General features: G+C 44.8%; 1 protein-coding gene and 1 long non-coding RNA gene across 2 annotated transcripts; both read left to right on the forward strand.

Annotated features, from left to right (window-relative positions):
* The first annotated feature begins 43,580 nt into the window (after positions 1-43,580).
* Positions 43,581-44,024, forward strand: LOC135040798 (uncharacterized). The gene is made up of 3 exons (XR_010234621.1): positions 43,581-43,640; positions 43,759-43,856; positions 43,983-44,024. It is a non-coding gene; the product is annotated as an uncharacterized LOC135040798 (long non-coding RNA).
* Positions 44,025-44,060: 36 nt separating this feature from the next.
* LOC135040799 (zinc finger protein OZF-like) lies at positions 44,061-47,503 on the forward strand. Its single transcript, XM_063954862.1, has 2 exons — positions 44,061-44,331; positions 45,742-47,503. The coding sequence occupies exons 1-2, from the start codon at positions 44,175-44,177 to the stop codon at positions 46,965-46,967; spliced, it is 1,383 nt and encodes a 460-aa protein (XP_063810932.1). The 5' UTR covers positions 44,061-44,174; the 3' UTR covers positions 46,968-47,503.
* Positions 47,504-72,089: the final 24,586 nt, after the last annotated feature.

Raw genomic sequence — 72,089 nt, forward strand, 5'->3', positions numbered from 1 at the left:
TTTTATACAAATATATCCCATACTGGGAAGGAGCCACAGTTTTGAGAACTCTGGGGATTCAAATCCCACAGCTGTGCCTCTCACCCCAACTCTGTACCATAGAAAGCGTAGTCTTGCCCAAATAATGCATATGAGGGGTGTAACATATGATTGAGGCTATTAGGGATGAGGAATCTTATTAAAAATAATTTGACTGTCGAATTGTCAAATGTCAAAACGGATCCAACGTTTTTTTTGTCAAAACGTGTTGAATTGTCGAATCCAATTCGACATTGTTTTTTCGTCGAAAGAGCCCCGGTTTCGACAACACAAAGGATTCGACACCAATTGAATACACGCGTATTTCACATCCCTAAAGAGTGTCTAAATTGTCAAAGAGGGTTGTGTTACCTATCCATAAGGTACAACCTCCATAAGGGATTGGGCTGATCGCAGATTGAGACTACTCTCTAATACTGTACATACAGGTGTAACTCAGTAACTTGGTCAGGCTCCTTACTTGATGATTTAGGTTCTAGGTATGACTGTGACATTTCCTTGTTTCTATTTCACATACAGGATTCTACAGACTTCTCGGCTGGTGGCCGTGACGGAGTTTGGCCTGCATGACGCAGGGTCTTCTGTCCTGGCGGCTTAGACATGCAGGGGACGGTGGCGACACCAATGGACTGCGGATACAGAGTAAGGTATGGCGAGTCTGTCCTTCACAGGTGAGACCCTGGTGGGGACGTGCTGGATACCTAACTATCCCAGCCGACTGCGGGTAAGTCGATATGTCTTCCTTCAGTACTAACCAGAATATTGTATCCTCCGCATACACTGCAATACATTTGAACGGCAAGGGTTACACATAAATCCAAGGGTTCCTCCACTTCCTTTAGAGGACATTGGGGAAAATACAGAAAACCTGCACCGCCAAGTTCCCAGGGACAGATTCGGGTTCTGCCTTCTCAAAGCCTTCGGTTTGATGGTGGACCTCGCTGCCTGGGGATGAGGCAGGTGGGGGAAATGGTTTCACTCAAACATCCCGGTGATATCATGCCTAGGCCGCTAGAATGAGTTAGGTTGCCAAGGGAGTGGACTAGAGTTTCTAGTTTTCCCGCCTCATGGATTCTTCGGCTCGGGATTACTAGCTTCTCAGGCGAAGGGTACGATACTGCTGGTAGTTATTCAAACATTTGCGTTATCCGGTTCCACCTCATATCCTGTACTGGCTCAACTAGGACTCTAAACTTCAGCAAAGCCAACTTTGACATGATGAAGGAAGCATTGAGGGACATTGAATGGGAAATTCTGTTTCAAGTAAAAAATAGGATTTTAATACCTACCGGTAAATCCTTTTCTCTTAGTCCGTAGAGGATGCTGGGGACATTCAGAGAACCATGGGATATAGATGGGATCCGCAGGAGACATGGGCACTTCAAGACTTTTAAGGGGCGTGAACTGGCTCCTCCCTCTATATCCCTCCTCCAGACCTCAGTTATAGGAACTGTTTCGAGGAAAGGAATTATAGTTGAACCAAGGCGAGCGTCATACCCGCTCACGCCTTAAGCATGCCGTGTAACATGGCATTCAAATGAACACGTCAACGGACATGAACAAAGTCAGCAACAAGCTGAACAGAAGAGTAACACAACGAGTGTGTGCAACCACAACTAATACCGCAGATACAGTACGCACTGGGACGGGCGCCCAGCATCCTCTACGGACTAAGAGAAAAGGATTTACCGGTAGGTATTAAAATCCTATTTCCTCATATGCCCTAGAGGATGCTGGGGACATTCAAAGAACCATGGGGATTATATCAAAGCTCTAAAACCGGGCGGGAGAGTGCAGACGAGTCTGCAGCACTGATTGACCAAACTTGAGGTCATCATCGGCTAAGGTATCAAACTTGTAAAACTTAGCAAACGTGTTTGACCCTGACCAGGTAGCAGCTCGGCAAAGCTGTAATGCCGAGACACGCCGGGCAGCCGCCCAGGATGAGCCCACCTTTCTAGTAGAATGGGCCTTCACCGATTTCGGTAACAGCAGTCCCGCTGTGGAATGAGCCTGCTGAATCGTACCACAGATCCAGCGTGCCACAGTCTGCTTGGAAGCAGGGTACCCAATCTTGTTGGTAGCACACAGGACAAACAGAGCCTCCGTTTTCTTGATCTAAGCCGTTCTGGCGACATAAATTTTCAAAGCCCTGACCACGTCCAGAGACTTTGATTCAAGTAAGGGGTCAGTAGCCACTGGCACCACAATAGGTTGGTTCATGTGGAAAGACGAAACCACCTTCGGCAGAAATTGTTGACGAGTCCTCAACTCTGCTCTATCATCATGAAAAATCAAATAAAGGCTCTTGTGAGACAAGGCCGCTAACTCAGACAACCGTCAAGGCCAATAACATGACCGCTTTTCAAGTGAGGAATTTCAACTCCACCTTATTTAAAGGTTCAAACCAATGTGATTGAAGGAACTGCAACACCACATTTAGGTCCCATGGGGGCACAAAGGGAGGTTGGATGTGTAACTTCACAAAAGTCTGAAATTCTGGAAGGGAGGCCAACTGTTTTTGAAAGAAAACCGATAAGGCCGAATTCTGAACCTTAATTGAGCCCAATTTAAGGCCCGCATCCACACCCGCCTGTAGAAAATGGAGAAAATGCCCTAATTCAAATTCCGCTGTAAGAGCCTTCCTGGATTCACACCAGGAAACATATTTTCTCCAAATATGGTGGTAATGCTTTGACGTTACCCCTTTTCTGGCCTGAATAAGAGTGGAATGACTTCTTGAGGAATACCCTTACGGCCTAATATCTGGCATTCAACAGCCATGCCGTCAAACGCAGCCGCGGTAAGTCTTGATAGACGCACGGCCCCTGCTGCAGCAGGTCCTCGCAAAGAAGAAGAGGCTGAGGACCTTCTAATAGCAACTCTTGAAGATCCGGATACCAAGCCCTCCTTGGACAGTCTGGGACAATGAGAATCGCTTAAACCTTTGTTCTTCTTATGATCTTGAGAACCTTTGGTATGAGAGGAAGTGGAGGGAATACATTCACCGACTGAAACACCCACGGTGTCACCAGTGCATCCACTGCCACTGCTTGAGGGTCCCTGGACCTGGAACAATATCTCTGAAGCTTCTTGTTGCGACAAAACGCCATCATGTCTATTTGAGGAACTCCCCAAAGATCTGTCACTTCTGTAAAGATCTCCTGATGGAGGCCCCACTCTCCTGGATGGAGATCGTGTCTGCTTAGGAAGTCTGCTTCCCAGTTGTCCACACCTGGAATGAATATTATAGACAGAGCGCTTACATGCTTCTCCGCCCACCGGAGAATCTTTGTGGCCTCTGCCATAGCTGCTCTGCTTTTTGTCCCGCCTTGGCGGTTTATGTACGCTACGGCTGTGATGTTGTCCGCCTGGATCAGAACAGGCAGATCGCAAAGCAGATGTACTGCTTGTAGGAGGCCGTTGTAAATGGCTCTTAATTCCAGAACGTTTATGTGGAGACAACCCTCTTGACTTGACCACCTTCCCTGGAAGTTTTCCCCCTGTGTGACAGCACCCCGGCCTCGGAGGCTTGCATCCGTTGTCACTAGGATCCAGTCCTGGATCCCGAAGCTGCGCCCCTCCAGGACGTGAGAGCTGTGCAGCCACCACAGGAGAGATACCCTGGTCCTAGAGGACAGGAGTATCTGTCGGTGCATGTGCAGGTGGGAACCGGACCATTGGTCCAATAGGTCCCACTGATACACCCTGGCGTGGAAACGACCAAATTGAATGGCCTCGTAGGCCGCAACCATCTTCCCCAGCAACCGAGTGCATTGAAGAATGGAGACTCTTGCTGGTTTCAGAAATTTTACCAGATTCTGAATTTCCAGAGCCTTTTCCACTGGAAGAAAAACCCTCTGGAGATCTGTGTCCAGTATCATTCCCAAGAACGACAAGCGCGTCGTCGGTATCAACTGTGACTTCGGCAAGTTCAGTAGCCAACCATGTTGTTGAAGTGCTGTTAGAGTTAGTGCAATATTTGCTACCAACTGGTCCTTGGATCTCGCTTTTATCAGGAGATCGTCCAAGTACGGGATAATTGATACTCCTTGCTTGCGGAGGAGAACCATAATTTCCGCCATCACCTTGGTGAAAATCCTTGGAGCTGTGGACAGACCAAACGGCAACGTCTGAAACTGGTAATGACAATCCTGAACGGCAAACCTCAGGTAAGCCTGATGCAGAGGATAAATGGGAACATGCAAGTAGGCATCCTTTATGACCAAGGACACCATAAAATCCCCTTCCTCCAGACTGGAGATCACCGCTCGGAGAGACCCCATCTTGAATTTGAATTTTCTGAGGTAGAAATTGAGATTTTTCAGGTTTAGGATCGGCCTGACCGAGCCATCCGGTTTTGGAGCAACGAAGAGGCTGGACTAAAAACCTTCTCCTTGCTGCGACAGGGGAACCTTGAGAATAACCTGGTTGTGACACAATTTTTGTATTGCGTCGAATACTACCTCCCTGTCCGGAAGCGAAGCTGGTAAGGCCGATTTGAAAAACGGGGTAGGGGGAACGTCTTGAAATTCTAGTTGGTACCCCTGGGACACAATTTGTAGAACCCAGGGGTCCAGGTCTGAGCGAAACCAGGACTGACTGAAGAGCTTCAGACGTGCCCCCACCGGAGCGGACTCCAGCAGAGGAGTCCCGGCGTCATGCGTTGGATTTGACAGAAGCCGGGGAGGACTTCTGTTCCTGGGAACTTGATACAGCGGCTGTTCGTTTATCTCTTCCCCTACCTCTGGTAGCAAGGAAGGAAGAACCCCGACCTTTCTTGTACTTATTGGCGCGAAAGGACTGCACTTGGTAGTGGTGCGTTTTCTTTTGTTGTGTAGGAACAGAAGGCAAGAAAGACGACTTACCCGCGGTAGCCGTAGCCACCAAGTCAGTGAGGCCGTCACCAAACAGGGAACCTCCCTTATACGGTAGAGATTCTATATTGTTCTTGGAGTCAGCATCCGCATGCCACTGATTAATTCATAATGGCCGCTTAGCAGCGACAGACATGGCATTGGCTTTTGCACCCAAAAGGCCACTATCCCTCGCAGCTTCTTTTAGGTACGCTGCAGCATCCCTGATATAACCTAGTGTTAGTAGGATGCTATCTCTGTCTAGGGTATCCAAACCAGATGACAAGTTATCTGCCCACTTTTCAATAGCGCCACTCACCCACGCAGAAGCAATGATAGGCCTGAGTTGCGTACCCATGGTCGTATAAATGGTTTTTAACGTAGTTTCCAGTTTACGATCCGCCGGTTCCTTAAGGGCTGCAGTCCCAGATGACGGCAAAGCCACTTGCTTAGACAAACGTGACAGGGCTCTGTCTACAACGGGGGCAGTTTCCCACTTTTCCCAATCAGCATGTGGGAAATATGCAAGCCACCGGAATCCGTTTGGGAGTCAGGAACTTTTTGTCAGGAGTTTCCCAAATCCTATCAAAGAGATCATTCAATTCATGAGAGGGGAGAAAAGTTACCACAGGTTTCTTCCCTTTATATATACAGACCCTAGTATCTGGGACAGCAGGGTCGTCCGTGATATGCAATACATCTTTAACGGCCACAATCATGTACTGAATGCTCCTTGCCAATTTAGGATCTAACCTGGAATCTGCGTAGTCGACACTGGCATCAGAGTCCGTGTCGGTATCTGTGTCGGCCATCTTACTTTTAAATGACCCCGAAGGGTCCTGTACCTGTGTCAAGATATCTTCCACACTATTTTTCCATATCTGGGTCTGAGCCGTTTATGAATAAGAGCCATATTAGCATTCAAATCATTCAACACAGTCACCCAATCAGCCATCGGCGGTGCCGACAGGGTCGCCCCCCCCCCCCCCCCCCCCTGCATTCAGTGTCCCCAACAAAACGTCCTCCTGGGAGGAACCTTCTACCTCAGACATGTCTTTACAATAGGACAGATCCACACAAAAACCTTTCAGAGAGACACAAAGGGAGTTTGCCGGCTCACAGCCCAGAGCATACAGCAGGACTGAAAAGTTATTTCACAGGACTGCAGCGCTTTGTATATAATATATATAAACAAATATGTCCGCCCCCCCCCCCCCCTTGGTTGTTTGAAAACCTGTCTGCAGAGTGAGGAAGGACCAGCGTCTCGGGAAATGGCCCCGAGCAGTGTGAGCTGCCGGGATGAAGCTCCGCCCCCTTAATGGTGCGATTCGGACCCACTCGTTTTTAAATTAATAAATATACTGGCGGGGGTTAGGACAGTGCCTAGGCACATATGTCCCCTCTCAGCCAGTCATTTCATGAGGAATTATGCTGCCCAGGGCGCCCCCCCTGCGCCCTGCACCCTGCGGTGGTGATGTGTTTGTGGGAGCATGGCGCGCCGTGCTGTGTCGCTGCACGGTACCTCAGAATGGCGTCACAGGAGATAAGTCTTCTTGTCTTCTTCTACTCACCTGTCTTCTGGCTCTGTAAGAGGGTGACGGCAGGCTGCGGGAGTGAGCATCCGAGCGTACCCGGCGTTCAGCACCCTCAGGTAGGAGACCTGTTAGCCAGAAGCAGAGCCCTTGAACTCAATAGAAGTGGGTCTAACTTCTCTCCCCTAAGTCCCACGAAGCAGAGAGACTGTTGCCAGCAGCCTCCCTGAAAATAAAAAACCTAACATAAGTCTTTTCAGAGAAACTCAGTAGAGCTCCCCTAGTGTGTGACCATCTCCCTGGGCACAATTCTAAAACTGAGGTCTTAAAGTGCCCATGTCTCCTGCGGATCCCGTCTATACCCCATGGTTCTTTGAATGTCCCCAGCATCCTCTAGGATGTATGAGAAAATACTACAGAGAAATGGGATGTATTAAAATCACTGCTAATTAATAATACTCGTAAATTTATTCCCACCAGCAGCAAAAAAAGGAATAAAAATCCCAAACCAATGTGGTTTAACAAAAATATAAAGTAATTAATGGACAAAAAAAGACAAGCATTTAAAAAATACAAATCTGAGGGGGATGCGGAGTCATTTCAACACTATAAGGACTGTAACAAAATATGCAAAAAAGGAATAAGAGCGGCTAAAGTAGAAACTGAAAAAGTAGTAGCAAAGGAAAGCAAAGCGAATCCCAATTTTTTTTTAAGTACATCAACAGCAAGAGACTAAAGAAGGAGAGTATAGGCCCTTTAAAGGACAAGAGGGGAGTCTTAATAAAAAATTATAATGACATAGCAAACAAACTAAAAAAGTTTTTTTCAACAGTATTTACCAGAGAGGACCAAATGCTGAGTCTAACACAACATCTCAACAAAGATAATGTCCCACTGCTAAATGCTTATTTATGTGAGGAGGTAGTCTGTGACCGATTAAAAAAGTTAAAGATTAAAAAGTCACCTGGTCCCGATGGAATTCACCCGAGGGTTCTTGTGGAGCTGCACGCTGAACTAGCAAGACCTCTATTTTTGATCTTCATGGATTCAGTTAAACCGTGTATGGTTCCCAAAGACTGGCATATAGCGGAGGTAGTGGCAATATTTAAAAAGGGGAGCAAAGCTGAAACAGGTAATTATAGACCAGTTAGTCTTACATCTATAGTGGGGAAAGTATTGCAAGGTATTCTAAGGGACAGTATTCAAAAGTTCCTTGAAGCAAATAAGGTAATTAAAAGGAACCAACATGGATTTGTGAAGGACAGATCATGTCAGACCAACTTACTTGGCTTCTATGAAACAGTAAGTGCGAACCTGGATTAGGGTAAGGAGGTGGATATAATCTTTTTAGACTTTGCCAAAGCTTTCGACACTGTACCACACATGTGTCTTATCTATAAGCTACAAGAAATAGGGATAGGGAGCACAATATGCACTTGGGTCAGTAATTGGTTAGATAATAGGGAGCAGCACGTTGTGGTCAATGGATCATTTTCAAATTGGACTAAAGTGCTAAGTGGTGTGCCACAAGGGTCTGTACTTGGACCACTTTTGTTGAACATTTTCATCAACGACCTAACAGTAGGTCTAGAGAGCATGGTATCAATTTTCGCAGACCATACCAAATTGTGTAAGGTTATAATACGGAGGGGGATGCTGAGTCTTTTCAGAATGACTTAACTAAACTGGAAGCATGGGCAGCAAAATGGAGAATGAGATTCAACCCAGACAAGTGTAAGGTAATGCACTGCGGTGGCAAGACCAAAAATAACACCAACATACTAAATGGGGTAATATTAGGGGATTCTGTACTGGAAAAAGACTTAGGGGTTCACATAGATAACAAATTAAGCAGCAGTACCCAAAGTAGGAGTGCAGAAAAGAAGGCTAATAAGATATTGGCATGCATAAAACAGGGAATTGATGCAGGGGACGAGAGTATTATACTCCCATTATATAAATCACTAGTGAGGTCACATGTTGAATACTGTGTGCAATTGTGGGCACCATGGCCCTCATTCCGAGTTGTTCGCTCGGAGATTTTCATCGCATCGCAGTGAGAATTCTCTTAGTGCGCATGCGCAATGTTCGCACTGCGCATGCGCCAAGTAACTTTACAAAGAAGATAGTATTTTTACTCACGGCTTTTTCGTCGCTCCGGCGATCGCATTGTGATTGACAGGAAATGGGTGTTACTGGGCGGATGGACGGCGTTTTAGGGGCGTGTGGCTGGAAACGCTACCGTTTCCGGAAAAAACGCAGGCGTGTCCGGAGAAACGGTGGGAGTGCTTGGGCGAACGCTGGGTGTGTTTGTGACGTCAGCCGGGACCGAAAAGCACAGAACTGATCGCACAGGCAGAGTAAGTCTGAAGCTACTCAGAAACTGCTAACTCGTTTGTGATCGCAATAATGCGCATACATCGGTCGCACATTTAAGAAGTTTAGATTCACTCCCAGTAGGCGGCGGCTTAGCGTGTGTAACTCTGCTAAAATCGCCTTGCGAGCGAACAACTCGGAATGAGGGCCCATATTACAAAAAGGATATCCTGGAGCTACAAAAGGTTCAGAGGAGGGCGACCAAACTAATCAAGGGCATGGAGACGCTGGAATACGAGGAAAGGCTTGCAAGGCTAGGCATGTTTACATTGGAAAAGAGGAGACTAAGAAGGGACATGATCAACATCTACAAATATATAAGGGGTCAATACACACAGCTTGGGAGGGACCTGTTTTCTATAAGATCAGCACAAAGAACACGTGGTTAGAGGAGAGGAGTTTCCGCACATTGAGGCAAAAAGGTTTTTTCACAGTAAGGACAATACGTGTTTGGAATTCCCTACCTGAGAGAGTAGTAACTGCGGACTCAGTCAACACCTTTAAGAATGGGTTAGATAAATTCCTATTGGATAAAGATATTCAGGGTTATGGTGTGTAGGCACGCATTATAGTTAATATAACTAGTCCTAACATAAAAATAACTAGTCCTATAATAAGACTGCATAGGAGACCACAAATAGGTTGAACTTGATGGACAATTGTCTTTTTTCAACCTTAGTTACTATGTTACATAACAGGGGTTAATATTCAAGCCTAAGGTCATTGAACCCTCACTGGTGGGTATTCAATTCCAAGGGGGTCTGAGAGCGATGTTCTCGGGTAGAGAAATTCCATTCTGGCCATCTCTCTAGACCTCTCTAAGGTTGCGTTACAGCAATGTCACTTCCAGTTCCAGACACTGCACTTGGCTTCTACAAGACCATGGCAGAAATTAAGCTCATCCTCCGCAAAGGGGTGTGGACATACTTCCATACCTGGACAAATTTAACATCCTCCAGGAAGATGTTATTACAGAGTGGTAATCTCACGAATCTACTATCCCAGGATCTTGGGTAGTTCCTGAATTTTCCTGTTTGATTCGACATGGAGGCTGCCCTTCCTGGGAGTGAGTTTTGACAAAGTGCAGAGGGTGTTTCTACCAGTGGAGAAAGCGTTGGTGTTCCAATCGATGGTCCGGGATGTCCTGAAGCCAACCCTGGTGTCGTATCATCAGCGCATTCGCCTTCTGGGAAAGATGGTTGCCTCCTGCGAGGCTCTAAAGTTTGAAAGATGCCATGCGGGGTCCTTCCTAGACAATTGGTCGGGATCACACCTTCACATGCACCAGCGAATACGACTGTCACCAAAAGCCAGAATTTCACTCTCCTGGTGGCTGCGAACTACTCACCTTCTCGGGGGCCGCAAGTTCGGGATTCAGATTTGGATCCTTCTGAGATGCAAGTCTCTGTGTTTGGGGAGCAGTCACCCAAGGGGAAAACTTCTAAGGAAGGTGGTCAAGTCTGGAATACGTCCTTCCGATAAATATTCTGTATTTACGGGCCTTATACAACAGCATTTCTTCTGCAAGATCACGCCATTCAGGTTCAGTCGGACAACGTCACGGCAGTGTCCTACATGAAAAGGCGGGGCGGAATGAAGAACGGGGCTGCAGTGTCAGAGGTAACAGAAATCCGCCTCTTGGCGGAAAACCATGCGGTGGCGCTGTCAGCAATCTTCATTCCAGGAGTGGACAACTGGGAAGAGGACTACCTCAGCAGACACGATCTCCATCCAGAAGAATGGGGCCTATACCCGGAGGTGTTCGAGGAGGTAACAAGTCATTGGGGTGTACCTCCAATTGATGTGATGGCCTCCTGCCTCATCAGGATGCTACGGAGGTACCGTTCCAGGTCGAGAGACCCACAGGTAGTGGCGGTGGACGCCCTGGTAGCTCCGTGGGTGTTCCAGTCAGTGTATGGGTTCCCTCCACTTCCGCGCGTCTACGAATTCTCAAACAAATAAGAAGCAAGCGTTCAGGCGATCATTGCTCCGGACGGGCCAAGACTGGCTTGGTACGCGGATCTTCTGGATTTACTGCTGGAGGATCCATGGCCTCTTCCTCTTTGTGAGTACCTTCTGCAACAGGGGCCGTTCGCTTATCAAGACTTACCGCGGCTATGTTTGACGGCATGGAGGTTGGATGCCTGATTTTAGCTCGGGAGGGCATTCTGAAAAAAAGTAATTTCTACCCTGATACAGGCTAGGAAGGGAGTAACGTCTGAACATTACCATCAGATTTTGAAAAAGTGTGGGTCTTGGTGTGAATCCAAGAAGTTTCGTACGGTGGGGTTTCAACTGGGATGGTTTCTCCTCTTTCTTCAAGCAGGTGTGGATGTGGGCCTACGCTTGGACTCCATAGAAGTCCAGATTTCAGCCTTGTCCATTTTATTCCAGAAACAATTGCCTGCTCTCCCTGAGGTCAGACTTTTTTGAAAGGGGTTCTGCACATCCAACCACCGTTTGTGCCGCCTACGGCACCGTGGGATCTTAATGTGGTGCTGCAGTTCCTGCAATCGGATTGGTTTGAGCATTCCCAGAAGGTATAACTCTAGTTTCTTACTTGGTAGGCTGTCACACTGTTGGCATTAGCATTTGCTAGGCGTGTGTCAGAATTGGAGGCCTTGTCCTACAAGAGCCCCTACTTGATTTTCCATGAGGATAGGGCTGAGCTCAGAACGCGTCAGCAATCTCTTCCAAAGGTTGTGTCAGCTTTTCATATTGTCCAACCTATTGTGGTGCCAGTGGCTACTGGCTCCTCAATTACCTCACAGTCCTTGGACGTTGTGAGGGCTTTGAAGATTTACGTGAAGCGTCCTTCTCTTCTCAGGATAGCAGATTCTCTGTTTGCCCTTTATGCTCCCAACAAGGGTGGTCATTCCGAGTTGTTCGCTCTGTAATTTTTTTCGCATCGCAGCGATTTTAAGCTTAGTGCGCATGTTCAATGTTCGCACTGCGACTTCGCCAAGTAAATTTGCTATGCAGTTAGGTATTTTACTCACGACTTTTTCTTCGTTCAGGCGATCGGAGTGTGATTGACAGGAAGTGGGTGTTTCTGGGCGGAAACAGGCCGTTTTATGAGTGTGTGTGAAAAAATGCTACAGTTTCTGGGAAAAACGCGGGAGTGGCTGGAGAAACGGAGGAGTGTCTGGACGAACGCTGGGTGTGTTTATGACGTCAAACCAGGAACGACAAGCACTGAACTGATCGCAGATGCCGAGTAAGTCTGGAGCTACTCTGAAACTGCTAAGAGGTGTGTAATCGCAATATTGAGAATCTTTCGTTCGCAATTGTAAGAAGCTAAGATTCACTCCCACTAGGCGGCGGCTTAGCGTGTGCAATGCTGCTAAAAGCAGCTTGCGAGCGAACAACTCGGAATGAGGGCCCAGGTTGGGTGTCCTGCTTCTAAGCAGACGATTTCTCGCTGGATCAGGTTTACTATCCAGTATGCTTATTCTACGGCAGGCCTGCTGTGTCCAGATTCTGTTAAGGCCCACTCTACATGTAAAGTGGGTTCTTCCTGGATGGCTGCCCGTGTGGTCTCGGCTTTGCAGCTTTTCCGAGCAGCTACTTGGTCAGGGTCGAACACGTTTGCTAAGTACTACAAGTTCGATACTTTGGCCTCTGAGGACCTAAAGTTTTGTCAATCAGTTCTGCAGGAGCCTCCGCGCTCTCCCTCCCATTCTGGGAGCTTTGGTACATCCCCATGGTACTAATGTGGACCCCAGCATCCTCTAGGACATAAGATAAAATAGGATTTTCTCTAGTCCGTAGAGGATACTGGGCGCCCACCAAGTGCTTCGTTTTCCTGCATTTCTACTTGGTTAAGTATTGGTTCAGCTGTTGCTGTTCCTGTTTCATGCTTGGTTAGCAGGGTGTCTTCAGGTTACATGCTGACTGACATGGTTTCTTCCTATTTCATGCTAGATAACATGGTTTCTTCGTGTTCCGTGAGAGTTGGCATGATTTCTTCATGTTTCATCCTGGTTGGCGTGATTTATTCATGTTGCCTGCTGGTTATCGTGGTTTCTTCTTGTTACCTGCTGGTTGGCATGGTTTCTTCATGTTTCATGCGGTTTTGCATGATTTCTTCATATTGGCATGGTTTCTCCATGTTGCGTGCTAGTCAGCATGATTTTTTCAATTTGGTGTGAGCTGGTGTGATTCTCACCACTATCTGTGTATTTCCTTCTCTCGAAGTATGTCCGTCTCCTCGGGCACAGTTTCTAGACTGAGTCTGGTAGGAGGGGCATAGAGGGAGGAGCCAGCCGACACTATTAATCTCGTAAAGAGCCCATGGCTCCCAAAGGACCCGTCTATACCTCATGGTACTAAGGTACACAGCATCCTCTATGGACTACGAGAAAAGGATTTACCGGTAGGTAATTAAAATCCTATTTTTACACCAAAAGGCGTATTTCCAGTACAAATAAGTGTATAGCTCTGGTGCCATTGCAGTGGGCGGAGTTACCTCAGAGCGTGACCAGCGGCTTCTTGACACCTTCCTCTGCTTCCAGCAGCAGCAGGCACACAGTTCATCCAACACCCCACATACATATAGGAGTGTTAGACAGGGGTACAGCAGCTATTATACTGGTAAATAGAGTCCTGATAAGGACCATACACCGGTGTCCCACTGAGTCACAGTATAAAGTCACAGCCTGCAGTCTCCCTGAGTCTGCTAGGCTTGGTGTGCTGGTCATTTCCTCTGGATCTCCTCACATACCAAGGGCAGGCTTGCTTGTACAGTGTCTGTGTGTTGTGTGTGAGAGTTGTCTCCTGTGAGTATGGTAAACACCATTTATGCACATGCAGATCCCCCCCTCTTCTCATGAACAATGTTACAAGTCCTCACAGGCTTGTGAGGAGGAGGGAGGTGCAGCAGCCATCCTGGTTATACTCCCTGGATGGCGGACATGTTCTCTCAGCCCTCTGCAAATAGTCATAAGACACAGCGACTGCAGCAGGCTGTAGCGGACCTGGCTACAAGAGGCAGAGGACAGACCTCTCTCCCTAGCTCTGGGCCACATACACGTGGGTGACCTGACTTACTCTCAGTAACTGATGAAGAGGAACAGAAGAAGGGGGAGCTGGACACTATTACCGAGGATTCATCTCCTGCACAAGGGCTTGAGCCCCTCATACTTGCTATCAGGGATGTGTTACAACTCCCAGTAGAAGACAATGCACTAAAGCATTGGTTTTCTCCTAACAGAAAAAGGTTAGCGTCACTTTCCCTGATTCTAAGGAATTAGATGATATGTTTAAAGTTGACCTGGAAAAATCCTGATAAAATATTCTAGGTGGCCAGACGCTTCTTAACACTTTCCCATTTTCTCCTGAAGGCAGGAAAAACTGTGAAGATCCCATGGCTGTTGACATCTGTCTCACGCCTGTCTGAAGAGACCGGTCCCTGGCTCCTCGGCTTTGAAGGAGCCTGGGGATAGACTGGTATATCACAAAGACCTGTGATAGCAGGTTGCTGGTTGACACATGTCATTCCCAACTCGACAGGCCAGTTCAAGAGGGCCTTGCGGGGGATATGTCTCTGGTGAGTATTGACAATGCTAAATTCCTTTGTCGTATAAACAACCCTTTATGAAGCTAAGAACACTGTACGCTGTTTACTTAAGAAGTACCGTAATGGTACGCTATCTGCGTAGCGATCGCTCAGCCGTAGGCGAGACGCTCAAGCGTCACGTTCGCTCGCGGCCCAGTGATCACAGGACACGTTATTGGTTATGTCTAGGGGAATGATTCGCTGTAGCGTAGCTTACGCTCGAGACCACGAGGAGGTCACCAGCGATGCAGACGCTTACAACACTATACCTTTATGTTAAAACCTTATACCAATGAAATACACAGAATACCTTAATGTGAGTACAGGGTGTAAGTGCAACCTTGTGTAACCTGACTATCTACAAAGCTGCTTGTGCGTCACCGACGCTCAAGTGAACACTTAACACTATAGAAAATACACAGATACTGGTTTAGGTTCCAAGGCCTATTAACTGTTTTATATCTAATATACTTGTAAAAGGGGGTAACAGTACATATGATACACTACAATATAACAAAGACTTCCTAACCACAGAACTAAACAATAAATACAAAAAGACAATACTACACTGACCTAAATACAATACAATACAATACTATAATACTATGAGAGATATAAGAGAAAAGAAGAGAGAGAGAGAGAGAGAGAGAGAGAGAGAGAGAGAGATGAGAGAAATTGGCTCACAATAACATTAAAAGACAATATGGTTGCAGCGAAGCTTACACATGTGAGGAACAATCGCTGCGCAGTTAATCAATGCTGAGAATCTTTGTTTAGAAAGTACTTGAGCTTACCTATGCTGCCTGTCCCTATATACACAACACCCAGCTACACAATCGTCCCTACAATGCCGCATGGGGCAGAAGCTAGACTCCATTTTGGGAAAAACTCCAATTGATTCCAAAATGTCCAAGCCTCAAAACAATGCATATGTTCTGATTTTTCAATTCCAAACAATCTAAATCACCTTTCACAATTTCAAGCAAACACAGTATCTCTATAACCAGAGCATATGAGTTATCACAAGACCAGACCACCAGGTACTCACAAGTATCAGCCTGCCATTGCTACCAGCACATATTCAAAAGTACTGCATGGTGGTATTTATGATTAACAAGATCCCAGCTACCATCACAGATTCCACAGGGCACCAACACAAACACCCAACAATCATCCCAGCCAAGTTACAATATCCTATTTAAACCAGAAAGCAATATGTCTATATTTCCTTCTATAGCCATGTGATTCTATACTTAGCCTTTGGGAAGGAATTCTGTCCTGGGGATGTAGCCGCCATGCTGCTTGATGCTAGCTTAGTTCTGAGTGTCAGTCAGCCCTGTGATCTCCAGTGGGTATATCATACCTGCATTCCAGCTGTGGGGGTGTGTCAACCACAGGAAGTGTGTGTCCCTCCCAGCATGTGAGCCAGCTGCATCAGTGGCCTTGGTTATGTAACACAATGGGTGATGACCAACACATTCCTGTCTAGTGAGAAGCTATTGTTTGGCGAATACAAAACAGAATCCTGTCTCTGGGCTTTGTTCTATATTCATGATGTCCACTTTCAGTTGAGACAATGACATCTCAGCCCTCATTCTCCTGTATACAAATCCAGCCCCATTTGTAAACACAGGTGTTGGCCCTCCTCATTGAGTCTCAAAAGCTCAGTGTAATTAAAGACTATTGTACTCCGTCTGCGGGAAAGATACTGATTTGGAGTACAATTGATCTTCAATTACTATTCCTGTGTTTACCTTATGCATGTGTAGATATGAGGCCCTCTTAACATGCAAACTATTGTTTGGGGGATCTCTGAGGTCAAAGAGACATTTGAGACCTACTGATGCCTGTCTCCAACTGTTCAGATGTATGACTAAGTAAGAACAAATAATAATAAATAAATGGACATAACTTCTTATGTCCATAACTATTCGCACGAGCAATTAATCTGCTCCAAACCAACACCGGAATATTGCTATTAAAATACTCTTCCGATAGGTACCAAACACCACTGTCTGACTCCTGTTAGACCCTTCGCACAATACAAAGAGGGATTCCTCCGTTCAGGGACATTCTATATTAACCAAACTTTCAGAAACTATCAAAGGGACCATGATCTATAAACTACATTAATTGTGAACATTTGTAACGAATGAGTCGCACGCTACGATCACATAAACTCTACCGTAAATACGCATACCGCGCCTGTGAGTGCACACTATTGCGGGTATGCGCTTCCACGGGAGAGCGTACGCACGCGCAGCACGGACCAGTGTGCGGTGTAAATATGGCAACGTGCATTGAGACATTTTTCTGACTTTGACAGTCCACCCTTTGGCAGTCAATAATAACTGCCACAAAACATTTAAGGAGAAAAATGTAAGTCAGGGGTTAATTGATTTCCATGGTGGGGTAAGGAAGAAGAGAGGAGTAGGTGTGAAAAGGGTATGACCTAGTGAGAAAGTAGAAGCATGTGTGTATGAGTCCATGTTTGGGGGGTCATGTATCATCGTGCCGTACGTGTGGTAAATCAAGCTTCGAGGTATTGCGAAGTATACATTTGAATTCCTTCTTATCCCGTACTAAGGGTCTGTGGATGGGCTGTCAAACTCTACCGAGCTCATTTCGGCTGTGGTTGCAACAAAATGGGGATGCACATTTTAGTTGATGATACATGAATGGGGGAGGTATGTGGTTGCTGATATCTGTGCCTGTATTCCCTATCGTCTATGTGTGTTATTACCTGAGGGTTGTAGAGATGAAGATAAAGAACACTTATGGAAAATGCAATGATATTCTATGTCAGGGAAATGTACATCTGTCGTCGAAGTTGTGTTCGGTATCTGTTGAGAGTCGTCTTCTTTGCGCTGTATTGCTCCTTAGGCTTGAGCAAATAGCTTTGTCTGAGCTATCAGATTTACAAAAAATGTTGGGCTAGCGTGAGTTTAAAAGTACTAGGGAAACTGGGGATCCATGGCAAAGTTCATCAAGTGTCCATTTCTCAAGTGGTCAAAAGTTTCATCTTTGGTCTTGTCTGTTGTCTTGTCTGTATACCGTCTCGTCAACTTCCTCGTCCCAGGGGGTCTTTGTATTTTGGAGAAAAGCAGAAAAACAGGTGAAAGAAACGGACCGTATAATCGCATTTTCATCACATTCTGGTTTCTATCATTGGGTCATAAATCAAATCCAGGTTAATTACGGTTTCCTCACTCCTCAAGCTCATCACTTTTGTACTTTGTTTGCACCTCATTAAAGCCTGCCCGCATCTAAATATCAATCCAATAAATATAACAACACCTAAGACACATAGGAGAAACTTTCCAACATCCATGATGACTCCTTGAGCCCAGTCTCCCAAACCGGAGAACCAATTTCGCGGGTTCAACCATGACACCCAACCAGTCAGCTCATTACCTACAGCAGCAAGGGTGAGATTGTGTTTTCGACGAAATTCCCACTTCAATTGGAGAATATCATCCATCTTTTGGTCTATGACCTCTACCGGATCCTCGGTGCTATTTGTGATATACGTGCAACACTTTATGCCGTACTGTGTTGCCAATGTAACACAATATCCGCCTGTTACTGCTGTAAGATAATTAAGAACCATCCTATGCTGAACTAGTTCTGTTTTATAAGCTTGAAGTTCTCTTCCAGTGTATCTAAACGTGTCATCATACATTTCAGTGATATTATCTAACAAATTTGCGAGTGCGGAAATGTATTTATAATTCATCACTCCTCGAGCGGTACGAGTGAAATCTAACGCTACCAGAACCTGAATCCCGGTGGATTCATGGATAAGATCGGAGGTCGGATGCTCTAATCTTTCTGACAGTTGTCTTTTAACTCGGTGCTCGTAGTGAGTGTGAGTGTAAGGAGCTTGGGCACCACGGTGTATGTCCTTCATTTTGTCATGTGTAAAAGTCATCACTTCAGGCAATACTTTTCCAATATAACACAATCCTTCAGAGTTTGGGGCAAGCCACTTGTACGCCTTTCTCCCGCATATGAAATATGCATCATCGGGGAGAACATAAGGGACGGAGAAGGACATGACCATGTTACAAACCTTCCAGGTGAAATCTCCTGACCCTAACTCTTCCATCTGCTTAATGCACGTATCAGTTTGTACGATATGTGCACAGTATCCTGGTGATACCTCTCCAACTCTAGTAATCCTATTTCCTAAGGTATATCGATACCGAAAAGATTTTCCTCTACTGGCTATGTGGCGTACGAGCTCTGTATCTGTAGGCATTCTATCTGCTCTGTGAGAAAAGGTCATGGTAAGGTTGCTCCATGACACTTCCCAATTTCCCGGTTTTCTGGGATTGGAGATATTAAAACATAAGAGGGACCTATCCACATGGTATTGGTGGAGCTTCAAACTAGGAGGGCTGGAGATATTAAACCTCCTGTCCACCGGTCTCCCACCCTTTAGCTCAAGTACCTCCCCTACCGTTAAAGGAAATGGTACTAGCCCTGATTTGCTATGACCCTGAGGTACTTGAGAGCATACCCAACAATCTGTTTTATTTAACACACTACCCACTAAGGAGTGATAGTCACTCAATGGATGCCGGTCCATATGGATATTAAAACTGGATTGGCATTTCTTTATGCATCCATCCTCTACCAGATTGTCACAGAGCCTACAGATACAATTTTCTTTTTGAACTAACAATCCTTCACAATTGTTTACAAATAACATGGTTGTTAGATCGTGCCCGGTACTCGCCTTTGCTTGGTGATTGGGTTGCTATTGGAAATTTACACCTCCGTCTCAGTCATCAGGACCTTTCTGGATCCTTTCTCGACCTCACTGGTACTCTCACCGAAACAGACTGCTCTGGTCAACATCATGGTTAACGGGAAAAATCCATATCACAGTCTCTTGGGGCAAGTCCATCTTACAGGAGGAGAAAAGAAGAAATTTGTAAATGGGGTATAAGAAAACAGTTTGAGGGGGAGAGAACTTGTTACGATAATAAGTTCTCTCGTCTTGTCGTTCTTCTTGTTCTGCTGTCCTCTCAAAAGGTGCTGTCTCTTCAGTCTTCAAAAACGATCATTCTGGTGATGCAATATTCCTTCCTAACCGACGATCTTTCTGTAAGGAGCAAAAATCTGGCATTACCATTGGTCCAACTGAGGGGTGACATAGCATCTTTAAACCATGGAAACATGAGTGAGAAGAGAGAGAAAATAAAAAAACAAAAGAGATAGAGAACAATTCATGTGCATATATACATTACATAACCCGACAATAACCACCAATAAGAGAAGAGAAACAAAGTATTTTTAAACGTTGTCAACATTAAGAAAACATTGTCAGACTATTAGGCTGTCGTATCTACGTGTCTAATGGTTTCCTTGAGCAGTCCCTCCCCACCAGCACTTGCATTATTCCACTGTCTGTATCTGGCCAGAATACATTGTGGTGGATAGGTCATGCTGGGGTTTGGTAGACTTCTGCAAGGACCAAGCGAATATGCAATGTTTGAATTCTTACCAATAATCGTCAGAGATGGGGATAGAGAGAGAAAGAAAAAAAACATTTTTCACAAATACATTTACAACGTTTAACCTGGTCATTCCTGTGTCTTCAGTGAATGACCTCCCAATTTACTAACCGTTACCTCAGGCTTACCATCAGTCCTAATGATCACCTTTCCTGACTATATATTATGGGTGTGGCCCAAAATTCTTCCTATATGATCCCTGCTTGTAATTTGGTGTGTCATATTCATGCTCATTTTCATGTCTAGGGGGTCTAACTTTATGTGGGCTGTTACAGTTACTGGCATAATGCCCTTCTCTTCTACAATGATAACAAACCCTGGGCTTCCTCCACGTGTCAGTGAAATGGGGTCTTGGCTGATTTGATGCCTCCTCAAACGTTTGGATGCTCATCACCCTCAACCGCTTTCCCTGTACCTACCTGATTCCTTGTATACCATGATTATGTCGTTGTCTAGGGGGTTCATATACCTTCTGTGAATCTTTGATCATACACTTAGATCTTTCCTAGGATCTGGGTAATCAGACATGATTGATCTCAATTCTGTCCGGGACCAGGGATGGCGCATTGCACTGTCCTTGACGGGAATGGTTCCCTGATCATCAGTCTTCCCATTGGGGACTGTGATCACCCTGACAGGACTAAACTCAATCACATCACCTTGTTTTGGTCTTACAATATGGGGTACATTTGTTTGTGCGTGATATAAAACATTGTACGTACCTGTGGACACGACCTCACCTGACCCTCCGTTAGGGGGTTCGATTATTGCCTTTACCAATTTGGTCGCGTCCACCTGGATGTCTTGTGTGATGGTTGCTGGAAGAGGTGCTGACATCGTTCTGGCCTCACTTTCTTGTTGGTGTTCCTGAGGAAAGTTTAACATGGGGTGCGACTTGCATGGGTTAATAGTTGTACATTCAACAGTATTACAATAATCATTGTTACATTTATTACACTTATTCTTATAATCTATATTACAGTTGCTAAGAGCGTTTTTATTGTTCCACTTTTGTGCTTTTCTCTCCGCAATCAACTCCCCCCCCTGATGCCACTGTCTCTCCTCTCAAGATAAGAGTCAGAAAAGTCAATAGACTCTCTTTGTAATTCACTTTCCTGTTGCCATAACTGTAAATATTCATAATGTTTATTTTGTCTCTTCGTTGGTTCAATGAGACTTATCCTCCTCCTTAAATTTTGTAACACTTCTGGACTGAAGCTACCTATTCTTGGGAACTTGTCCCTGTCTTGTACAGTCATTCTCTCCCATTCATCACATAAAACTTCAGCGTGATTTCCATATTTCTTACACATCACATATCGTGCCGACCCGATGGATCGGTTCTCTGAATCAACCCGAACCGAGGTTGATCGCCCCCTACCTGAACAAATGGCCCCCATAATCTGCAGGCGTTGCCTATTCCTCCTTGAATATCAAGGCTTTCAGCGAACCCTTACAAACAAACCAAGATGTCCTTGGGCAGGCCGGCGGTGGTGGTTTATCAAGTACCCCACTTACTTCTCGCCCACGTTGGCCTGTGCTGCAATCACTGTAGCCAGAGCTGCTGTACCCAACCTAGGGCCCCTGTGAACCTTTATTTACTGGGGCGCTTTCCCCAGCAAGTATCGGTTGTTGGATAGTTCCTGAGTGACCAGCGAACTTCCCTTCCCAAAAATAAAAAATTACACAAATCACGTCAGAATGTACAAATAGCGTTTGTGACCACTTTACTCTGATGGTATTAGGTCAGATTACTAACTACTGCACACAATTACGTGCGGTCCAATCGTTCAGTACACGAGCACTACTTGTCATGTACTGAAAGATCAATGGAATCGATGTTTCCGGCCGCGATTCCTTCAGCGAGAGCTTGTATGGCCTATATGGGTTCTGCACCAACACCCCAGGCGTTGTGCCACTGTACTTTTATAGCGGACCTCTTTGTCTATTTTACCTGTTACCTTACGACCTCCTGGTCTGTTACCTTATGACCTCCTGGTCTTGTTACCTTATGACCTCCTGGTCTTGTTACCTTATGACCTCCTGGTCTTGTTACCTTATGGTCCGCTATACTCTAATGCTCAAATATTATTTAACCAGAGATGCCTCCCTAGCCACCGTATATGTCACTTACACGTATGTCCCTCGACGAGTACCCGGCTTTCCTTGTGGTTCCACCTTTAAGTTATATAAACTTATGTATACAAAAACACACTCACTCAACACATGTACACTTTTGCTTCTATATCTATTTCTGCGCAGAAATTGTCTTTAGGCCAAAAAGTGTTACCAATTAGGAGCAGGATCTGTTAAACTAATGTTTATTTTCCAAAAATAGACTTGCGTTATTTTCCGCTTCGCGTTATCTACCGCTGTGCGTTACTTATCGCCTTTGCGCTAATTATCGCTTTGCGCTAAAATCCAACTTTTCGTGTCTTGAGCTACGTGGGCGTAACCAGACGCTACGTTGCGTAATGAACGCTGCGTGCGTCTGCCTTTGGATTGCGTACGCTAGTCTTTGTTAGTGACACGTGTACGCAATGCAAAGATCCACCGTAACACAATATATTTATTTATCAATGTAGATGATCCCTGATCATCTACCGCAATCCACACTGACTGCCTTGTCTCCTAGACAAACCGTGTACTGTTCTATACTTTAACTATTACCTCTATTATGAAATAACAGCAAATCTCTTTTTGGTACTTCTATCAACTATAAAATTTGGCAAACAGGAATAGTGATATACGAAAAATGAAATACACAAGTGAAAAGAAATGCAGGTATATGCGTGCGTACGCAAGACAAAAGAAAAATAAACAGTTTTAAAAAGACACAAGCGTTTTGTTCTTACTTCCGGTTACCGGGTTCCTTCAGCACTCTTTATCTAAGCGAAGCAGACGCTTATCCCGCCAGCACTATGAGACAATCTCCCACCCTTTGCTGGGGGATAATGTCTGCTGATCTACCTAGTGCAGATGTGAGAAGTATAGGACGAGTTCCCAATTGACAATGCTAAATTCCTTTGTCGTATAAACAACCCTTTATGAAGCTAAGAACACTGTACGCTGTTTACTTAAGAAGTACCGTAATGGTACGCTATCTGCGTAGCGATCGCTCAGCCGTAGGCGAGACGCTCAAGCGTCACGTTCGCTCGCGGCCCAGTGATCACAGGACACGTTATTGGTTATGTCTAGGGGAATGATTCGCTGTAGCGTAGCTTACGCTCGAGACCACGAGGAGGTCACCAGCGATGCAGACGCTTACAACACTATACCTTTATGTTAAAACCTTATACCAATGAAATACACAGAATACCTTAATGTGAGTACAGGGTGTAAGTGCAACCTTGTGTAACCTGACTATCTACAAAGCTGCTTGTGCGTCACCGACGCTCAAGTGAACACTTAACACTATAGAAAATACACAGATACTGGTTTAGGTTCCAAGGCCTATTAACTGTTTTATATCTAATATACTTGTAAAAGGGGGTAACAGTACATATGATACACTACAATATAACAAAGACTTCCTAACCACAGAACTAAACAATAAATACAAAAAGACAATACTACACTGACCTAAATGCAATACAATACAATACTATAATACTATGAGAGATATAAGAGAAAAGAAGAGAGAGAGAGAGAGAGAGAGAGAGAGAGATGAGAGAAATTGGCTCACAATAACATTAAAAGACAATATGGTTGCAGCGAAGCTTACACATGTGAGGAACAATCGCTGCGCAGTTAATCAATGCTGAGAATCTTTGTTTAGAAAGTACTTGAGCTTACCTATGCTGCCTGTCCCTATATACACAACACCCAGCTACACAATCGTCCCTACAATGCCGCATGGGGCAGAAGCTAGACTCCATTTTGGGAAAAACTCCAATTGATTCCAAAATGTCCAAGCCTCAAAACAATGCATATGTTCTGATTTTTCAATTCCAAACAATCTAAATCACCTTTCACAATTTCAAGCAAACACAGTATCTCTATAACCAGAGCATATGAGTTATCACAAGACCAGACCACCAGGTACTCACAAGTATCAGCCTGCCATTGCTACCAGCACATATTCAAAAGTACTGCATGGTGGTATTTATGATTAACAAGATCCCAGCTACCATCACAGATTCCACAGGGCACCAACACAAACACCCAACAATCATCCCAGCCAAGTTACAATATCCTATTTAAACCAGAAAGCAATATGTCTATATTTCCTTCTATAGCCATGTGATTCTATACTTAGCCTTTGGGAAGGAATTCTGTCCTGGGGATGTAGCCGCCATGCTGCTTGATGCTAGCTTAGTTCTGAGTGTCAGTCAGCCCTGTGATCTCCAGTGGGTATATCATACCTGCATTCCAGCTGTGGGGGGGTGTCAACCACAGGAAGTGTGTGTCCCTCCCAGCATGTGAGCCAGCTGCATCAGTGGCCTTGGTTATGTAACACAATGGGTGATGACCAACACATTCCTGTCTAGTGAGAAGCTATTGTTTGGCGAATACAAAACAGAATCCTGTCTCTGGGCTTTGTTCTATATTCATGATGTCCACTTTCAGTTGAGACAATGACATCTCAGCCCTCATTCTCCTGTATACAAATCCAGCCCCATTTGTAAACACAGGTGTTGGCCCTCCTCATTGAGTCTCAAAAGCTCAGTGTAATTAAAGACTATTGTACTCCGTCTGCGGGAAAGATACTGATTTGGAGTACAATTGATCTTCAATTACTATTCCTGTGTTTACCTTATGCATGTGTAGATATGAGGCCCTCTTAACATGCAAACTATTGTTTGGGGGATCTCTGAGGTCAAAGAGACATTTGAGACCTACTGATGCCTGTCTCCAACTGTTCAGATGTATGACTAAGTAAGAACAAATAATAATAAATAAATGGACATAACTTCTTATGTCCATAACTATTCGCACGAGCAATTAATCTGCTCCAAACCAACACCGGAATATTGCTATTAAAATACTCTTCCGATAGGTACCAAACACCACTGTCTGACTCCTGTTAGACCCTTCGCACAATACAAAGAGGGATTCCTCCGTTCAGGGACATTCTATATTAACCAAACTTTCAGAAACTATCAAAGGGACCATGATCTATAAACTACATTAATTGTGAACATTTGTAACGAATGAGTCGCACGCTACGATCACATAAACTCTACCGTAAATACGCATACCGCGCCTGCGAGTGCACACTATTGCGGGTATGCGCTTCCACGGGAGAGCGTACGCACGCGCAGCACGGACCAGTGTGCGGTGTAAATATGGCAACGTGCATTGAGACATTTTTCTGACTTTGACAGTATGGTTACTCTAATCACACACATTCAGGATACTGCACGCGTCCTGTGCAACTCTATTAAAGAGATAGGCGCTATTAATGCAAATACTACTGCCATGGCAGTGTCGGCGCGCAGAGCTTTATGGCTACGCCAGTGGATAGTGAACACAGATTCCAAGCGTAGTGTGCTGTCTCTCTCTTTCTCAGGGGAGTGGCTATTCGGGGTTGAGTTGGTTTTGTGGATTTCAAAAGCTACTGTGGGGAATTCCACGTTTCTCCCCTCTGGGGCCCCACCGGCTAGGCTCTTACCTGGGGCCATCTACTTCGGACCGCTATGTTTTGATCGTGAACCAGAGGCGCATCAAAATGCTGCGCAAGGCACCAGAGGTAAGGCAAAAAAGGCCAGCAGCTGCAGGTTCCCAGGAAAAAAGCACCAGTTCAGCTTCCCCTAAGGCCTCAGCATGACGGTGCCTGCCCACCCCGAGGGGATCTCGAGGTGGGAGCTCAGCTGCATCACTTCATCTGCATCTGGGAAAGCTACTGCCAGGATACCTGGGTACAGGACTTCATTTCTCAGGGCTACAAGCTGGAGTTCGACGGCGCTCCTCCTCGACAACTTTTCAAATCAAGCTTACCGGCTTTGGCAGTTACGCGTGTTACGCTGCAACAGGCCATCCTAAAATTAGTCCAATTCCAAGTCAATGTTCCAATGCCTCTTCAATAACAGGGAAAGGGTCATTACTCCAACCTGTTCATGGTACCGAAACCTGATGGTTCGGTAAGACCCATTTTTAATCTGAAATCCTTGAACCCTTACTAAAGGTTTTCGGGTTCAAGATGGAATCCTTGCAAGCAGTGATTGCAGGTCTGGAATAACAGGAGTTCATGGTCTCCCTGGATATCAATGACACCTATCTAGATATCCCAATTTGACCACCTCTCACTTACCTGAGGTGTGCCCTGCTGAATGATCACTACCAGTTCCAGGCGCTACCATTCGGCCTGTCCACAGCTTCGAGGGTGTTCACAAAGGTGATGGTGGAGATGATGTTCCAACTCCGGGTTCAGGGGGTCAATATTGTCCCTTACTTAGATAAAAGCGAGATCCAGGGAGCTTCTATTGCTCAATATAGGTCACCCTATTCAACTTCTGTCACATCATGGGTGGATCCTCAATTTACAGTCCTACCTGGAGCCAACTCAGCTGCTCCTGGGAATGGTGCTGGATACTGTGGCCCAGAAAGTGTTCCTCCCAGAGGACAAGGCGAGAACACTTCGGGAGATGGTCCGCATGGTTCTCCGGCCTACTCGAATATCCATCCATCTTTGCATAAGATTGTTGGGGAAAATGGTTGCGTCGTACGAGGTGATCTAGTATGGAAGGTTCCATGCCAGAACATTTCAATTGGATCTCCTGAGCAAGTGGGCCGGATCACATCTTCAGATGCGCCGAATAATACGGCTGTCACCTCAGGCCAGGCTTTCCCTCCTGTGTTGGCTGCAGTCCTCCGACCTACTGGAAGGCCAAAGTTTCGGAATTCAGGATTGGATCCTCCTCACAATGGATGCGATTCTGAGAGGATGGGAAGCTGTCACCCAGGGGCTTAGTTCCAGGGCAGGTGGTCAGCCCACGAAGCCCTGCTTCCCATCAACATTCTGGAACTTCAGGCGATCTCCCTCCTGTGGTGACTACAGTCCTCCAACCTACTGGAAGGCCGAAGTTTCGGGATTCAGGATTGGATCCTCCTCATGATGGCTGCGATTCTGAGAGGATGGGAAGCTGTCACCCAGGGTGCTCAGTTCCTGGGCAGGTGGTCAGCCCGCGAAGCCCTGCTTCTGATCAACATTCTGGAACTTCAGGCAATCTACAATGCTCTGATTCAGGCATCTCCCCTCCTCTGGGATCGAGCCATTCAGGTGCAGTCGGACAACGCCACGGCCGTGGCGTACATCAACTGACAAGGAGGGACAAAAAGCAGTGCCTGCATGTGAGAGGTGTCAAAGATACTCCTCTGTTCAGGAAGAAATGCAAGAGCACTGTCCGCAATCTTCATTCCAGGAGTTGACAACTGGGAAGCTGACTTCCTGAGGCGTCACGATCTCCACCCGGGAGAGTGGGGGCTTCACCATCAGGTGTTTCAGCAGATCATCGACTGGTGGGCCTGCCCACAAATAGACATAATGGCTTCTCGACTCAACAAGAAGGTTTGTTGGTATTGCTCACGAACCAGGGACCCTCAGGCGAGGGCAGTAGATGCACTGGCGTCACCTTGGCCTTACCAGCTGGTCTTCCTGTTTCCTCCAATTCCATTGCTCCCAAGGGTGCTCAAGCTAATACAGTGTGAGCCTTGAAGATCTATGTCAAGAGGACGGCTCGGATCAGAAAGACTGATTCCTTGTTCGTGCTATATGATGTGCAGAAAAAGGGTTGCCCTGCTTCAAACCAGTCCATTGCTCGTTGGCTTAGACTTACTATCCAACAGGCCTATTTGTCGGCAGCCTTACCTACAAGATCGGTAGGGTCTTCCTGGGCTGCTGCCCGTGGTGTCTCGGCCTTGCAACTATGCCGAGCTTCTACCTGGTCGGGGATAAACACCTTTGTGAAGTTCTACAAGTTTGATTCCCTGACCAAAGAGGATACCCAGTTTGGGCAGGTGGTGCTGCAGACGTCTCCGCACATTTCCGCCCGTTCTAGAAGCCTTGGGATGTCCCCATCGTACTAGATTCCCCCAATATCCCTTATGGATGCTAGAGAAAATAGGATTTCTGCAGGGAATAACATCGGGGTGTAGAGTAGGATCTTGATCCGTGGCACCAACATGCTAAAAGCTTTGACTGTTCCCAAGATGGTCAGCCTCCTCTATAACCCACCTCTGCGCACTGGAGCTCAGTTTGTAGTTGGTGACTGCAGCGCAGGACACTAACAGGTAGGGGCTGCTCCAGCAGCCCTGAGAAGAGCTTTTTTAAGAAGAAATAGGCGACTTCAAGGGCTGCAGCAGAGGCCCTCTAGTGCTAGATATCATTCTGACATCTCCTGCTGCAGCTCCATCACCTCCCCCAGCGGGGCTGTATACTCCCGCGTCCCTGGTTGCCGGGTACTTATAGCGGAGGCGCTCCGGTCCCATCAGGCACACATACCGCCGCTGCTCTCCTGGATCGCGTGGCCGCAGATGCAGGGAGGAGGTAAGAGGGTCCCCCAGGTGGGACCCGCCGAAAATCGCGATCAGGCGCGGTCTACAGAGATGGACCGCGCCGCTGGTGTGGACACTGTGACCGTGCCGGGACCCCACTATATCCACCAGGGCAAGGGGCACGGGTCGGATTTCCTAAGATCCGTTTAGTACAGGCCCCGCAGTACCTGGTGGTGAAGTCCAGCATAGGGGATAAGGCTCTGACCTGTAGCCCCAGCCCCAGGGCGCCATTTAGAGTAAATGTTCCCGCCCCGGACCTGGATCTCTCTGTCTCTCTCACTCCCTGTAAGAGTTTGGGCAGCAGCCCTGAGAAGAGCTTTTTTAAGAAGAAATAGGCGACTTCAAGGGCTGCAGCAGAGGCCCTCTAGTGCTAGATATCATTCTGACATCTCCTGCTGCAGCTCCATCACCTCCCCCAGCGGGGCTGTATACTCCCGCGTCCCTGGTTGCCGGGTACTTACAGCGGAGGCTCTGGTGCTTCACCCAGGGCACACACACTCACCACTATTCTCCGGGATCGCGTAGCCACATTCAGGCAGTAAGTAAGAGGGTCCCCAGGTGGGACCCGCTGAAAATCGCGATCCGGCGGGCCATTAGGAGGCAGGCAGTGCGCTGGGGTGGACACTGTGTTGGTACAGGGACCCCAATAGACCACCAGGGCTTGGGCACAGGTCAAGTTTCCTCATAAACCAGTTTATTAAGGCCCACAGTACCCGGCTCTGACCTGTAGCCCCTCCCCCAGCCCCTGGGCGCCATTTAGAGTAATTGTTCCCGCCCTGGAGCTGCATCTCTCTGTCTCCCTCACTCCCTGTCAGCGTTTGGGCGCCATTACACATGAACTGCGCTGATTCTGGAACTGCTGGGTGATGCCTTTTCTGTAAAGCCGCCTGCATCATCAGCGATATGCTTTTACAGGACACTTAAGTATTCTACATGTCGTTTAGACAGTGTTAGTTAAGAAAAAGGGCATACTTCAGGGTTATTTAGTACAAGTACCCTGTGACATTCATCCAGTTTTTACTGTGCATTGATATATCTCTTTATATACATAGCCGTACTCAGTAGTAGTATTGCTAGTCCAGTGCAGTTTTATTGTGTGTTATAATTCCTGCATTGTACATATGACTGTGTGTGTGCATATAGCTGCTGTGTGATCTCCACTCTGTGTATCTCACTCATACTGCTATCCATCACTCATACTGCTATCCATATATTCTGTACCCTGAGGGGGCTCCGTGCGTCAGGATTATTAGATAATACAGTGCTATCCCTATATTCTGTAACCTGAGGGCTCCGTGCGTCAGGATTATTAGATAATATACTGCTATCCCTATATTCTGTAACCTGAGGGCTCCGTGCGTCAGGATTATTAGATAATATAGTGCTATCCCTATATTCTGTAACCTGAGGGCTCCGTGCATCAGGATTATTAGGTAATATACTGCTATCCCTATATTCTATACCCTGAGGGCTCCGTGCGTCAGGATTATTAGGTAATATACTGCTATCCCTATATTCTGTAACCTGAGGGGGCTCCGTGCGTCAGGATTATTAGATAATATACTGCTATCCCTATATTCTGTAACCTGAGGGCTCCGTGCGTCAGGATTATTAGATAATATACTGCTATCCCTATATTCTGTAACCTGAGGGCTCCGTGCGTCAGGATTATTAGATAATACACTGCTATCCCTATATTCTGTAACCTGAGGGCTCCGTGCGTCAGGGTTATTAGATAATATACTGCTATCCCTATATTCTGTAACCTGAGGGCTCCGTGCGTCAGGATTATTAGATAATATACTGCTATCCCTATATTCTGTAACCTGAGGGCTCCGTGCGTCAGGGTTATTAGATAATATACTGCTATCCCTATATTCTGTAACCTGAGGGCTCCGTGCGTCAGGATTATTAGATAATATACTGCTATCCCTATATTCTGTAACCTGAGGGCTCCGTGCGTCAGGATTATTAGATAATATACTGCTATCCCTATATTCTGTAACCTGAGGGCTCCGTGCGTCAGGATTATTAGATAATATACTGCTATCCCTATATTCTGTAACCTGAGGGCTCCGTGCGTCAGGATTATTAGATAATATACTGCTATCCCTATATTCTGTAACCTGAGGGCTCCGTGCGTCAGGATTATTAGATAATATACTGCTATCCCTATATTCTGTAACCTGAGGGCTCCGTGCGTCAGGATTATTAGATAATATACTGCTATCCCTATATTCTGTAACCTGAGGGGGCTCCGTGCGTCAGGATTATTAGATAATATAGTGCTATCCCTATATTCTGTAACCTGAGGGGGCTCCGTGCGTCAGGATTATTAGATAATATACTGCTATCCCTATATTCTGTAACCTGAGGGCTCCGTGCGTCAGGATTATTAGGTAATATACTGCTATCCCTATATTCTGTAACCTGAGGGGGCTCCGTGCGTCAGGATTATTAGATAATATACTGCTATCCCTATATTCTGTAACCTGAGGGCTCCGTGCGTCAGGATTATTAGATAATATACTGCTATCCCTGTATTCTGTAACCTGAGGGCTCCGTGCGTCTGGATTATTAGGTAATATACTGCTATCCCTATATTCTGTAACCTGAGGGCTCCGTGCATCAGGATTATTAGATAATATACTGCTATCCCTATATTCTGTAACCTGAGGGGGCTCCGTGCGTCAGGATTATTAGATAATATACTGCTATCCCTATATTCTGTAACCTGAGGGCTCCGTGCGTCAGGATTATTAGATAATATAGTGCTATCTCTATATTCTGTAACCTGAGGGCTCCGTGCGTCAGGATTATTAGATAATATAGTGCTATCCCTATATTCTGTAACCTGAGGGCTCCGTGCGTCAGGATTATTAGATAATGTATTGCTATCCCTATATTCTGTAACCTGAGGGCTCCGTGCGTCAGGATTATTAGATAATATACTGCTATCCCTATATTCTGTAACCTGAGGGGGCTCCGTGCGTCAGGATTATTAGATAATATAGTGCTATCCCTATATTCTGTAACCTGAGGGCTCTGTGCGTCAGGATTATTAGATAATATACTGCTATCCCTATATTCTGTAACCTGAGGGGGCTCCGTGCATCAGGATTATTAGATAATATACTGCTATCCCTATATTCTGTAACCTGAGGGCTCCGTGCGTCAGGATTATTAGATAATATACTGCTATCCATATATTCTGTAACCTGAGGGCTCCGTGCGTCAGGATTATTAGATAATATACTGCTATCCCTATATTCTGTAACCTGAGGGGGCTCCGTGCGTCAGGATTATTAGATAATATAGTGCTATCCCTATATTCTGTAACCTGAGGGCTCCGTGCGTCAGGATTATTAGATAATATACTGCTATCCCTATATTCTGTAACCTGAGGGCTCCGTGCGTCAGGATTATTAGATAATATACTGCTATCCCTATATTCTGTAACCTGAGGGCTCCGTGCGTCAGGATTATTAGATAATATACTGCTATCCCTGTATTCTGTAACCTGAGGGCTCCGTGCGTCAGGATTATTAGATAATATACTGCTATCCCTATATTCTGTAACCTGAGGGCTCCGTGCGTCAGGATTATTAGATAATATACTGCTATCCCTATATTCTGTAACCTGAGGGCTCCGTGCGTCAGGATTATTAGATAATATACTGCTATCCCTATATTCTGTAACCTGAGGGCTCCGTGCGTCAGGATTATTAGATAATATACTGCTATCCCTATATTCTGTAACCTGAGGGCTCCGTGCGTCAGGATTATTAGATAATATACTGCTATCCCTATATTCTGTAACCTGAGGGGGCTCCGTGCGTCAGGATTATTAGATAATATACTGCTATCCCTATATTCTGTAACCTGAGGGCTCCGTGCGTCAGGATTATTAGATAATATAGTGCTATCCCTATATTCTGTAACCTGAGGGGGCTCCGTGCGTCAGGATTATTAGATAATATAGTGCTATCCCTATATTCTGTAACCTGAGGGCTCCGTGCGTCAGGATTATTAGATAATATACTGCTATCCCTATATTCTGTAACCTGAGGGCTCCGTGCGTCAGGATTATTAGATAATATACTGCTATCCCTATATTCTGTAACCTGAGGGCTCCGTGCGTCAGGATTATTAGATAATATACTGCTATCCCTATATTCTGTAACCTGAGGGCTCCGTGCGTCAGGATTATTAGATAATATACTGCTATCCATATATTCTGTAACCTGAGGGCTCCGTGCGTCAGGATTATTAGATAATATACTGCTATCCCTATATTCTGTAACCTGAGGGCTCCGTGCGTCAGGATTATTAGATAATATACTGCTATCCCTATATTCTGTAACCTGAGGGCTCCGTGCGTCAGGATTATTAGGTAATATAGTGCTATCCCTGTATTCTGTAACCTGAGGGCTCCGTGCGTCAGGATTATTAGATAATATACTGCTATCCCTATATTCTGTAACCTGAGGGCTCCGTGCATCAGGATTATTAGATAATATACTGCTATCCCTATATTCTGTAACCTGAGGCCTCTGTGCGTCAGGATTATTAGATAATATACTGCTATCCCTATATTCTGTAACCTGAGGGCTCCGTGCGTCAGGATTATTAGATAATATACTGCTATCCCTATATTCTGTAAACTGAGGGCTCCGTGCGTCAGGATTATTAGATAATATACTGCTATCCCTATATTCTGTAACCTGAGGGCTCCGTGCATCAGGATTATTAGATAATATACTGCTATCCCTATATTCTGTAACCTGAGGGGGCTCCGTGCGTCAGGGTTATTAGATAATATACTGCTATCCCTATATTCTGTAACCTGAGGGCTCCGTGCGTCAGGATTATTAGGTAATATAGTGCTATCCCTATATTCTGTAACCTGAGGGGGCTCCGTGCGTCAGGATTATTAGATAATATAGTGCTATCCCTATATTCTGTAACCTGAGGGCTCCGTGCGTCAGGATTATTAGATAATATACTGCTATCCCTGTATTCTGTAACCTGAGGGCTCCGTGCGTCAGGGTTATTAGATAATATAGTGCTATCCCTATATTCTGTAACCTGAGGGGGCTCCGTGCGTCAGGGTTATTAGATAATATACTGCTATCCCTATATTCTGTAACCTGAGGGCTCCGTGCATCAGGATTATTAGATAATATACTGCTATCCCTATATTCTGTAACCTGAGGGCTCCGTGCGTCAGGATTATTAGATAATATACTGCTATCCATATATTCTGTAACCTGAGGGCTACGTGCGTCAGAATTATTAGATAATATACTGCTATCCCTATATTCTGTAACCTGAGGGCTCCGTGCATCAGGATTATTAGATAATATACTGCTATCCCTATATTCTGTAACCTGAGGGCTCCGTGCGTCAGGATTATTAGATAATATAGTGCTATCCCTGTATTCTGTAACCTGAGGGGGCTCCGTGCGTCAGGATTATTAGGTAATATAGTGCTATCCCTATATTCTGTAACCTGAGGGCTCCGTGCGTCAGGATTATTAGATAATATACTGCTATCCCTATATTCTGTAACCTGAGGGCTCCGTGCGTCAGGATTATTAGATAATATACTGCTATCCATATATTCTGTAACCTGAGGGCTCCGTGCGTCAGGGTTATTAGATAATATACTGCTATCCCTATATTCTGTAACCTGAGGGGGCTCCGTGCGTCAGGATTATTAGATAATATAGTGCTATCCCTATATTCTGTAACCTGAGGGCTCCGTGCGTCAGGGTTATTAGATAATATACTGCTATCCCTATATTCTGTAACCTGAGGGGGCTCCGTGCGTCAGGATTATTAGATAATATACTGCTATCCCTATATTCTGTAACCTGAAGGCTCCGTGCGTCAGGATTATTAGATAATATACTGCTATCCCTATATTCTGTAACCTGAGGGCTCCGTGCGTCAGGATTATTAGATAATATACTGCTATCCCTATATTCTGTAACCTGAGGGCTCCGTGCGTCAGGATTATTAGATAATATACTGCTATCCCTATATTCTGTAACCTGAGGGCTCCGTGCGTCAGGATTATTAGATAATATAGTGCTATCCCTATATTCTGTAACCTGAGGGCTCCGTGCGTCTGGATTATTAGATAATATACTGCTATCCCTATATTCTGTAACCTGAGGGGGCTCCGTGCGTCAGGATTATTAGATAATATACTGCTATCCCTATATTCTGTAACCTGAGGGGGCTGCGTGCGTCAGGATTATTAGATAATATACTGCTATCCCTGTATTCTGTAACCTGAGGGCTCCGTGCGTCAGGATTATTAGATAATATACTGCTATCCCTATATTCTGTAACCTGAGGGCTCCGTGCATCAGGATTATTAGATAATATACTGCTATCCCTATATTCTGTAACCTGAGGGCTCCGTGCGTCAGGATTATTAGATAATATACTGCTATCCCTATATTCTGTAACCTGAGGGCTCCGTGCGTCAGGATTATTAGATAATATACTGCTATCCCTATATTCTGTAACCTGAGGGCTCCGTGCGTCAGGATTATTAGATAATATACTGCTATCCCTGTATTCTGTAACCTGAGGGGGCTCCGTGCGTCAGGATTATTAGATAATATACTGCTATCCCTATATTCTGTAACCTGAGGGCTCCGTGCGTCAGGATTATTAGATAATATAGTGCTATCCCTATATTCTGTAACCTGAGGGGGCTCCGTGCGTCAGGATTATTAGATAATATACTGCTATCCCTATATTCTGTAACCTGAGGGCTCCGTGCGTCAGGATTATTAGATAATATACTGCTATCCCTATATTCTGTAACCTGAGGGCTCCGTGCGTCAGAATTATTAGATAATATACTGCTATCCATATATTCTGTAACCTGAGGGCTCCGTGCATCAGGATTATTAGATAATATACTGCTATCCCTATATTCTGTAACCTGAGGGCTCCGTGCGTCAGGATTATTAGATAATATACTGCTATCCCTATATTCTGTAACCTGAGGGGGCTCCGTGCGTCAGGATTATTAGGTAATATAGTGCTATCCCTGTATTCTGTAACCTGAGGGCTCCGTGCGTCAGGATTATTAGATAATATACTGCTATCCCTATATTCTGTAACCTGAGGGCTCCGTGCATCAGGATTATTAGATAATATACTGCTATCCCTATATTCTGTAACCTGAGGCCTCTGTGCGTCAGGATTGTTAGATAATATACTGCTATCCCTATATTCTGTAACCTGAGGGCTCTGTGCGTCAGGATTATTAGATAATATACTGCTATCCCTATATTCTGTAACCTGAGGGGGCTCCGTGCGTCAGGATTATTAGATAATATACTGCTATCCCTGTATTCTGTAACCTGAGGGCTCCGTGCGTCAGGATTATTAGATAATATAGTGCTATCCCTATATTCTGTAACCTGAGGGCTCCGTGCGTCAGGATTATTAGATAATATACTGCTATCCCTATATTCTGTAACCTGAGGGGGCTCCGTGCGTCAGGATTATTAGATAATATAGTGCTATCCCTATATTCTGTAACCTGAGGGCTCCGTGCGTCAGGATTATTAGATAATATAGTACTATCCCTGTATTCTGTAACCTGAGGGCTCCGTGCGTCAGGATTATTAGATAATATACTGCTATCCCTATATTCTGTAACCTGAGGGCTCCGTGCGTCAGGATTATTAGGTAATATACTGCTATCCCTATATTCTGTAACCTGAGGGCTCCATGCGTCAGGATTATTAGATAATATAGTGCTATCCCTATATTCTGTAACCTGAGGGCTCCATGCGTCAGGATTATTAGATAATATACTGCTATCCCTATATTCTGTAACCTGAGGGCTCCGTGCGTCAGGATTATTTAGATAATATAGTGCTATCCCTGTATTCTGTAACCTGAGGGGGCTCCGTGCGTCAGGATTATTAGGTAATATAGTGCTATCCCTATATTCTGTAACCTGAGGGCTCCGTGCGTCAGGATTATTAGATAATATACTGCTATCCCTATATTCTGTAACCTGAGGGCTCCGTGCGTCAGGATTATTAGATAATATACTGCTATCCATATATTCTGTAACCTGAGGGCTCCGTGCGTCAGGGTTATTAGATAATATACTGCTATCCCTATATTCTGTAACCTGAGGGGGCTCCGTGCGTCAGGATTATTAGATAATATAGTGCTATCCCTATATTCTGTAACCTGAGGGCTCCGTGCGTCAGGGTTATTAGATAATATACTGCTATCCCTATATTCTGTAACCTGAGGGGGCTCCGTGCGTTAGGATTATTAGATAATATACTGCTATCCCTATATTCTGTAACCTGAGGGCTCCGTGCGTCAGGATTATTAGATAATATACTGCTATCCCTATATTCTGTAACCTGAGGGCTCCGTGCGTCAGGATTATTAGATAATATACTGCTATCCCTATATTCTGTAACCTGAGGGCTCCGTGCGTCAGGATTATTAGATAATATAGTGCTATCTCTATATTCTGTAACCTGAGGGGGCTCCGTGCGTCAGGATTATTAGATAATATACTGCTATCCCTATATTCTGTAACCTGAGGGCTCCGTGCGTCAGGATTATTAGATAATATACTGCTATCCCTATATTCTGTAACCTGAGGGCTCCGTGCGTCAGGATTATTAGATAATATACTGCTATCCCTATATTCTGTAACCTGAGGGCTCCGTGCGTCAGGGTTATTAGATAATATACTGCTATCCCTATATTCTGTAACCTGAGGGCTCCGTGCGTCAGGATTATTAGATAATATACTGCTATCCCTATATTCTGTAACCTGAGGGCTCCGTGCGTCAGGATTATTAGATAATATACTGCTATCCCTATATTCTGTAACCTGAGGGCTCCGTGCGTCAGGATTATTAGATAATATATTGCTATCCCTATATTCTGTAACCTGAGGGCTCCGTGCGTCAGGATTATTAGATAATATACTGCTATCCCTATATTCTGTAACCTGAGGGGGCTCCGTGCGTCAGGATTATTAGATAATATAGTGCTATCCCTATATTCTGTAACCTGAGGGCTCCGTGCGTCAGGATTATTAGATAATATACTGCTATCCATATATTCTGTAACCTGAGGGCTCCGTGCGTCAGGATTATTAGATAATATACTGCTATCCCTATATTCTGTAACCTGAGGGCTCCGTGCGTCAGGATTATTAGATAATATAGTGCTATCCCTATATTCTGTAACCTGAGGGCTCCGTGCGTCTGGATTATTAGATAATATACTGCTATCCCTATATTCTGTAACCTGAGGGGGCTCCGTGCGTCAGGATTATTAGATAATATACTGCTATCCCTATATTCTGTAACCTGAGGGGGCTGCGTGCGTCAGGATTATTAGATAATATACTGCTATCCCTGTATTCTGTAACCTGAGGGCTCCGTGCGTCAGGATTATTAGATAATATACTGCTATCCCTATATTCTGTAACCTGAGGGCTCCGTGCGTCAGGATTATTAGATAATATACTGCTATCCCTATATTCTGTAACCTGAGGGCTCCGTGCGTCAGGATTATTAGATAATATACTGCTATCCCTATATTCTGTAACCTGAGGGCTCCGTGCGTCAGGATTATTAGATAATATACTGCTATCCCTATATTCTGTAACCTGAGGGCTCCGTGCGTCAGGATTATTAGATAATATACTGCTATCCCTGTATTCTGTAACCTGAGGGGGCTCCGTGCGTCAGGATTATTAGATAATATAGTGCTATCCCTATATTCTGTAACCTGAGGGCTCCGTGCGTCAGGATTATTAGATAATATAGTGCTATCCCTATATTCTGTAACCTGAGGGGGCTCCGTGCGTCAGGATTATTAGATAATATACTGCTATCCCTATATTCTGTAACCTGAGGGCTCCGTGCGTCAGGATTATTAGATAATATACTGCTATCCCTATATTCTGTAACCTGAGGGCTCCGTGCGTCAGGATTATTAGATAATATACTGCTATCCCTATATTCTGTAACCTGAGGGCTCCGTGCGTCAGGATTATTAGATAATATACTGCTATCCATATATTCTGTAACCTGAGGGCTCCGTGCGTCAGGATTATTAGATAATATACTGCTATCCCTATATTCTGTAACCTGAGGGCTCCGTGCGTCAGGATTATTAGATAATATACTGCTATCCCTATATTCTGTAACCTGAGGGGGCTCCGTGCGTCAGGATTATTAGGTAATATAGTGCTATCCCTGTATTCTGTAACCTGAGGGCTCCGTGCGTCAGGATTATTAGATAATATACTGCTATCCCTATATTCTGTAACCTGAGGGCTCCGTGCATCAGGATTATTAGATAATATACTGCTATCCCTATATTCTGTAACCTGAGGCCTCTGTGCGTCAGGATTATTAGATAATATACTGCTATCCCTATATTCTGTAACCTGAGGGCTCTGTGCGTCAGGATTATTAGATAATATAGTGCTATCCCTATATTCTGTAACCTGAGGGCTCCGTGCGTCAGGATTATTAGATAATATACTGCTATCCCTATATTCTGTAACCTGAGGGGGCTCCGTGCGTCAGGATTATTAGATAATATACTGCTATCCCTATATTCTGTAACCTGAGGGCTCCGTGCGTCAGGATTATTAGATAATATACTGCTATCCATATATTCTGTAACCTGAGGGCTCCGTGCGTCAGGATTATTAGATAATATACTGCTATCCCTATATTCTGTAACCTGAGGGCTCCGTGCGTCAGGATTATTAGATAATATACTGCTATCCCTATATTCTGTAACCTGAGGGGGCTCCGTGCGTCAGGATTATTAGATAATATACTGCTATCCCTATATTCTGTAACCTGAGGGCTCCGTGCGTCAGGATTATTAGATAATATAGTGCTATCCCTATATTCTGTAACCTGAGGGGGCTCCGTGCGTCAGGATTATTAGATAATATACTGCTATCCCTATATTCTGTAACCTGAGGGCTCCGTGCGTCAGGATTATTAGATAATATAGTGCTATCCCTATATTCTGTAACCTGAGGGCTCCGTGCGTCAGGATTATTAGATAATATACTGCTATCCCTATATTCTGTAACCTGAGGGCTCCGTGCGTCAGGATTATTAGATAATATACTGCTATCCCTATATTCTGTAACCTGAGGGCTCCGTGCGTCAGGATTATTAGATAATATAGTGCTATCCCTATATTCTGTAACCTGAGGGCTCCGTGCGTCAGGATTATTAGATAATATACTGCTATCCCTATATTCTGTAACCTGAGGGCTCCGTGCGTCAGGATTATTAGATAATATACTGCTATCCCTATATTCTGTAACCTGAGGGCTCCGTGCGTCAGGATTATTAGATAATATACTGCTATCCCTATATTCTGTAACCTGAGGGCTCCGTGCGTCAGGATTATTAGATAATATACTGCTATCCCTATATTCTGTAACCTGAGGGCTCCGTGCGTCAGGATTATTAGATAATATACTGCTATCCCTATATTCTGTAACCTGAGGGGGCTCCGTGCGTCAGGATTATTAGATAATATACTGCTATCCCTATATTCTGTAACCTGAGGGCTCCGTGCGTCAGGATTATTAGATAATATACTGCTATCCCTATATTCTGTAACCTGAGGGCTCCGTGCGTCAGGATTATTAGATAATATAGTGCTATCCCTATATTCTGTAACCTAAGGGCTCTGTGCGTCAGGATTATTAGATAATATAGTGCTATCCCTATATTCTGTAACCTGAGGGCTCTGTGCGTCAGGATTATTAGATAATATAGTGCTATCCCTATATTCTGTAACCTGAGGGGCTCCGTGCGTCAGGATTATTATATAATATAGGTATTTCACAGGATATACGTATTCTGTATTTTTCTTTGTGTTTTTCAGTAACATTTTACCTCAGAAATCCTCCGTTTGTGCTATCACACTGTACGGGGGGGTTTGAGTTAGGTGTTCTATCTCCTGACATTGTACTACGTCGCCCGTGGTTTACGCTTTCATATAATGTCAGCTACATGGGAAGATGGGTCTGGGACTGATTCCGCTGTGCACGGTTATGACGTCCCAGATGCATTAGAGGATAACATGGCTGCGGAACTGGTTAACAAAACTGAGCTCCTGTGCACGGAGGCGGGGTTATAGAGGAGGCGGGGTTATAGAGGAGGCGGGGGTTATAGAGGAGGCGGCGCTGAGCATCTTGGGAACAGTCAAAACTTTTAGCCTGTTGGTGCCTCGGATCAGGATCCTACTCTACACCTCGATGTTATTCCCTGTGGAATCCAGTGTACCTTGCAGAAAGAGATTAAACAAAGGTAAGTTCTTACCATAAATCTCCTTTTTAATTACCTACCGGTAAATCCTTTTCTCGTAGTCCATAAGGGATATTGGGCGCCCGCCTCAGTGCGGTGACTTTTCTGCAGGTTCTCTTTTGTACGGTTACCTGTTCAGCTGTTACTGTTTGTTACCAGCCATTGCTGGTTGCTTTATGTTGTGGTGTGCTGGTGTTAATCTCACCACTCATTGTTGTGATCTTCCTTCTCTCAAGTATGTCCTTTCTTCTTCGGGCACTGTTTTCCCTATAACTGCCTGTGGGATGGGGCATAGAGGGTTGGAGCCAGCACAGCCAGTTTAAAGAAATTTAAAGTGCACCGGCTCCTTTGGACCCTGTCTATACCCCATCGTACTAGATTCTCCCAATATCCCTTATGGACTACAAGAAAAGGATTTACCGGTAGGTCATTAAAATCCATTTTTTTTGCAGGGGAAGCAGCCTGAGGTGTAATTTTATTATTACTATAAAGGGAAAGCAGAATGGGGTGTTCTGTTGTTATTAGTGTTATACAGGAGAAGCATGTTTTTGTGTACGGTTGTTATTATTATACAGGAACAGCAGCTTGTGGTGTCCTGTTATTATTATTATACATCGGGAGTGGTGGGGATGTCCTACAATACAAGAGGAATGGTCTGAGGTGTCCTGCTTTTACAGACATCTGTTATTATTTTTATACTGGGGTGCAGCCTTTAGTGTTGTTGTTGTTGTTGTTATTATTACTAATATTAATTTTATTATATGTAATTGTGGGGATTGAAAATATTGCTCAAATTCTAGTATATATTAAAGCAGAGACCATAATACCCCTGGCATGTGTAACAGATGATAATAGGAGCATTATGAAGCAAATGTGACATCACTTATATCTATAGTAATAATACAGGGACATGACTGGGGAGGTGAGGGGATCCGGAAATGTAACAGTGACATCACTTATATCTATAGTCATAGTAAACGGACATGACTGGGGAGGAGAGGGGGTCTAGGAGTGTCACTGTGACATCACTTAAATCTATGGTAAAAATACAATGACAAACTGTGGAGGTGAGGGGACCTGGGAGTGTCACAGTGACACCACTTATATATCTATAGTAATAATACAGGAACATGACTGGGGAGGTGAGGGGATCTGGGAGTGTCACAGTGACACCACCTATATCTATGGTAATAATACAGGGACATGACTGGGGAGGTAAGGGGGTCTGGGAGTGTCACTGTGACATCACTTATATCTATAGTAATAATACAGATACATAACTGGGGAGGTGAGGGGATCTGGGAGCTACACAGTGACATCACTTATATCTAAAGCAATAATAAAGGGGCATGACTGGGGAGGTGAGGGGATCTGGGAGCGTCACAGTGACATCACTTATATTTCTATTAATAATACAGGGACGTATTAATAATACTGGGGACGTGAGGGGATCTGGGAGCATCATAGTGATGTCATTTATATCTATAATAATAATACAGGGACATGACTGGGGAGGTGCGGGGATCTGGGAGAGTCACAGTGACATCTGTTATATCTGTAGTAATAATACAGGGACATGACTGGGGAGGTTTGGGGATCTGGGAGTATTTACAGTGATATTGATGTCTCACTAATTTCGCAGGATTACACAGTAGTAAGGAAGACATCCGGTGAGTGTGAGACACCCAGCAGCCGTCCCCGTGTGTCAGGAGGACTGAGCAGGACCCAGAGCCCCATCACGTTGCCACCACCTCACTGACTGATACATGAGAGGCACAGTGACCAGAAGATCCTGGAATTCACCAACAAGATCATTCAGCTGCTGACTGGAGAGGTGACTGCTGGGAATGGGGCATTATACAGTAACACCAGGGGATGTATCTGGGTGATGACTGGAGAGGTGACTGCTGGGAATGGGGCATTATACAGTAACACCGGGGGATGTATCTGGGTGATGACTGGAGAGGTGACTGCTTGGAATGGGACATTATACAGTAACACCAGGGGATGTGTCTGGGTGATGACTGGAGAGGTGACTGCTGGGAATGGGACATTATACAGTAACACCAGGGGATGTGTCTGGGTGATGACTGGAGAGGTAAATGCTGGGAATGGGACATTATACAGTAACACCAGGGGACATGTCTGGGTGATGACTGGAGAGGTGACTGCCGGGAATGAGACATTATACAGTAACACCAGGGGATGTGTCTGGCTGATGACTGGAGAGGTGACCGCTGGGAATGGGTATATTATACAGTAACACCAGGGGATGTGTCTGGGTGATGACTGGAGAGGTGACTGCTGGGAATGGGGCATTATACAGTAACACCGGGGAATGCGTCTGGGTGATGACTGGAGAGGTGACTGCTGGGAATGAGGCATTATACAGTAACACCAGGTGATGTGTCTGGGTGATGACTGGAGAGGTGACTGCTGGGAATGGGGCATTATACAGTAACACCAGGGGATGTGTCTGGGTGATGACTGGAGAGGTGACTGCTGGGAATGGGGCATTATACAGTAACACCAGGGGACGTGTCTGGGTGATGACTGGAGAGGTGACAGCTGGAAATGGGACATTATACAGTAACATCGGGGAATGTGTCTGGGTGCTGACTGGAGAGGTGACTGCTGGGAATGGGGCATTATACAGTAACACCAGGGAATGTGTCTGGGTGACGACTGGAGAGGTGTCTTCTGGGAATGGGACATTATAAAGTAACCAGGGGATGTGTCTAGGTGATGACTGTATCACTGTGTGTGTCAGGTTCCTATAAGGTGTCAGGATGTCACTGTCTATGTCTCCATGCAGGAGGGGGAGTATATAGAGGAACACAGGGGTCTGTACAAGGACGTGATGATGGAGAATCACCGGCCCCTCACATCACTGGGTAAGAGGAGACTGTCATGTATTGTACAGGGGAGAGCAGGTATGGGGGCCCCTATATATACACATCATCTGATAATCAAATATATACACTGTACTCAGTCTTTGTGTGTCTCCTACAGATGGGCTCAGTAACAGAGATACCCCAGAGAGATGTCCCCGTGCTCTGTATTCCCAGGATTGTACAGAGGAGAATCACAGGACCCCACAGGAGGATCGGGTAGGTGGAATTTAGGGTCTCGACAATATACCAAAGTGACTGTCACTGTATTATCTGTAGAGAAGCTGTGTGTCTTATACACTGATATTATACTGTTTCACCTCAGTTTAATCTGACTGTATACAGGTAGAACGTCTGTCTAATATTAAAACAGAAGATATAGAGGAAAAAGAAGACACGAATGTGACTGATATAAAGGCAGAAGATATAGAGGGAGAACAAGACACGTATGTGACTGATATAAAGGCAGAAGATGTAGAGGGAGAAGAAGAGACGTATGTGACTGATATAAAGGCAGAAGATATAGAAGGAGAAGAGATGTATGTGACTGATATAACGGCAGAAGATATAGAGGGAGAAGATGGGACGTATTTGACTGATATAAAGGCAGAAGATACAGAGGGAGAAGAAGAGACGTATGTGAGGGGTGATCAGCAGTGTAAGGAGGAGGAGATCCCTACAGATATCGGCACAGGTGAGTAGTAAACATTTATTACAGAAAAAAGTCACATATTCTCCTTTCTCAGTCACTACAGCAATCTCTTAGCCTACACCCTCCTCTGTCAGTACAAACTAATGAGGAATATGTATTTTTACAGTGGTGGAGTCAGGAACCATTAGCCCCTATTATACTCTTGCTCTCCCCCTCACATCATGTCACTGTGTGTTACCAGCCCAGAGATCTGACCAGTCTCCTCCCCACACTCTATGGTGTATCTCATTAATCAGTATCCATCAGCCCCTATTATACTCCTGCTCGCCCCCTCACATCATGTCACTGTGTTACCAGCCCAGATATCTGACCAGTCTCCTCCCCACACTCTCTGGTATATCTCATACATCAGGAGCCATCAGCCCCTATTATACTCCTGCTCTCCCCCTCACATCATGTCACTGTGTGTTTCCAGCCCAGAGATCTGACCAGTCTCCTCCTCACACTCTCTGGTGTATCTCATATATCAGGAGACATCAGCCCCTATTATACTCCTGCTCTTCTCCTCACATCATGTCACTGTGTTACCAGCCCAGATATCTGACCAGTCTCCTCCCCACACTCTTTGGTGTATCTCATACATCAGGAGCCATCAGCCCCTATTATACTCCTGCTCTCCCCCTCACATCATGTCACTGTGTGTTACCAGCCCAGAGATCTGACCAGTCTTCTCCCCACACTCTCTGGTGTATCTCATACATCAGGAACCATCAGCCCCTATTATACTCCTGCTCTCCCCCTCACATCATATCACTGTGTGTTACAGGACGATAGTATAAGGTATATAGTTACGGGAAGAGAAGCATCACATAAATGTCCTGTAAGTTAAAGCGGTATGGACAGTAGATCAATGTTTCCATCAGTAGTTACTGGAGAAGCATCTCCGAGTATTCTCAGACAGCGGGTGTGCCAGGAAAGCAGTGAGATGGTGGCAGAGGTGGGAAAGCTGATATATTGTGTAGAGAGAGTCACCTCACGTGTTCCCATGTATCAGGCTAGGAGAATACAGTGGCTGAATAGCTGAGACTGAGGCAGGATGTTCCAAGGGCCTGGTCCCTACATCAGGAAGTCTTCCAGCTACTGATAGAAAGATTTGGGCTTCTTCAAGTAGACATTATGGCAGCAGCTCATGTCACCTGTAGTAATCCCATGTGATCTCTCTGTGTTAGTTATACTCCAATCCAATCATCCTGGTTTTAATAAAATAAATAAACATAAAAGCAATGCTTACATGTAATAATGTCACTTATAGAATGATATATTGTACCATGTGACACCATGGGTCTCGTCTACTCATTTTATAGTAATTTGCTATTTTTTTAATTATAATCTTTACAAGATTAAAATTGTTACAGGAAAATGTCACATTTCCATAATGTATTTTATTTCCAGCAGACGGACACACAAGCAGGAATATCTCAGAAGGACATCTAATGTTATCCCCGGATTGTGACATAAAAGATAATGACAGTAGACAGGATTCTTCAGGAGATAATCCCATTACACCAGTTATACATCCAGCTTTATCAGCTGATCCCTCTGATCCTGGGAAATGTTCTCCTGATCACTCTGATATTGGTGCATCTGTTACAGCTCTGAGAGTAGATACAGTGTTTCCCTGTTCTATAGATGCCAAATGTTTTACACAGAACACAAAGCCTATTAACCAACACACAGGTAAGGCAGGTGAGAGGCCACTGATATGTTCTGAGTGTGGGAAATGTTTTACATACAAAGCAGCTTTTGTTACACATCAGAAAACTCACACAGGTGAGAAACCATTTCCATGCTCTGAGTGTGGGAAATGTTTTACATACAAATCAGCTTTTGTTACACATCAGAGATATCACACAGGTGATAGGCCATTTCCGTGTTCTGAGTGTGGAAAATGTTTTATACAAAAATCACGTCTTGTTATACACGAGAGAAGTCACACTGGTGAAAAACCATTTACATGTTCTGAGTGTGGAAAATGTTTTATTCGAAAATCAACTCTTGTTATACATGAGAGAAGTCACAATGGTGAGAAACCATTTCCATGTTCTGAGTGTGAGAAATGTTTTATATATAAGTCACAACTTGTTAGACATGAGAGATATCACACAGGTGAGAAACCATTTCCATGTTCTGAGTGTGGAAAATGTTTTATTCAAAGCTCAGCTCTTTTTATACATAAGAAAAGTCACACAGGTGAGAAACCATTTCCATGTTCTGAGTGTGGGAAATGTTTTATACATAAGTCACAACTTGTTACACATCAGAGGAGAAGTCACATAGGTGAAAAACCATTTCCATGTTCTGAGTGTGGAAAATGTTTTATACATAAGTCACATCTTATTACACATCAGAGAAGTCACACAGGTGAAAAACCATTTCCATGTTCTGAGTGTGGGAAATGTTTTGTAAACAAATCAGCTCTTGTTAGACATGAGAGAAATCACACAGGTGAGAAACCATTTCAATGTTCTGAGTGTGGTAAATGTTTTGTACAGAAATCAGATCTTGTTACACATGAGAGACGTCACACAGGTGAGAAACCATTTCTATGTTCTGAGTGTGGGAAATGTTTTGCACACAAATCACATCTCGTTAGACATGAGAAAAGTCACATGTTCTGAGTTTGAGAAGTAAATCAGCTGTTTCACACAATAGACATCACACAGGTGAGGAACCGTTATTATCTCATCATCACCATTGCCATGCAATGTTCCTCAAGGTCCTGTCCTATCTCCTATGCTTTTTGCAATATACCTGCTGCCACTAGGTGAATCAATCAGATGTCATGCCCTGGTCTACCACTGCTGTGCCGATTACCTATTTTTTGCTCTGTGTACTCGGAACCCAATACCAATCCTAAGTGGCTGTCTAGCTGAGCTCCAGGTGTGGGTGATACCAGTTGGCTGTGACTAAGTTGTGGTGAAACATCCTTATGATAGAGACTCACCTACAAAGGGCAAGGCTACTGCGTTACCAACCAATATGGGGGAAGCTTTCTGTCTGACCTCTCATTACACAACGTATCCTGATCCCGGCTCTATGTGACCTCTCACATCTATCACTTGTGTCACATTACATCTTATACCTGTAGTTTTATGTTTCTGTTTCCCTGTTACCTGTTCTGTAAGATCACCTGCTCTCATTGTGTGAGGGGGAGGGGGGGGGGTTCACTTTCTAGCATGAGTGGTAGTTTCTGGAATTGGATCGCCCAGAGGAGTGTGGGAGTACCAGCCTGGAGGTGACAGGGGTTAGTTCCTATTACCTAATGATAGGGATACGGTCTGACTGTCACGTTCCTGGTACACACCGCCGCTCTGCCTAATAATGATTGCCACTTTACATATGTGCAGCTGTGCCAGTGTCACCCCAAGCCTGTATCACACAGGCTGTCACATAAGCCCCTATATCTGTTGTAGATGCAGTAATCAGCCTTTGGCACAATTATATATATATATATATATATATATATATATATATATATATATATATATACATACACACACACACACACATTCATGGGTTCGCCACTCCCAAAGCCTGGTATACGGCTGCGTTGACTCTGGACTAAATAAAGCACAGTGGACCAACACCAGCTGATGACATGGTTTCCTAAATCAACACAGACTGTGTAAACTTCACACTGGACTTCAAGCATCTTGGACTGTGTGCCTCTCCTTTCTTCCTCCGTACTCTGGGACTTTGGTATTCAAATGAGATGCAAAATTTGCTCTAATCAGAAAAGGACTTTGGACCACTGAGCAACAGACCAGTTCTTTTTTTCTTTAGCCCAGGTAAGATGCTTCTTACTAGGCCATTTTAGAGCACATCACACATCCTTCAGCAGACGAGCTTTATGGAGATGCGGACTTCATTTTCCAGCAGGACTTGGCACCTGCCCACACTGCCAAAAGTACCAAAACCTGGTTCAATGACTTTACTTTCTGTGTTGGATTGGCCAGCAAACTCACATGACCTGAACCCTATAGAGAATCTATGGGGCATTGCCAAGAGAATGATAAGACATGAGATTGAACAATGCAGAAGAGCTGAAGGCCATAACATCTCAGCAGTGCCACAGGCTGATAGAATCCATGCCATGCCGCATTGAGGCAGTAATTCATGCAAACGGGGCCCAAACCAAGTACTGAGTACATATGTATGATTATACTTTTCAGAGGGCCGACATTTCTGTATTTAAAATCCCTTTTTTTTATTGATTTTATGTGATCTAATTTTCTGAGATTTGGGATCTGGGGTTTTCTTAAGCTGTAAACCACAATCATCAATATTATAACAAATAAAGGCAAGAAATATCTCACTGCATGTAGTCTAGATAATATATTAGTTTCACCTTTTAAGTTGAATTACTGAAATAAATGAACTTTTGCACAATATTCTAATTTTCTGAGTTTCACCTGTACAGTTCATTATTACATCTTTCTGCTGCTGATTCCTCTCCCAATGCAGCCAAGCATCTGACTAGCCTTCCTCATTGCTTTGTTACATTGCTTATCTGCCTTTAAGTCACCTGAAATAGTGACTCCTAGATCCCATAGCTCCTCAGTAGTTTCCAGTATAGTGCCATTAATACTGTATTTAGCCTTTGGATTTTTGAGACCCAAGTGCATGATTTTGCATTTTTTGGCATTAAACTGTAATTGCCGCACTCTTGACCATTCCTCTAGTCTACCTAGATCCTCAATCATTTGTTTTACCCCTCCTGGTGTGTCTACCCTGTTCCATACCTTTGTGTCATCTACAAAAAGGCATACTATCCATTTAATGCCATTTTGCAATGTCACAAATAAAGATATTAAAAAGCACTGGTCCAAGTACAGATACCTGGGGTACTCCACTGGTATAATTTCCCTCCTGTGAATGCACTCCATTTACTACAACTCTCTGTTTCTATCATGTAACCAAGATCTTATCCATTCAACAATCTTAGGGGTATATTTACTAACATTCGTAATTTTCGGAAAAAGGTCAAAGTTCAATCACGAATGACATCGAAAGTGTAAAACTGCAACTTTTTGAATTTATTACGATTAATTTACTAAGCTGTCGTATTCGGATTTTTCTTTTGTTCCGATGTCGATGTCATTCGTGGTTTTTTTTTTATTTTTACGGCAGTGATTAGCAAAACACTGCCGACTTTTTAAAAATGAATCTCGGACGGATCTGTGTGATCCGTGCTGGGGTTCATTTTTTTTTTTTTAATTAAACACTGTAAAATCACAAAAAAAAATGTGTGGGGTCCCCCCTCCTAAGCATAACCAGCCTCGGGCTCTTTGAGCCGATCCTGGTTGCAGAAATATGGGGGGAAAAATGACAGGGGTTCCCCCATATTTAAGCAACCAGCATCGGGCTCTGCGCCTGGTCCTGGTTCCAAAAATACGGGGGACAAAAAGAGTAGGGGTCCCCCGTATTTTTAAAACCAGCATCGGGCTCCACTAGCTGGACAGATAATGCCACAGCCGGGGGTCACTTTTATATAGTACCCTGCGGCCGTGGCATAAAATATCCAACTAGTCACCCCTGGCCGGGGTACCCTGGGGGAGTGGGGACCCCTTCAATCAAGCCCCCCCCCCCCCCAGCCACCCAAGGGCCAGGGGTGAAGCCTGAGGCTGTCCCCCCCATCCAATGGGATGTGGATGGGGGGCTGATAGCCTTTTGTGAAAATGAAAATATATTGTTTTTAGTAGCAGTACTACAAGGCCCAGCAAGCCTCCCCCGCATGCTGGTACTTGGAGAACCACAAGTACCAGCATGCGGCAGAAAAACGGGCCCGCTGGTACCTGTAGTACTATTACTAAAAAAAATACCCAAAAAAAGACAATACACACACACCTTGAAAGTAAAGATTTATTACATACATCCACACAAACATACATACATACTTACCTATGGCCCCACGCAGGTCGGTCCTCTTCTCCAGTAGAATCCAAGGGGTACCTGTTGAATAAATTATACTCACCAGCTCCAGGGTCCCAGGCTCCTCGGGGAATCCATTTGTAATCCACATACTTGATTAAAATAAAAAAACGGACACCCGAGCCACGAACTGAAAGGGGACCCATGTTTGCACATGGGTCCCCTTCCCCCGAATGCCAGAAACCCACTCTGACTTATGTTTAAGTGGGTTTCTTCAGCCAATCAGGGAGTGCCACGTTGTAGCACTCTCCTGATCGGCTGTGTGTTCCTGTACTGACTGACAGGCGGCACACGGCAGTGTTACAATGTAGCGCCTATGCGCTCCATTGTAACCAGTGGTGGGAACTTTCTGCCCTGCGGTTGACCGAAAGTGACCTCACCGCTGAGCAGAAAGTTCCCACCATTGGTTACAATGGAGCGCATAGGCGCTACATTGTAACACTGCCGTGTGCCGCCTGTCAGTCAGTACAGGAGCACACAGCCGATCAGGAGAGTGCTACAACGTTGCGCTCCCTGATTGGCTGAAGAAACCCACTTAGACATAAGTCAGAGTGGGTTTCTGGCATTCGGGGAAAGGGGACCCATGTGCAAACATGGGTCCCCTTTCAGTTCGTGGCTCGGGTGTCCGTTTTTTTATTTTAATCAAGTACGTGGATTACAAATGGATTCCCTGAGGAGCCTGGGACCCTGGAGCTGGTGAGTATAATTTATTCTAAAGGTACCCCTTGGATTCTACTGGAGAAGAGGACCGGCCTGCGTGGGGCCATAGGTAAGTATGTATGTATGTTTGTGTGGATGTATGTAATAAATCTTTACTTTGGTGTGTGTGTATTGTCTTTTTTTGGGTATTTTTTAGTAATAGTACTACAGGTACCAGCGGGCCCGTTTTTCCGCCGCATGCTGGTACTTGTGGTTCTCCAAGTACCAGCATGCGGGGGAGGCTTGCTGGGCCTTGTAGTACTGCTACTAAAAACAATATCTTTTCATTTTCACAAAAGGCTATCAGCCCCCCATCCACAGCCCATTGGATGGGGGGGACAGCCTCGGGCTTCACCCCTGGCCCTTGGGTGGCTGGGGGGGACGGACCCCTTGATTGAAGGGGTCCCCACTCCCCCAGGGTACCCCGGCCAGGGGTGACTAGTTGGATATTTGATGCCACGGCCGCAGGGCACTATATAAAAGTGACCCCCGGCTGTGGCATTATCTGTCCAGCTAGTGGAGCCCGATGCTGGTTTTAAAAATACGGGGGACCCCTACTCTTTTTGTCCCCCATATTTTTGGAACCAGGACCAGGCGCAGAGCCCTATGCTGGTTGCTTAAATATGGGGGAACCCATGTCAATTTTTTCCCCATATTTCTGCAACCAGGATCGGCTCAAAGAGCCCGAGGCTGGTTATGCTTAGGAAGGGGGACCCCATGCATTTTTTTGGGGGAAAATAACCACTTTCCCACCCCTTCCCACTGATAGACATGCATGGATCTCATGGATCCGTGCATGCCTATACAATCACGGATCAAAAAAGCAGGTCTGCTTTTTTTTAGCACTTTTTTGCGATTTGTAATTTTTCACGGCAGTGTTTTCCTCTTTTGAGATTTGCACTTTTTAGTAAATGACGAGTTCTACTAATTTGCTGGCGTATTTTGACCGATGGTGTATTCATTCGTATTTTTTTACAACTACTTCCAAAAAAATACGAATGCCCTCATCACTGCCGTGATTTGAGTTTAGTAAATGACCGAGATGACACTTTGAAAAAAAAAAACGGCATCTCGGTCAAAATCGGGACCTTAGTAAATATACCCCTTAGTATCCAATCCCAAGCTTTTGAGTTTATTTAGCAGTCTGCGATGTGGAACAGTGTCAAAAGCTTTGCTAAAGTCAAGATAAGCTATATCTACGGCTCCACCTTTAGCTGGCCCATCACTTTAGTCACACAGTCAAAGTCTATAAGGTTTGTTTGACATGATCTTCCCCCAGTGAATTCATGCTGTTTGGGATTCTGTAAATTGCTGGATTTGAGATAATCTACAACTTTTTTAAGAGTGTTTCATCAATTTCCCTACTACTGATATAAGACTCACTGGTGTTATGATTCCAGCACTCCAGGTCAAAGGAGATCTTATGGCTAGGACCGGAGCACTGGAACGGAATGCTGGGGAAAGGAGCAGGAAAGAACAATAGCCCCTGGCGCCCTAACTCTGTTGTCTCACCCGTGCTGTCAGAAATCCCTTGCATGATTATGGTTTCTTGAGCCCTTGGCAGCCACATTTGAAGGGCGGATTATGTCTGCCCAACTCCGATGCCCCCCGGTCTTAGTGAGAGACAAAGGATAATCCGAGACAGGATGATGACAAGAGGCCCTCTAACTAAACAACTAGGCCAGGGGCTACGAGCTAACAAAAACCTAAAGTATGTGCGGAGAAACCGCCAGGGAAAATGACAACCAAAATATCCACTTGTCCAATACTCCTACCCGGCACCGCCGAATACCAGAGTAGACCTGTGGAAGCGGAACCCTCCGCAAATGCTCCAAACACAAAATATAATGGGTAAAGCGGTCGAGCCGCTACACACGGCAGAGCCGTGACTCACGAACACCACGGGATGATAACGGTGATCAGTCAGGACTCCAGGGACGAGATGGTAGCTCCCGAGTACAGGACTTCAGAGGACCAGAATGACCGGGTAAAGCAGGACTGGAAACAGACTCTCAGCAAACAAAGACAGCATGCAGGAAGCTATTACCGGCGTCTGTGAGAAGCCCTGGGAGTGTATTTAACAAGAAGTCCTCCAATCAGCTGCTAAAAGGCTGATTGGAGTAAATGCCGTGCAGCTGCCTTGCTGCACGGCCAGAGAGCAGGTAAATATCTTAACCCCTTCAGCCTAGCAACGGGGAACGCGTTCCGCCAGTGGCGTCCCCGTTGCTAGGGTCCGTGCAGCTCAGTGCGCCCGGCGTCAAGCGTTGCTAGGGAGCCGGCGGCTGTACGCGCACGGCGTCTCTAGTTGCTAGGCGCCGGGCCACGCAGACGAGCGGACCCCGGCACCTAACAGTACCCCCCCCTTGAGGAGGGGTCAAGGAAACCCTAAAGCCAGGTTTCTGAGGAAATTCCCGAAAAAATGCCCTCTTGAGCCTCGGAGCATGAAGATCCTTATCCAGGACCCAAGACCTTTCCTCCGGACCATAGCCTTTCCAGTGAGCTAGAAAATACAGCCGACCCCGGGACAATTTGGAATCGAGAACCTTCTCTACCAAGAACTCCTGCTGTCCCTGTACATCCACTGGAGATCTACCCTGAGAGATCTTCAGAGGAAATCTACTGGAAGAAACGTATTGTTTCAACAGGGAACAATGAAACGTATTTCCAATCCTGAGAGATCTTGGTAAACGTAACCGAAAGGCAACTGGGTTGACTCTTTAAATAATAAGAAATGGCCCAATAAATTTGGGTCCCAGTCTAGCCGAGGATTGTCGAAGCCTGATGTTGCGAGTCGACAACCACACCCTATCTCCCACCTTAAAAGTGCAAGGACGTCGGAGCCTGTCAGAAAATTTCTTCTCACGAAAGGCCGCTTTTCTGAGAGCAAGGTGCACCTTTTTCCAAATGGCTCTGAGATGGGAGGTTAAGGTTAGCGAGGAGACTGAGGAATGATGAAAAAAAGAATTAGCTCTGGGGTGGAAACCAAAAACTGAAAAGAATGGAGATTCTTTTGTGGAGGAATGACAAGAATTATTGTAAGCAAACTCCGCCAACGGAAGAAACTCGGACCAATCATTCTGGAGTTTGGCCGAATACAAACGCAAATACTGTTTCAATGATTGGTTAACTCGCTCGGTTTGCCCGTTGGATTGTGGGTGGTAACCGGATGTTAACGACAACTTCATCTTTAACGAGGCACAAAAACATTTCCAGAATTGTGCGATGAATTGTGGACCCCAATCAGAAACAATGTCAGTAGGCAACCCATGAAGTCTGAAAACATGGCGGAGAAACAAAACTGCCAACCCTTGGGCAGAAGGCAATCGGGGAAGAGCAATAAAATGAGCCATCTTGCTAAAACGGTCCGCTACCACCCATATGACTCGGAATCCGGCTGAAAGGGGAAGGTCAACCACAAAATCCATGGAGATATGAGACCATGGCCTGAGAGGAACATTTAAGGGCATGAGTTGCCCGATAGGCAAGGAACGGGGAACCTTATGCTGTGCACAAGCCTGACATGAATAAACAAACTCCTTAACGTCTTTAGAAAGACTAGGCCACCATACTGAGCGAGAGACTAACTCCAAAGTCTTAGAGACTCCCGGATGCCCGGAAACTTTGTTATCATGGAATTCCGTTAAAACAGTAGCTCTCAAAAACTCAGGGATGTAAAAACGACCAGCAGGAGTATTTCCAGGAGCTTGATGTTGAAGCTGTTTTAACTGGGTAAATAAATCTTGTGTGAGGCCTGCCCAGATGACCGAAGATGGAAGTATGGGAGTAACAGGACTGTTATTGTGAACCGGAAGAAAGCTGCGTGACAGGGCATCAGCCTTAGTATTCTTGGACCCAGGCCTGAAAGTGATTATACATTTAAAACGAGTAAAAAATAAAGCCCAACGTGCCTGCCGGGCATTAAGCCGCTTAGCCGATTCGATGTATTGCAGGTTTTTATGGTCAGTCAATACTGAAATAGTAGGTTTTGCTCCCTCCAGCCAATGCCTCCACTCCTCGAAAGCCCACTTTACCGCCAGTAACTCCCGATTACCAACGTCATAGTTGGATTCAGCGGAGGAGAATTTCCTGGACATAAAGGCACAAGGATGTAACTCCAGTGACTCCGGATCCTTTTGAGAAAGGATAGCCCCCACTCCGACTTCCGAGGCATCATCCTCCACAACAAAGGGCAATTCCAGATTGGGATGTCTGAGGACTGGAACCGAGACAAAGGCTTGTTTCAAGGCTCGGAAGGACAACTCAGCTTCACGCGACCAGTTGGTAGGATCCGCTCCTTTCTTTGTCAGAGCTACAATGGGAGCAACCAGGTCAGAAAAAGAATGAATGAACCTCCTATAATAATTCGCAAACCCTAAAAAGCACTGAATTGCTTATAAATTGGTGGGTTGCGCCCAACTAAGGATGGCCTGGAGCTTCTTTGGTTCCATGGAAAATCCCCGAGGGGAAATAATGTACCCTAAAAAAGATACTTCCGTGACATGAAACTCACACTTCTCCAGCTTGGCATATAAATGATTCTCCCGTAATCTTTGAAGAACCAGACGCACCTGGGTAACATGTTGTTCCATTGATTCAGAATAAATCAGGATGTCGTCTAAGTAAATGGCCACGAATGTCCCTAGGAAATCACGGAGCACATCGTTTATGAGGTCTTGAAAAACTGCTGGAGCATTAGACAAGCCGAACGGCAACACCAAGTACTCGTAGTGACCCGACTGAGTACTGAAGGCCGTCTTCCACTCATCTCCAGATTTAATTCGGATGAGGTTGTACGCTCCTCTAAGGTCAATTTTAGAGAAAATCACAGCCGAACGTAACTGATCAAAGAGTACAGAAATCAGCGGCAAAGGATAAGTGTTTTTAACTGAGATCTTATTCAGGGCTCTAAAGTCAATGCAAGGTCTAAGCGAGCCATCCTTTTTCTCCACAAAGAAGAAGCCTGCACTTAAAGGAGATTTTGATGGTCTAATAAATCCTTTCTCTAGGCTCTTCTTAACATACTCATTCATGGCCGCAGTTTCTGGCCCGGATAATGCATATAGTCTTCCCTTTGGCAAAGCGGCACCAGGAATTAGCTCAATAGCACAATCATAAGGCCGATGGGGAGGCAGAATGTCCGCATTGCCTTTGGAAAAGACATCAGCAAACTCCTGGTATTCCACAGGAATGAGTTCTGGAAGGATTGCTGCTACTCTGACTGGAAACGTAATACATTCCTTAGCACAAAAAGTACCCTATTGTGAAATCTCCCCTGAGCGCCAATCAATGGTGGGATTATGAAAGGCCAGCCAAGGGTGACCCAAAACAACTGGAACTGCTGGGCAATGATTAAGATAGAACTCGATCTTTTCAGAATGTAGGGCTCCTACTGTAAGTAATACAGGGGGTGTACGGAGAGAAATAACCCCATTGGACAGTGGACTCCCATCTAAGCCATGCATGGTGACACACCTACCCAAAGGTAACTGAGGAATGCCTAAGACCTTAGCCCAAGTTAGATCCATAAAGTTTCCTGCAGCTCCACTGTCGACAAAAGCCGACACCAAAGAACTAAGGCTGCCAAAGGAAACCTTAACTGGGACTAAAAGGGAGTTATTCGAGGAGATAAGCTGCAGACCTAGGTGAACCCCCTCACAATTCACATGGTCAAAGCGTTTCCCGACTTGTTCGGACAGTTGCGAGCAAAATGCCCCTTAACCCCACAGTACAGGCAGAGACCAGAATTTTGCCTTCTGGCCCTTTCCTCAGGAGACAGCCGGGAGAGTCCCATCTGCATGGGCTCCTCTACGTCTTCAGGAATGGAATATAAACACGGACTTGATCTTACAGGTGCCCCTTTTTCAGCCCTCCGCTCTCTGAGACGCCGATCAATCTTAATAGAAAGCTCCATGAGTTTATCGAGTGTATCAGGAGCGGGGTACTGGAGGAGACTGTCTTTTATAGACTCTGATAAGCCGAGGCGAAACTGACTGCGCAGGGCTGGGTCATTCCAGCCACAGTCGTTCGACCAACGGCGAAATTCAGTGCAATAAACCTCTGCAGGATTTCTCCCCTGTTTGAGAGCGCGCAGCTGACTTTCAGCAGACGCCTCTCTGTCTGGGTCATCATACAAAAGCCCTAAAGACTTAAAAAAGGCGTCTACTGACAACAACGCAGGATCCTCTGCCTTTAAACCAAATGCCCAGGTCTGAGGATCCCCCTGGAGTAAAGAAATAACAATCCCAACCCGCTGAGATTCAGTACCAGAGGCAGTTGGTCTTAAACGAAAATAAAGTTTACAGGATTCTTTAAAATTAAAAAATTATTTTCTATCACCAGAAAAACGGTCAGGCAAATGCATCTTTGGTTCAAGGACTACCCTTGGGGAGGCTCGCAAAAGATCTTCCTGCGACTTCACCCGAAGAGATAGATCCTGAACCATCTGAGTAAGTTCTTGAATCTGATTGACTATGAGCTGGCCAGGATTTGGCCCTAAACCAGTCGGATTCATGAGGCCAAAAAACCTTAACAAAACTGAATGAAAATGAAAAAATTAAACCCTGTTTAATTTTAGTTTTTGGTATGGCCGGTGATAATGTTATGATTCCAGCACTCCAGGTCAGAGGAGATCTTATGGCTAGGACCGGAGCACTGGAACGGAATGCTGGGGAAGGGAGCAGGAAAGAACAATAGCCCCTGGCGCCCTAACTCTGTTGTCTCACCCGTGCTGTCAGAAATCCCTTGCGAGACTATGGTTTCTTGAGCCCTTGGTAGCCGCGTTTGAAGGGCGGATTATGTCTGCCCAACTCCGATGCCCCCCGGTCTTAGTGAGAGACAAAGGGAAATCCGAGACAGGATGATGACAAGAGGCCCTCTAACTAAACAACCAGGCCAGGGGCTACGAGCTAACAAAAACTAAAGTATGTGCGGAGAAACCGCCAGGGAAAAGGACAACCAAAATATCCACTTGTCCAATACTCCTACCCGGCACCGCCGAATACCAGAGTGGACCTGTGGAAGCGGAACCCTCCGCAAATGCTCCAAACACAAAATATAAGGGGTAAAGCGGTCGAGCCGCTACACACGGCAGAGCCGAACACCACGGGATGATAACGGTGATCAGTCAGGACTCCAGGGACGAGATGGTAGCTCCCGAGTACAGGACTTCAGAGGACCAGAATGACCGGATACAGCAGGACTGGAAACAGACTCTCAGCAAACAAAGACAGCATGCAGGAAGCTATTACCGGCGTCTGTGAGAAGCCCTGGGAGTGTATTTAACAAGAAGTTCTCCAATCAGCTGCTAAAAGGCTGATTGGAGTAAATGCCGTGCAGCTGCCTTGCTGCACGGCCATAGAGCAGGTAAATATCTTAACCCCTTCAGCCTAGCAACGGGCATTCCCGTTGCTAGGGTCCGTGCGGCTCAGCGCGCCCGGCGTCTAGCGTTGCTAGGGAGCCGGCGGCTGTACGCGCACGGCGTCTCTAGTTGCTAGGCGCCGGGCCGCGCAGACGAGCGGACCCCGGCGCCTAACAACTGGTCTGTAGTTGTTTACCTCTTCCTTGCTTCCACTTTTGTGCAGTGGGACTACGTTCGCTCTTTTCCAGTCCTCTGGAATTACGCCTGTAGCTTATGACTGGTTGAATAATTCTGTTAATGGTGCTACCAGCACCTCTTTAAGCTCTTTTAGTATCCTTGGATGTATCCCATCTGGCCACAGAGATTTATCCACTTTCAGCTTTAAGAGTTCTGTCAGGACCTTCTCCTCTGTAAATGTACTTGTTTCATTTTCCTGAATATCCCTGCAGCTTAACTGTGGCCCCTTCCCCTCTCTTTCAGTAGTGATCACTGAGCAAAAATAATTAAGATGATCTGCTATTACATTGTCTCCCTCAACAAGACTCTCAGTCTCTGTCTTTTAGTTTTATTTTTCTGCCTTTCAATTTTCTCCTTTTGCTTATATACCTAAAAAAAGTTTTGCCTCCTTCACCCACTTACTGGGCCATTTCCTCCTCAGCTTGTGCCTTTGCACATCTGATTACCTTCATAGACAGGAGAGTAACAAGATATTTCTCCTGCAGGGTCCACCATGGTATCCACAGGATATACCTTTGGATATTAGGTAGCGGCAGTGGAAATGCACCAACGATCTAAGCTTTTCAGACTCCCAGGATGCAATGGGACAGTTCCCTGTATCTTCACCTTTTGGCTCAGGTAATTCAGTTTTTTGTTTGGTGCGACAGGAGCCAGACGACGGTCTATAGGGCTGCTGAGTTTTTGTAGCCATAAGCGTTTTTAATTTATTTTTATAGTATTTCCTTTTTTTTTTGAGTGATCTTTCATAAAGCGTCTTATACGCACATTAGAAAGAGTCGCTCCAACAACTCTCCACCAGGTCGCGACAATGCTTACCACCATGTACAGTACTGTTTTAGCGGGCGTCAGCTAGGATGTACTAGCAAGTCCAGCTGACGTTACCAGGCTGTGGCCGGAGAACAGGGAAAAGGTAAGGCATCGGTTCCACTTAGCGGGTTAAGATGCAGGACGCAGCCACACTGTTTTGGGGGGGCCTACCGAACAGTCACGTGTATGGCTGTCACCTCAGGTGCACCAGCACAAGGTTTCAGGGATTATAGGTTCCAGGGATTAGTAAAAGACCACGACCCCAGGGGTTGATGTCAGCAGTGGGGCGTAAGACACTCTCCTGCTCGGCCCTCTTCCCCAGTTCATGACCAGTTTCCTTTGAGGTTCCCGCTTCCGTCTGAGATGGTAGAAATCAAACTAACCCAGTCTGAGCGTGGTGCGGCTGTGTCACTGGTGCGTCTGAGTTCACTAGTAGCGTCTGGATCCACTCAGCGTTTGTAAGCGTAATGATCAATCCTGGAAGTCTCCCTGTATCCCGCTCTCCTGAGGCAGGTGATACAGAACTGAGTCTCTACCTACCCTTTGGGTACTGAGTAGTTGTATAAGTGCCTGATGCCTATGAGTGTTGTAAACATTTTCTGCTGTTTCTTTCACTGTGTGTCTGAATACGTCAAAGTCCTATAGAAAGCAATGCAGTAATATGTTTTCCTACATACCTGAAAGGTGGATTTTGGTACTTACCTGATAAATCCTTTTCTTCGAATCCACAGGGTGCACTGGAGTACTGTTGGGGATATGGATGGGGCATTAGCAGGGATAGGCACATTTAAATATATTTACATATTTAAATTAGTGACCCTTCATAATCCCAAGATACCACAGTGAGTTGTTTTTTTTTACTGAGGCGAACAGGAGCGATAGGGAGGATGAACAATGGAGAATTACATATAACATAACGGACAACTAGAAAGTTGACTCAACAATAGATAACAATCACCTTAACATTTGAACAAGTCAGTGAGAATGTGTTACCATAAGATTTACTGAATTTACCACAAGACAGGTGAAACTGCTCTGGGAGGATGTCCAGTGCCCCCTGTGGATTAAAAGAAAAAGATTTATCTGGTAAGTACCAAAATCCTCTTTTCTTTTTCATCCATTGGAGTACTCTTGGGATGTACCAAAGTTTCCCCCTTGAGCGGGAGACCTGGTAGGCACCGTAACATTAGGTGGTCAAAGCTAGAAGCTGATGCCGCAAACGTGTCAAACTTGTAAAAGCGCACAAACGTGCACTAATGACCATGTAGCTGCATGGCAAAGTTTCACCATAGAAGCCCCACAACCTGCTGCCCGTGATGTTCCCACAGAACGTGTGGAATGTGCTGAAACAGATGTAGTCGGTGTTAGACTAGCATGAAAGTACACCTGACGAATGGTCAGCTTAATCCATCTAGCCAAGGTCTTGTTTGGAAGCTTCACTGCATCATAGAGAACAAACAATGTATCCGTTTTATGTACAGTTGATGTTCGGGCTACATAAACGCTGAGTCGATGTACCACATCCAAATTAGCTGGAGTTACTGAATCCTCTGAACTGCAATTGGTTGATTGATGTGAAAAGAAGAAACTACTTTTGGTATAAAAGTGGGATTCGTCCAAAGTTCTGCTCTGTCATCATGAAATACCAGATACAGTGGCTTGCATAACAAGGCAACCAATTCTGAAACACGCCTTGCCGAAGCTAAGGCTAGGAAAAACACTGTTTTCCCGTTATAGAAACTTAACATCCAATTGTTGTAAGGGTTCATAAATTGAAGACTGCAAAAAAATCCAAAACTAGATTCAAGTCCCATGGAGCTGTAGGTGGAGGTTGAACTCTAAGGACACATTGTAGGAAATTGTGAACTGTTCGTAAAAGAGACAAATGCCTTTGAAAGAAAGTTAACAAGGCAGAGACCTGCACTTTTAGTGTAGCTAAACGTAGTCCTCCATCTAACCCCGCCTGTAAAAATAGCAAAAGACTGGATAACTTGAAAGAAGATGTTGGAAACTTCTGAGCTTCACACCAACTAATATCAGCTCATCTAATCCTGTGATAATGAGCTGCTGTAACTGGTTTTGTAGCACGTAACATGGTTGGTATAACAGAGTCTGGAATGCCATCTCATCTTAAGAGAGCCGTTTCAACAGCCACCCCATGAAACGCAGATGCGTTAAATCTGGGTAAAGGAATGGACCCTGTTGTAGTATGTCTGGACGTAGCGGAAGCGGCCATGGATCATCTGCGAGTAGACCATGGAGATCAGAGAACTATGCTCACCAAGGCCAATGAGGCGCCACTACTATGACGGTCATGGATTCTCTTTTGATCCGCTTTAGCAACCGAGGAGGCAGCAGAAATTGTGGAAACAGATACATGAGGTTGTATTGTGAGAGCATCCACTGCCACTGCTTTAGGATCTCTTGTTCTGGACACATACTGGGGTGTTTGATGATTTTGGTAAGATGCCATTAGATCCACCTGTGGGTAACCCCACCGCTGGGCCAACATCTGGAACACCTCTGGATGTAAAGCCCATTTTCCTGGATGAAAATCCTGATGGCTGAGATAATCTTCCCAGTTGTCCGCTCCTGGAATCAACACTGCCGACAATATCACTTGGTGATGCTCGGCCCAATTCAGGATTCAAGCAACTTTGACTTCGAGTCCCTCCTTGTTTGTTGATATATGCGACTTTTGTCACGTTGTCTGACTGAACCTGAACAGTTTCAGACTGGAGCAAGCGAACTGCCTCTCACAGTACATTGTAAATTGCCCTGAGTTCCAGGACATTTGTTGACGGTAATCTTTCTCAGTCTGACCAGATATCCTGAAATTGACGATGTAGGACCACTTCTCCCCAACCTCTGAGACTTCTGTCCATCGTTAGAATTATCAAATTCCAGACTCCGAACCGTTTTCCCACAGTGAGATGCTGTACTTGGAGCCACCAGAGTAGTGATACTCTGGCCCTTGGAGACAACCGAAACATCTGATGAATTTGGAGATGAGAGCCTGACCACCATGCTAGAAGATCTAGCTGAAAAGGACGTGAGTAAAATCTTCTGAACTGGAGTGCTTCAAAAGACGCCACCATCTTTCGTAACAGTCGAATGCACAAGTGCACAGAGACTGTCCGTGGTTTGAGCACTAACTGTACTAGATGACAAATACTTTGTGCTTTCTATTCTGGTAGGTAAATTCATTGATCCACCGTATCCAAAATCATTCCTAGGAATTGAACTCTGACACGGAACCAGGTGTGATTTCTAGAAGTTGACAATCCAATCGTGCTGAACTAGTACCTTGGGGTCATTCCGAGTTGTTTGCTCGTTATTTTTTTTTCACTACGGAGCAATTAGTCGCAAACTGCGCATGCGCAATGAACGCAGTGCACCTGCGCCAAGTAAACTTGCACAATAGTTTGGTATTTTACTCACGGCCTAACAAGGTTTTTTCATCGTTCTGCTGATCGTAGTGTGATTGACAGGAAGTGGGTGTTCTGGGCGGAAACTGATCGTTTTCTGAAAGTGTGCGGAAAAACGCAGGCGTGTCAGGGAAAAACGCGGGAGTGTCTGGAGAAATGGGGGAGTGCCTGGGCGAACGCTGGGTGTGTTTGTGACGTCAAACCAGAAACGAAAAGGACTCAACTGATCGCAGTGTAGGAGTAAGTCTGGAGCTACACTGAAACTGCTAAGAAATTTCTATTCGCAATTCTGCTAATCTTTCGTTTGCAATTCTGCAAAGCTAAGATTCACTCCCAGAGGGCGGCGGCTCAGCGTGTGCAATGCTGCTAAAAGCAGCTAGCGAGCGAACAACTCGGAATGAGGGCCCTTGTACATTAGTAAGGCATTTTGAAGGCGTATGTGTTGAGACAGAGCCTTGATGAGAAGGTCTTCTAAGTACGGCACTATTATCACTCCCAGGGATCTGAGATGAGCTATCATCACAGACATCACCTTTGTGAATACCCGATGCACTGATGAGAGGCCAAACGGTAGTGCCTGAAATTGCTAATAGTTTTGTTGTACTGCAAACCTTAAGTACACCTGATGCGCTGGCCAAATTAGAATGTGTAAGTACGCATCCTTGAGATCCAGCGTAATCATTAATTCCTGTGGTTCTAAACCTGAAATTACCGACCGCAGGATTCCATCTTGAATCTGTAGTAGGTCATGTACTGATTGAGCCCCTTCAGGTTCAATATCGGTCTGACCAAGCTGTCCAGCTTTGGTACTACAAAAAGATTGGAATAATAACCTTGACCTTCTTGATGAACTGGAACCTGAGTCAAAACTGCTGAATCTAGAAGAGACTGAATCGCAGTCTGCAGAACAGCCTTTTTGTCTCATGACACAGGGAGGCCTGTCTTGAGAAACCGCATTGGTGGTAGGCAATCAAACTCTATTTTGTAACCTTTGAACACTTAATTGTGGATCCACCCATCTGTGGATGTCTGAATCCATGCCAAGTTAAACATCTGAAGGTGTGGTCCCACAACTGACGATCTGAGATGGGCAGGAAGCCTGTCATGCCACCGGTTTGTCAGCTGCCTTTGTGTCCTGATGACGGTTAGGGGTTTGTTGAAAACCACATCCTCTACCATGTCTGCGCTGTATGGTTGTTCCTCTTGCACGGCCTCAAAAAGACTGCGGTCTAAAAGATTTGAATGCTGGTCCAGCGTATTTCCGTTTAGGAACTGGTACAGGCAATGGCAGGAAAACAGACTCCTACAGTAGCCTTAGAAATCCTTTTGTTCAATTCAGGACCAAATAACATATTGCCAGTGTAAGGCAGTGCTTCTATTCCTTGTTTTTACTCTGCCTTCGCTTGCCAAGAATGTAGCCAAAGCACCCATCGGGCCGCAACTAGTGAAGTTGAAAGCCAAGAACTAATCTAGCTGACGTCCATAGAAGACATACCTAAATACTCAGCAGATTCACAGATTTGATTAGCAAGAGGTATATGCTGGTCTAAGGTAAGATCCTATTGAAGGCACAACTTGAGCTGTGTTGTCCATGCAGCTACAGCCTTGTTAACCCAAACTCCAACTAAAGCAGGTCTAAGCAACACCTTTACTATATACATTGACTTTAGCATAGCTTCTAGCTTATGCTCTGACGGGTCTTTAAGCGTTATTGCAGCGGGGACTGGAATGGTTAACTTCTTTGAAAGTTTTAAGACTGAGGAATCCACTGTTGGTGGATTTTCCCATTTAGTTGTCAGACTCTGGGAATGGGTAGTTAGTGAGAAACCGCCTAGGCATAGAAAACCATTTATATGGATTTTTCCATGCTTCCATTAACTGCTTATTAAGAGATTCTGAATAAGTAAAACACCAGTTATCCTTTGGTTTTCAGCAAATAAAATGTCTTCATTTAAACGAGGTTTCTCAGTCTCAGTAAAATGTAGAACCTGGCATACTGCCCTGATGATATTATCAATGGCTGGGTTATCAGTAAACTTATATATATACATTGATACTCAAGACCAATGATAAGGAGCGCTTTGTAAGTTGGAAACAATTGAATTAATTAATTAGCAGTTATTATCACATTTCCTTAAAAAGATCTCTGATTAAAAACATATTATGGACAAATACCAATAAGACCAATCATGTGTAGCGCAAAAGATTTCCAATTGATTTCGGATTATCTGGTGAAAGTTAATTGTTGCAGTTTTGTACATTATCAGTGTGCACAAAGTCACGGTGCTTCAGATATATTTGAGCAACAAATATATTTGAGCTCTTACGGTTAAGTTACGGACTCCAATGCATAGGGTCGCGGGATCGAGCCTCCCGCTCACCAGCTTTTTTAACAGAACAGCCCAGTAGATCTATACTGAAATACTAAGCACTACAGTCTAAATGTGGAACATTAATTTACATATTAATGATATAGATCTGGTGGAGAATGACAGAAGATAAAATAATATCAGGACAGCATACCCAGGAGTCCATAAACAGGTTACCTGTGCCGTTGTTCTGCATCAGCTCCACACTATATAGAGAAGGAAGGTTCATATCTGAGAGACCTTGTAATTATGTTACACTATTACACACAAGAGAAATCTCAAACTGACATATTGTAACAGACCTTGTTAGGCAAAGTAACCAGGGCCACGTTCTTTTCTATTTATAGTGCAGTAAATCAACCATAAAGTGTATTATATACCAGGACTAGCACGTTTCCACATCTATATTCATTAAGAGACAGGAGAACCATTTAACACGCAGTCATAGGGACTTCTTTAGACAGTATATATTAGTTATTAACACAGGGACATTATTAGTAAATAAACATTTTTAATGAAAATAGATAAGATCTCAGGCATTCTCAAAGGGGAAGGATTACAAGGCAAGCAAGAAAAAGAACAAGCGGAGCAAAGAAAAGGAGGAGGACGCATACTGGTATCTCAATTTTTTTTAGATGTTATTCATTTCAATATTTTTGTTTAATCCCATTGGGTACAGAGTATTTAATGAACAGATCCAGTATGCCTCCCTGTTGCATAACCGATTGTATCTATCTCTTCCCCTAACAGTTTTTTCAATATATTCAATCCCTTGAACAGATAGAACATTAATATCTCCACCATGACTCTGAACAACATGTCTAGGGACACTATGAGATATTATCTTTTTGAGGATAAGTTGTCTATGTTCCAAAAATCTTGTGTTCAAAGATGGAATGGTTCTACCTACATACTGAACACCACATATACAAGTTATCAGATATACAACATAGGTGGTCTGACAAGTTATAGAACCGATGATCTTAAAGTTCATGTTTGTTATATCTTTGGGGGCAGTAAATTTGTAACTTCCATGTTTCATGAATCTACATGTAATGCATTTCATTTTGAAGCATTTAGAGCAACTTCCCTTTAATTGACATGAATTTCTAATCTTACAGGTACCTAGTTTATTCTCAGTTATAGGTTCAAAATGACTTGGGCCCTCATTCCGAGTTGATCGCTCGCAAGGCGAATGTAGCAGAGTTACACACGCTAAGCCTACGCCTACTGGGAGTGTATCTTAGCTTCTTAAAAGTGCGACCGAAGTAATCGCAATATAGCGATCACAAACCTCGTAGCAGTTTTAGAGTAGCTTCAGACTTACTCTGCCTGTGCGATCAGTTCAGTGCTTGTCGTTCCTGGTTGACGTCACAAACACACCCAGCGTTCGCCCAGGCACTCCCACCGTTTCTCCGGCCACTCCTGCGTTTTTTCCGGAAACTGTAGCGTTTTCAGCCACACGCCCCTAAAACGCCGTGCTTCCGCCCAGTAACACCCATTTCCTGTCAATCACATTACGATCGCCGGAGCGATGAAAAAGCCGTGAGTAAAATTACTTTCTTCATAGCAAAGTTACTTGGCGCAGTCGCAGTGCGAACTTTGCGCATGCGTAATAAGCGGATTTTCACTGCGATGCGATGAAAAAGAACAAGCGAACAACTCGGAATGAGGGCCTTGGTGAGAGATAATTTTTTAGATTATTAGCTTTCTTGAAGACCAATTTAGGTTTGTCCTCCGAGCTTCCTGCTAACACCCTGTCCATTTTAAGGATAGGAAAAAAAATTTGTAAGAATATTTTTGATTTTATTTGAGGAATTATTATACCGGGATATAAAGACAGGTTCATTCTGCTCAATCAAGGTACATGAGTTATTTTCTGATTTTTCTAAAGACAGAAGGCTCTGTCATTCTTTCTTGGACACCTCTGTCAAAGGACCGGGAAGTAAGTGACTTGGATAGCCCTGATTAAATAAAGATGGTGTTAATTCCTCGCTTTGAAGGACAAAGTCGTCATTAGCAGAACAATTTCTTTTAATCCTAAATTATTGACTCTTAGGAATATTGTTGAGCCAGGGTTTATAATGGCAGCTCGTTTAGTTTGAGATTACAGTCTACTTTTTTCGATAAGTCTTAGTCTGGATCAGTTGGTTGATTTCCCCGGCATGTAGCGCAATATCCAAAAAAGTTAAATCCGTCCTATGAACAGTTTATGAAGGTGAGAACAAATGTGTTAGTATTAAGAAAATCAATAAATGGTGAAACTGATAGTGTATCCCCTTTCCAAACAAAAAACAAATTGTCTATATATCTACCATAGAGCACCAGGTTCACCCCAAAGGGTCCTCCCTAGATGTATTTGTCTTCAAGGTTACCCATATATAAATTAGCAAAACTTGGGGCGAACCTGGTGCCTATCGCGGTACTATGTATCTGTAAAATATATTCTCCATTGAATGTGAAATAATTACGTGACAAAATAAAGTGAATAGATTCCATAATAAATTGACAGTGCTCTTTTGACATTGTTGGGTCTTTATTTAGATACTGCTCTATTATCTTTAATCCATTTTCATATGGTATATTTTTATGTAGGGATTCTGCATCACATTAAACTAGAAGATAATCCTCTTGCCACTTTAAATCTTTAATTAAATGTAAAAAGTGAGTGGTGTCTTTAATATAGGATTAAGGAATTTTTAAGTGTGGCTGCAAAAAAAAATCCACATATGCTGATAAATTGGAAGTGAGGGAACCCACACCTGAAATAATAGGACGCCCAGGAGGTAACAACAGTGATTTATGAATTTTTGGAAGGTGATAATATGCGTATATGCGGAGTGGGGGCAGTGGCTTGTCAGGAAGCTGCAATTATATGTGATTTTCTCTGGTTTCCATATTCCCCTCTGGGTGTGTGTGTACCTATATATATATTTATTTATTTGTTTTAAATAAATGAGGTCTGTTCAAATGTTCTTGGTGGTTTTTTTTTACTTGTAGGGGAATTAGAGTTGTTGTATTTAAAAATAACTTACCTGACCCTTGCCTGGAAATGTCCATGTATGAAGGTATGGGAGATACCTGCTGCAGTCCCTTCTACTTACATTTGGGAGGTCCGGTATATTTTTGGGGAATAAGCAGCAAATATTAAATCACATGTTTGCTCCGTAACGTCTCGCTGACCCTCTGATTTAAAAAAAAATATGTTACATTTGCATTAACAGCCCTTAATTAAACAAGAAAAACAATTTTTTTTTCAAAATACTTTATAACAAAAATAGAAGAAAATCGCCAATTCTGGTCTGGATTCATTGACTCTATCAGGAGAAGAAGAGCCCTTTTAGCAAGGACTATGCCACCAGTAACCAGTAGAGGAACCAGGCATATCCCACAGAATATCATCGCTGCCACCGGGTGTGGTATTGAAAGTCGACAGTAACTAGGTCGACAATGTCTAGGTCGACCACTATTGGTCGACAGTAACTAGGTCGACAGGGTCAAAAGGTCGACAAGGTCAAAAGGTCGACATGTTCTAGGTTGACAGGTCAAAAGGTCGACATGAGTTTTTCATGTTATTTTGGTGTCGTTTTCTTCGTAGAGTGACCGGGAACCCCAATTAGTGCACCGCGTCCCCTCGCATGGCTCGCTTCGCTCGCCATGCTTCGGGCATGGTGCCTTCGCTTCGCTCGGCACAGATTACCGTTCCAATCGTAGTCCACGTGGATTGTTAAGTATGAAAAGGTTCAAAAAAAGAAAAAAATTGGAAAAACTCATGTCGACCTTTTGACCTGTCGACCTAGAACATGTCGACCTTTTGACCCTGTCAACCTTTTGACCCTGTCGACCTAGTTACTGTCGACCAATAGTGGTCGACCTAGACATTGTCGACCTAGTTACTGTCGACTTTCCATCCGGATCCCGCTGCCACCATACATTGGGGAGAGAAGATAAAGGGCCTAATTCAGACCTGTTTGGTGCTGTCCGAATTTGCACAGTAGTCGATCAGGTTAGAACTGTGCATTCGCCACAGTGCACTGGTGCATAGCAGACAGCCAATGACTCCTGTAGTACAAAAGCATCACTGCTTCACGGAGCACTTAGGTTGTATGCAGTAGTAACGCTCTGCAGGGAGCACTTAGGTTGGATGCAGTAGTAACGCTCTGCAGGGAGCTTAGGCAGGGAGCTTAGGTTGTATGCAGCAGTAACGCTCTGCAGGGAGCACTTAGGTTGTATGCAGTAGTGACGCCCTGCAGGGAGCACCTAGATTGTATGCAGTAGTAACGCTCTGCAGGGAGCACTTAGGTTGGATGCAGTAGTAACGCTCTGCAGGGAGCACTTAGGTTGTATGCAGTAGTGACGCTCTGCAGGGAGCACCTAGATTGTATGCAGTAGTAACGCTCTGCAGGGAGCACTTAGGTTGTATGCAGTAGTAACGCTCTGCAGGGAGCACTTAGGTTGTATGCAGTAGTAACGCTCTGCAGGGAGCACTTAGGTTGTATGCAGTAGTGACGCTCTGCAGGGAGCACCTAGATTGTATGCAGTAGTAACGCTCTGCAGGGAGCACTTAGGTTGTATGCAGTAGTAACGCTCTGCAGGGCGCAGCAGTAAAACAGGTTTTTTTCTAAGATCACAATCCCGTTGTGAAAGGATCTCATAAATTTGATTTCAAATAACCTGTGTTTTAAATTCCTTTTATATTTCATTTGATTATATCAATTATTGCTCTACCCATACATAGGAAGTACTGGTATATAAATTATTTTTTATCTTTCATTAATTTTTTTGTCTTTCCAGGCTAACAATCAATTGCCTTATGTCATGCCTATTGAAAAATCTATCTTAAATAAAAATAATTAAAGTTGTTTTCATTTATTCATGAAACATAAAGAAAAAAAGAGTGCGCCACACATTAAGGCTTCTTTAGATATAAGCCCACTAGCTGTTTCTTCTAAACCCCCTAACACAGGCATGTCCAAACTGTGGCCCTCCAGCTGTTGTGAAACTACATATCCCAGCATGCCCATACACAGTTTTGCTGTCAGTGAATACTAAAGCTGTGTCAGAGCATGCTGGGATCTGTAGTTTCTCAACAGCTGGAGAGCCACAGTTTGGACATGCCTGCCCTAACCAGTCATTGTAATTTGCTTAATGGCGCACCTCCAACCAGATTAGCTAATCTTTGGTATTAACACTTTCGGATTATTCCCTCTATCGGTTGGTTCATACATAGAAGAATCATAAAACAATTATCATTTGGGCCTGTGCATAGTCCCTCAGACTTAACGTCTTCCCTGGAAATACTTGTGGATGGAGCCCCTCATTCGCTTAGGCAGGATTCAAGGGTGGTCAACCTGTTGAAATCAGAGCACTACATTTTGGCCACCGTGTTCGATCCTAGGTTTAAAGCCTATGTTGTATCTCTCTTTCCGGACACAAGTCTGCAGAGGAGGAAAGACCTGCTGGTGAGAAAATTGTCAACTCAAGCGGAACGTGACCCGTCAACAGCTCCTCCTTCATTTTCTCCAGCAACTGGGGCTGCGAGGAAAAGGATAACATTTCCGAGCCCACCGGCTGGACACAAAAGTAACAATACAAGGAAATTGTTTCTGTCACCATAGCAACAATTATCTGGAAATAAGATAATACACAGACACATAAAAAGACTCACTGGAAATCTTTTGTTTTTAAACAACTTTATTTCATATTTTTAATACACAGATTTTTCTCTATATTTTAAACTTAAAAAATACTTTACTCTGCACAACATGGATAAAATATCCTTTAAGTACAGAAACAATTCAAGTTACAATAAGATTTTACTCACCGGTAAATCTATTTCTCGTAGTCTGTAGTGGATGCTGGGAACTCCGAAAGGACCATGGGGAATAGCGGCTCCGCAGGAGACTGGGCACAACTAAAAGAAAGCTTTTAGACTACCTGGTGTGCACTGTCTCCTCTCACTATGACCCTCCTCCAAGCCTCAGGATACTGTGCCCGGAAGAGCTGACACAATAAGGAAGGATTTTGAATCCCGGGTAAGACTCATACCAGCCACACCAATCACACCGTATAACTCGTGATACTATACCCAGTTAACAGTATGAAACATAACTGAGCCTCTCAACAGATGGCTCATAACAATAACCCTTTAGTTAGGCAATAACTATATACAAGTATTGCAGACAATCTGCACTTGGGATGGGCGCCCAGCATCCACTACGGACTACGAGAAATAGATTTACCGGTGAGTAAAATCTTATTTTCTCTGACGTCCTAGTGGATGCTGGGAACTCCAAAAGGACCATGGGGATTATACCAAAGCTCCCAAACGGGCGGGAGAGTGCGGATGACTCTGCAGCACCGAATGAGAGAACTCAAGGTCCTCCTCAGCCAAGGTAGCAAATTTGTAGAATTTAGCAAACGTGTTTGCCCCTGACCAAGTAGCAGCTCGGCAAAGTTGCAAAGCCGAGACCCCTCGGGCAGCCGCCCAAGATGAACCCACTTTCCTCGTGGAGTGGGCTTTTACTGATTTAGGATGCGGCAGTCCTGCCACAGAATGCGCCAGCTGAATTGTGCTACAAATCCAGCGAGCAATAGTCTGCTTAGAAGCAGGAGCACCCAGCTTGTTGGGTGCATACAGGATAAACAGCGAGTCAGTTTTCCTGACTCCAGCCGTCCTGGAAACATAAATTTTCAAGGCCCTGACCACGTCCAGTAACTTGGAATCCTCCAAGTCCCTAGTAGCCGCAGGCACTACAATAGGTTGGTTCAAGTGAAAGGCTGATACCACCTTAGGGAGAAACTGGGGACGAGTCCTCAATTCTGCCCTATCCATATGGAAAATCAGATAAGGGCTTTTACAAGACAAAGCCGCCAATTCTGATACAGGCCTGGCCGAAGCCAAGGCCAATA

Source organism: Pseudophryne corroboree, unplaced genomic scaffold (assembly GCF_028390025.1).
Source record: "Pseudophryne corroboree isolate aPseCor3 unplaced genomic scaffold, aPseCor3.hap2 scaffold_763, whole genome shotgun sequence".
Classification (NCBI taxonomy): domain Eukaryota; kingdom Metazoa; phylum Chordata; class Amphibia; order Anura; family Myobatrachidae; genus Pseudophryne; species Pseudophryne corroboree.

What these genes read in the sequence shown, in the direction of transcription:
- LOC135040799 (XM_063954862.1), top strand. Translation starts at nt 44,175, where the DNA reads ATGTATGTGACTGATATAACGGCAGAAGATATAGAGGGAGAAGATGGG. An exon ending in CCCTACAGATATCGGCACAG is followed by an intron (nt 44,332 to 45,741) that starts GTGAGTAGTAAA and finishes TTTTATTTCCAG; the next exon opens with CAGACGGACACACAAGCAGG.